This window comes from Aegilops tauschii, chromosome 4, assembly GCF_002575655.3.
Source record: "Aegilops tauschii subsp. strangulata cultivar AL8/78 chromosome 4, Aet v6.0, whole genome shotgun sequence".
NCBI classification, from domain to species: domain Eukaryota; kingdom Viridiplantae; phylum Streptophyta; class Magnoliopsida; order Poales; family Poaceae; genus Aegilops; species Aegilops tauschii.
Genome location: NC_053038.3, coordinates 227,085,049 through 227,157,137, shown reverse-complemented (window position 1 = coordinate 227,157,137; position 72,089 = coordinate 227,085,049). Strand labels below are relative to the sequence as shown.

The following is a 72,089-nucleotide window of genomic DNA, read 5'->3' as shown; positions in this document are numbered from 1 at the left end:
GGGTTGACCTGGAAGGTGCCCGCGAGATACTTACGAGGTGTGGCCCGGCATTCTTAGCCCTTGCCGCAAGTCCTCGAGACGGGGCGACGGGGTCACATCTTTCGTGAGTCTCTGCTTGTTATCGCGCGTTCCTAATCCACTACGATTTGGATATTTGATCCGAGGGGCCTCTGGCCTGATAGCACTAACCATCACGTGGGCATAGTATGGGCGTTCTGCGTCGTATGCATCAGCCAAAGCTTAATAGACGTCATGCGACTGAGCGGCGCGCGCCGGGTTGGACTCCGTAAGCACCTGCCTTTTTGAAGGAGGTAGCTAGGTCTGCTCACCGGCCGCCCACGCAACGTGTAGGAGTTCCCGGGGCGATGGCCCATGACCCCTGGGGGCATAGGTTTAGTCCGGCGTGCTTGACCTCTCTATTAAGCCTAGGTCGGGTTGCGGCGTATTGTTTGGCCAAGGCCGGGCATGACCCAGGAAAGTGTGTCCGGCCGGAGTTAATCGAGCGTGGTGGGTAAGTTGGTGCACCCCTGCAGGGAAGAAAACATCTATCGATAGCCTGTCCTACGGTAACGGACACTTGGAGTTGTATCCCGATCGATACAACTAGAACTGGATACTTGTGATGAGAATTGGATTGTGATGATAACTGGATAGTATGGCTCTGGGATTGCTTTTTCGCAGGAAGTCGAGAAAGGATCTCTGGTCGAGGTTGATAACACTACTACTACTTTACTTTATGCTACGCTTGTCTTTTCTGATGCCGCAAGACCATTGGAGATGCTTGAAGATGCTGAAGATGCTAGTCTTCCATAGGACTAGGCTCTCTCCTCTATTCTGGCATTTCTGCAGCCCAGTCCACATATACAGCCTTCCTTTGATAATGTTGCATATGTAGTGTAGATCCTTGCTTGCGAGTACTTTGGATGAGTACTCACGGTTGCTTTGCTCCCCCTTTTCCCCCTTTCTTCTTCTTTCCGGTTGATGCAACCAGATGTCGGAGCCCAGGAGCCAGATGCCACCGCCGATGCATACCACTACATGGAGACCGCCGACGACCAGGAGTAGTTAGGAGGCTCCCAGGCAGGAGGCCTTGCCTTTTCGATCGATGTTGCTTTTGTGCTAGCCTTCTTAAGGCAAACTTGTTTAACTCATGTTTGTACTCAGGTAATGTTGCTTCCGCTGACTCTTGTGTTTTCGAGCTTATGTATTCGAGCCCTCGAGGCCCCTGGCTTGTAATATAAAGCTTGTATTATTTTAATTTGTGTCTAGAGTTGTGTTGTGATATCTTCCCGTGAGTCCTTGATCTTGATCGTACACATTTGCGTGTATGATTAGTGTACGATTGAATCGAGGGCGTCACACTATTGATGGTATTCTTTTTGAGTGTTTGAAAACTAAGCAAGGAGTTGATGAAATTCCACCCAAGTTTGCATCAACAAAGTTCAAGTAAGTAATGGGAAATGGTCGATATATAGTTATCACGCTAAGCATATAGATGGCCGATATATACTTATCGCCCTAAGCACATACAAATGATCGATGGAGTGTTGACATCGTCCTTAGATCAAGCATTGTGCAAGTTATTTTTTGGCATCCAAGCTTTGCCGAAAAACAGGGGGGCATGTGTTGACATCAGATTTTGGCATCGTACGAAACGCATTAAGATGGCCTCAAATGGGGAAGTGATCTACATGAAAAAGTTATGTATCGTCAAAATGAGAAACTTTGATGTCTGGGTCATCAACGTCCGATCTCATCTAAACGGCCGAAACTGTGCTCAAAGTAATAAGATTTTGGCACTCAGAGTACTTTTCTGCCAATTACGCCTCCAAGAAGGCCTCATATGGAAAACTGATCAACACGGATTGTCTTTGTCTCGTCGAAATGACCGGTTTTAATAAAAACATCATCTCAATCCAAGGTCGTATGCAAAAGTTAGAGCCATCAGAGTGCAGCTCTGTGACGAGCCAAAAAGTGGCGCGTCCCATCAAACACTCGTATGGCTAATGTCTAATGGGCAGCGCCAGTAATTGTCTATTTTACACGATCTTTTAGGCCTTCAAGATGGCCTCGAATCGAAAAATGTTCAACATAAAAGTTGTTCGATTCGTCGAAACTATTAAATTTCATTTTGGGTGCATCTTCATCTGAGGTCATTCGTGACCTGTGAGACCCAAAACCTGAACTGATGTCTCGGACTTACCTAAATCCGAGTTTGTTTAATTTTGGAAAGATTTGGACAGGATTTGGAGCCTTTTCTTGTACGGGAAGTCCAGACGCCTCATAAATAGATAAGAGGTGATGGCCGATTGAACAACACACAATCGAACAAATCATCTACCACTTTTTATCTTTTACCTTCTCTCTTTGTTCTTCTTCTTCTCGTTCTTTGTTTGTAGGGTGGCGAATCTCAAGGCCCTAGGGGCGATCAGGTCGACCTAGGGCAGCCCATAGCCGTCGCGTGCCCTGATGGGGTCCCTCCCGGGCGTGTGGGGTTTCGGGTCTACAAAAGCGCCCGCCGGATTGCTTGGGTACCGCGCTTTTGGATGAGTCTCCTTCAGCGTGAGTTGTTGTGTGTCACCCTCGGCGTCGAGGGTACACGGTGACGTGTTCATGTGCGAACAGGTGCATCGACAAGCCATGACTGTTCACCATTGTTGGAGCTCTAGAAGCGGTATTGGGAGGGAGAGTTTCGTAAGGGCAAGGAAGGAGCAAGCGGGGTGAAAGAAAATTGCTTCCCTTGTCGCCTTTTATCTACATGATGAGACAGGTCGTGATCAGGGCCGGTCATGGGATTTCAGGGGCCCGGGGCAAAACTACAATCCGGGCCCCCCTAAAATAACCATCAAAACAGTATTTAACATATGCGTGTATATAATGTTGCCTATAAATAGTGGCTTCTTTGTATTATTTTTTCCTTTTTTTGAATGTTGGATGCATACTTTAAGCCACGACAGTGTCAAAATTTGAATGAAAAACTAACTGAAAACTAGGGCTCAATTCAATAAAACTTACTGTTATCACGTCAAATTCGCAAACGACATAGTCCACTGATATCCATACTAAACCGTATCCGGATAACCTACTACAACAAATAAAACATGGTAGATCATACAAGTCTATCAATTATGGCGGTAAAATTGCTAACTGGTTGCAACAATTAAACATGTTAGATCAAAAAAGTCTATCAATTATGGCGGTAAAATTGCTCGAGACTACCTTCTCAGAAATCGGCATCTCGTCTCTCAACGCCAGAAACGACGATGGGATATCTCTTGCTGAAATTGTTTTTCAAATGGCTCTGGCTGAAATTGTGGTGTGGGCGCGTTCCTAGCGAGCACCCCCTCGTCCGCTGTTTGTTCGGCTACTCATGGCGAATAGAAACGATGGCGATTCAGCGATGCCGCCGGTCACTACGAGAAAGGGAGGAAAGGCGGCGGCGGCACGGCAACGTGTTAGGGTTGTTCCTCGCTCGTCGCTCGTAGACGGCTAGATCCAAGCACTGGATCCTGATGCACATTTTTTAGGGCAACTATCGTGATTGCTGCATGGGGCTGGCCACGGTGCTAATTGGTATATATGCCCATTATCACTTTTTTAGAGCGGTTGTTGCAGTCACCTGGGGCCCCAGTTGCAGTCACATGTGCTCTTGGGATGGAGATAGATATCTACGTGCACAGGCCACAGCTAATCTCACGCATCATACGTCGACCATAGTACGTACTACCTAGCGGGGGACTTGATTTATGGGCCCCCCCGTCCCCCCTCAGGACCGACCCTGGTCGTGATGGGACGCTTGAGTCCCCGATAGTTAACTCACGTGTTCCCCAGGTATAATGCCATGTTTGGGAACACAGGTCGAAGAAAGAATAGTTAAAACGTCGTGAAAAGTGGATCTTCGGGCCCACCATGTCTCCTTTTAGCGGGTATATCGAGATGTGGGACCACTAAACTACCAAAGGTTGTCAAGAATCCTCGGAGAGTAAAACTTCCCTTATAAGGAATGGACCTCGGTTGGTTATCCTCAGACTCAACAAGAAAATATTACTTTTGCAAAGGGTCCCGCTAAAAGACGCCCTGATGTTCGAAGTATGTCGTTGCTCAGATTCCCTCATTAGTGGCCGAAAACCAATAGCCGAACATCAAGAAGAGGACTATGGATCGGAATATGTCCTCGGATTCAGAAGCCGGCGTGGAAGATCGAACTCGCCTACAAAGCTGATGACCTGGATGATGAAGCTATCATGAGGAAGGAGCCCGTGTCCTCGGTTTGAAGACAAGTTCAAGAGCTACTAACGGTGTCGTGGATTAGGGGGTGCACACCACATCAGCCTCCGTTCATGGGCCAGGTCGACGGCCCACCAACAACTGAAGAATGGGCTATGCATGCCCTGTCCCTCGGCGTAATCAAGATGGAGTTCTCCGAAGACTTGGCGTACACTTTAAAGCATATTTGAATGATCAACATGTTTATCCCTAGATAGTAACCGACCATGTGTAAACCCTAGATGGTTCTGGTGCCAATATAAGCCGAGGGGTTTAGTTTGTAGAGGCATGATTTAAAGATTTAGATGTTAGAACTCACACATACGATCTTGAGGTAGATCATCATGTACTTTATACCACATTCACAATCAATATAATCAAGAGCAAGATCCCAATATAGGTAAATACCATGTCCCTATTCTTCCTATTACCATCGCTCCAAGATCACCAGCTCGGGACCGCCTACCCAAGATCTACCAGTTTTAGCACCGACACCAAGCACTGTACAAGGCCCCGCATGGAGATCCCGAACATCCACTAGTTCCTGCATGAACTCCACTTTTGTTGTACCTGCTTACTTATAGTACTAACGTTGACTCTGTAGCACATAAAGTTGCTCATGAAAAAATCATCAAAATATACCCATATGGGGATCTAGTGTTGAAGAGTTTGTCGCAAGGAACCCAACGATGAAAACAAATCTGAATTTCGGTGATCGAATCAAAAGTTATGACTTTTTTTAAACCCCTAGTAAATGCACATAGGACATCTTTACCCTTTTCTCGGCTCAAATTTGCATGGTAAGACCCTCACGGACGGCGACACCCAGGTGCTTTTGCCAAATCTAGGCAATCATGTGGCAACAATGATATAAAAAATATTGGACTTCTTTTTGTAGGTTTTTTAGACATTTTTTGTAGGTTTTTTGAGACTTTTTTTTGAGGTTTGCTTGGAGCCTCCAGCGAGGGCTTCCTATTCGGTGCGTAGGGCGCCGTCGATCAACGTAGCGGGGGGGTCTTCTTTTTCTTTTTTTCCTTTATCTTTTTTGTTTGCTTTTTCTTTACTTTTTCACCCTTTTGTGAATTTTCTTTTCAAATTCGCAAACTTTTTTTTGTTCATTGGATTTAAAACATGTTCATCAAATTCAAAATCTGTTCACCGAATTAAAAATGTGCATCAAATACAAAATTTGTTCATCGATTTTCAAAAAATGTTCACCAAATTCAAAATTTGTTCATCGAATCAAAACTTGTTCATCCCCTTTTTTTAAAAAAGTTCTAGAATACAAGTTTTGTTCATCAAGTTCGAAAAATGTTCATCGGATTCAAACTGTGTTCATCGGATACCGAAGAATGTGCATGATTATTTAAAAATGCTCATAAAAAATTGCATCAAAAAATGTTCATCAAAATTCAAAAAATGTTCATTCTTTTGAATTTAAGGACATTTTTTAATTCAAGAACTGCTTTTGAATTTGGTGAACATTTTTTGAATCCGTGAATGTTTTCTGAAAATCAGATTTTATTTGAAATCTCAAAAAAAGGTGGCACGTCGCGCCCCACATGGACCGGCCTAGAAGGCCGCGTAGGTGATTGAGGGCTCCCCTCCAACGAGTGTGGCAACTATTTATCGCCTTTGCGAGAACATTTTTAATTCAAGGACAGTTTTTGAATTCGATGAACATTTTTTTGAATCCGTGAATATTTTTTGAAAATCAGAATATATTCAAAATCTCAAAAAAAAAGGGGCACGTCGGGCCCCACATGGGCCGAACCAGAAGGGCGTGCAGGGATCGAGGGCAGCGACTATTTATCGCCTTAAGCGATCGAAAACGCACTTGTAGTCGTAAAAAGAAACTGGGATTTGCAAGGAGTCAATCCTTGGTCTCCAAGAGGATCGCGTGACGAGCTAGCAACCCCGCCCAAGCTCGTTTTGTGGATATTACTAGGGGCGTGCCTTACTTAAAACTAGACGAGTAGTTTTCTTCGGGATTTTTTCCCTTTTTGTTTTGTTTTCTTTCTTCTTCTCTATTTTTCTTTCATTCTTCCTCATTCACTTTTGCATTTTGTTTCTTCATTTTTTTTTTCAAATACTTGTTCAACATTTTTCAAATAGTTTTTATACATATTTAAAGTACTTGTTCAAAAAAATTCCAAATACTTGTTCACCATTTTCATATACATGATCACTATTTAAAAAAAAATACTTGTTCAACATTTTTCAAATACTTGTTCCACATTTTTAGATACATGATCAACATTTTTCAAATACTTGTTCAACATTATTCAAATACTTGTTCAACATTTTTATATACATGATCAATATTTTTTCAAATACTTGTTCAATATTTTTCAAATACTTGTTCAACTTTTTTCAGATCCTTGTTCAACATTTTTTTAAATGCCTCTTCAACATTTTTCAAATACCTATTCAACAGTTTTCAAATGCTTGTTCAACATTTTTCAAATGTTTCAATAGTGTTTTTTATAATATATACATTTAGAACATTTGAAAATAAAACTAAAAGTAAAAAACAAAAAAGAAAGAGAAAACATAAAAAATAAAGAAAAAAGCAGGTGGCCCCCTCGTTGAAGGCGAGAAATAGGGGGGGGGCTTCTATTCTCCGCTCATTGCGGCAAAGAGTCAGTGGTTCGCACAGGGTGACTCAGCTGGGCCGGCCCATTTGCAGTGACACACGTTGGCACAGACGCACAGTGTTAGCGCCATGAAAAAACGAGGGGCTGGCGCTAAGATTCGAACACATGACCTCAAGGTGGGTTATGCAGTATGCAAGCCAGTAGCCACTGAGACACACAAGTTTCCATGTCATATTAGCACCGCGACGTTTAAAGGGGTAAACAACAGCGGCAAAACTTAAAACATCACATAGAACAAATTCCCATAAACACAAGTCTATGGCAGCGATCGAACCGAGAACCTCTTGCTACTGACAAACGCCGCTAGCCACCATCATTACTAACATTTTTTGAAATTCCCTGAACAATTTCCGAATTCACGAACACAGTTTGAAAACACGAATTTTTTTGTGAACAATTTGGAATGTGAAATTCTCGAACATTTTTTTAGTTTGTGAACAAAGATTCAAAGGCGAACATTTTTTGAAATTCCCTGAACAATTTTTGAATTCACAAACACATTTTGAAAACTGGATTTTTTTTGAACAATTTGAAAGTGAAATTACTGTCATTTTTTAAATTTGTGAACAAAATTCACAGGCAAACATTTTTTGAAATTCCTGGAATTTATCTTGAATTTGTGAACAAATTTTGAAAACATGAGCATTTTTTGAATTCGCAGATTTTGGAAGTGGGAACATCTTTTGAAATTCTCGAATATTATCTGAATTTGTGAATAAAAATTCAAATGTGAACATTTTTAGACACTGAAATTCTGAACTTTTTTGAATTTTTGAACATTTTTGGTAAAGTAGCAAACAATTTCCAAAATTCTAATTCTGTTAAAATTTTGAACAAAATTTGGATAAATAAAAATACAAACATTTTTTAAATTTCTGAGCATTTTTTGAAAAAAAAATGAATTCAAAAAAGGAAAGGAAAGAGAATAAGAAACAAAGAAAAGAAGAAATGGAAAAGGGAAGAAAAAGAAAAAAGAAAAAAACGAAAAAAGGAGTGGAAAGAAAAAATGAAATAGGAAAAAATGAAAATTCAAAAAGACATAAACCGGTTCAGGAACCTTTCCTTACCTTCTAGAAGGTTCGTAAAACCAGAAAACCCAACTGGAACCTCCCAGAACGTTTCCAAAACCGTTTAGTACTGTAGCGTGGTCTTTACTAATAATTGGGCCGGCCCATGTCGCTCGGTGCCTATGACAATCTGCCGCATTGTGCGGCAGATAGGATTTACCAGTGAGGGCACCCCTATTTGGGGAAAATCCTATTGGACGCATATTGGGTCAAACTGCCAGCGCTTCGCACCGAGAGCGACCGAGCAGCGACGCGATGGGCCGGCCCAGTACACCTACAACGCCAGTCGGTTTTGCGAACCTTCTAGAAGGTTCCGTGAACCAGCTTTTTCCTTTACCGGTTTTTCTTTTTTTTTTCATTTCTTTTTCTACTTTCTTCTTTCTTTTCTTTTTTCGTTTTCTAGTTCTTTTTTTCAAGGTTATTTTATCTTTTTGAACTAAGTACATATTCAGATTTTGTTCTTAATTTTCGAAAAATATTTTTGATATTAAAAAACGTTCAAAATTTCACAAAATTGTGATTTTCGACAATTGTTCATAAATTCAATAAATGTTTGAGATTTTCCAAAAATTTCTTGTTTTTCAAAAAATATTGCGAAGGCTTTTGTTCAAAAGTTTCATAACTTTTCCAAAAATGTTCAGGCGTTAAAAAATATTCTTGCTTTCAAAAATTGTTCGTAAAATTGCAAAAAATGTGCATGTTTTCATTTTCTCCGGAGTTTCAAAAAATATCCCAGTTTCATAAATTGTTCACAAGTTTTATAAAATGTTCGTGTCTTCAAATTTTGTTCAGGAATTTTGAAATATGTTCTCTTCTCCAAATTTGTTATGGAATTTGGAAATATGTTCCCATTTCAAGAAATTTTCATGATTCCAAACATTGATCCTGTTTTTGAAAATGTTATAGTTTTTTGAAAATTTGTTCAGAAATTTTGCAAAATGATCCTGTTTTCAAAAAAATTTCCAAAAATGCAAAAATATTCATGTTTTAAAAAATTGTTCGTAAAATAAACGGGAAATCTGATAAAATTGCTCGTTTTTAATAATTGTTCGTAATTTCGAAAATGTTCTCATTTTCAAAATATGTTCTCTGTTTCTTTTTCGTTTTTATTTTTCTTTCACTTTTTGTTGTTATTTTTCTTGTTTCTTTTGTTTGAAATTTTCAAATATTTGTTCTCAATTTTTAAAAATGTTCTCATGTTCAAAATTTGAAAAAACAAGTCGTGTTTCAATTCTGGAATTTTAGAATGTTCATGTTTACAATTTCAAAAAATTGCTAGTAATTTTAAAAAATGTTATAGTTTTCAAAAAATTATTTCATGGATTTCCAATCAATATTTCATGTTCGTCTTTTTTTAAAATGCATTAGCTACAGTACCTACAACATGTACATAGTTCTTAAAAGGCCGCGTTGCTTATATATCACTGAAACATTTATTGACTAGAAGAACGCCCGTGCGTTGCAACGGAACCACATTAACTTTAAAAGTTCAATATTAATATTCTCATACATATCAAGTGACGCTGGCGACTTTTTTTACCATCAAATCCTCACATACACACTCTCTCCATCTCTCGTCCTCATTATCTCTTCCCCTCTCCCTCTCTCTCTCTAACACACACACATCCATCTTATTGGGTACGGGACCATAATCCATCTATTTCACACACACACGCTAGTGCATAACAATATGGATTATGTGTATTATATTTGCCACCACAACTGAAGAAATTAATTTCATGTAAATCGGCCAGCCACAGCTCCAAGAATACGCGGAGGAGGTGGCCCGGGTCGGCGTTGGCGCCGTCCGGCGCGGGCCACGGGCCCGCTTCCAAGTGCGTCTGTGCGCCGGCCACCCACGCCGGATGCTTCAAGTGCCGCTTCCAGCGCACCAACTCCCAGGGCCACGCCCACGACCAGGGCCAGGGAAGCCGCGCTTCTTCGCCCCCTTCACCGGCCGCGGCACCCGGCCTCGCTGTCCTCGTCCTCCGGCACCGTCGCGACCCCGTGACGCAGCCCAAGCATCAGCCTCGAGAATCAAGAACGCTCGACAACAGAGAGGGAAGGGAAGATCATATACATGTCATAAGAAAGGGAGTTTATTTACTGCTCCCTCGATGTATTGTTTCCTTTGTTTGGAGATTGATTACCATCCGTGAGTTAAGGTAAGGTTAATGTGATTGATCAATTTTTCTGAAAATCAATTATTTATTTTCTAATTAATGTGATTGCATGATTTAAGGTAAGGTTAATTAATTTAGATTTGATCTTTAGAGATTGTTTGTGATTGATTCTACATTACTAAATAACTTACGCCAGTACGGAAAGTTCTGATCTGTTTAGATTTGTTTAGTTGTGTGAGAGGGTGACGCAAAAATAAACTGATGAAGTGGCGGGAGGAGACGAAAAAATCTAGAAAAAACCCAGCAAAGATGGGAGGAGGTAAAAAAAATCAACAGCTCCATTAGAAAGGGAGTTTATTTACTGCTTCCTCGATGTATTGTTTCCTTTGTTTGGAGATTGATTACCATCCGTGAGTTAAGGTAAGGTTAATGTGATTGATCAATTTTTCTGAAAATCAATTATTTATTTTCTAATTAATGTGATTGCATGATTTAAGGTAAGGTTAATTAATTTAGATTTGATCTTTAGAGATTGTTTGTGATTGATTCTACATTACTAAATAACTTACGCCAGTACGGAAAGTTCTGATCTGTTTAGATTTGTTTAGTTGTGTGAGAGGGTGACGCAAAAATAAACTGATGAAGTGGCGGGAGGAGACGAAAAAATCTAGAAAAAACCCAGCAAAGATGGGAGGAGGTAAAAAAAATCAACAGCTCCATTAGAAAGGGAGTTTATTTACTGCTTCCTCGATGTATTGTTTCCTTTGTTTGGAGATTGATTACCATCCGTGAGTTAAGGTAAGGTTAATGTGATTGATCGATTTTTCTGAAAATCAATTATTTATTTTCTAATTAATGTGATTGCATGATTTAAGGTAAGGTTAATTAATTTAGATTTGATCTTTAGAGATTGTTTGTGATTGATTCTACATTACTAAATAACTTACGCCAGTATGGAAAGTTCTGATCTGTTTAGATTTGTTTAGTTGTGTGAGAGGGTGATATAAAAATAAACCGATGAAGTGGGGGAGGAGACGAAAAAAATCTAGAAAAAAACCAGCAAAAATAGGAGGAGGTAAAAAAAAATCAACAGCTCCATTAAAAGTACAGATCGTAGGCACAACAGCGGGAGTTCAGTGCCGCATATTGCAGAATAGCCAGCGTGACGCACACAGGAGGCGTCTGACTGGGCCGGCCCACTATAAGGACCCCGAGGTGTGTCTACATCGGTTAAAAATCGTAAAACTGGAAATGACACCGGGAAGAATCGAACCTACGACGTCCCTATACTCAACAAGCGCTGCTAACAACCGGACTGAATCGGACTGAATGGTTGCATCTGAATGATGACGCATCGCGATTTTATTTAAGAACTCTATTGCGGGATATTTCCCTTCGTACGTGCACTGCAGCATATAGATTTGAATATGTGATTTTTTTTGGAAAAGCTGGAACATGATTTGAAATACCTGAATATTTTCTGAAGTTGTGAACAAAATTTGAAAACGCAAAATATTTATCAAAATTATGAACAGTTTTTGGAATTACGAACAATTTGTTCAAAACGCAATTTTTTGAAAAGTTCAAAAAACATGAACATTTTTGGAAAATGTGAACAAAATTGGACAAGCTGGAACATTTTTTGAAATTAGAGAACATTTTTCGAATTTATGACAAATTTAAGAAATGAGAACATTTGTCATAAATAGGAGCGTCAAAACTTGTAAATATGAACATTTTCTGAAATTTGCGAACAAATTTTGGAGCAGGAACATTTTTTCAAACTCCCAAACAAATTTATGGAATTTACGGACATTTTTTCAATTTGTGAACAAAATTTGAAAACATGAACCTTTTATAAATTTGTGAACAAATTTGGAAAGCTGGAACACTTTTCGAAATTCCTAAACATTTTTTGAATGCAAACAAAATTTGGAAACATGGACAATTTTGAATTTGTGAACAAAAAAATGAATTTGCAAATAATTTGTCAAAAACTTGAACAAATTTTGAATTTGTGAACAAAATTTCAAAATAGGAACAATTTTTAAATGAAGAACATATTTTAAAGGTTGAGAACAAAATTTGGAAACACGAACAATTTTTAAGTTTTCGAACAAATCCGTCCCATAGGGACCTCCCGCCCTCACTCGCTAAGAGCAACTCTAGCAGACCCCGCATCCCACCCCGACCCGTAAAATAACCGCCAAAATACGGGTCGAGGCGGAAAAACCAGCACGATCAGACCCCGCATCCCGCCCCGGCCCGTAAAAATTTTTGGGGGACGCGGCAAAATCCCGACCCCAACCCAGGAAAACGCGGGTTTTCCCCTCGCGGCTGCGGTGCCCTGCATATAAGCGGAAGCGGTTGGTGGGGGGACATTTCATCCCGCACTTTTCCCCACCAACCACCTCTCCTCTCCCCCCTCGCGCTGCCTCCGGCCGCCGCCCAAGATTCCGGCGAAAGCAGCCGGCAGGAGCACGCCGAAAGGCCGCCACGCGCACGAGGCCTCCCCTCCCTTCCCCCCTGCGTCGGCGGGCCGCCGGATTTGCGGATCTGCGGCGCTTCATCGCGGGCCGCCAGATTTGCCTTTTTCCGGCTGCCGGTTGCTGCCCCAAACGATGGAGTGGTCGGGGAGCCTCTCCCGCAGCCCAGGCAAGGGCGCATCGCCGCATGCAGGTACGGGTTCGTCCTCCCGCCGCCGCCGAAGGTTTGCGGGCATGGATTCGTCCGGCCGTCCACCGGGCTCGGCGCTCGCGCAACGTCTTTGTGGCTTGCCGATGCCACTCATATAGTGCGACGACTGCACGCGAAAAGTGTTGCGGCTCACTTCGGGCACGCCGAAGCATCCCGGATGGGTGTTCTTCAAATGCGAAAACGACGGGGTACGTGCACTTGTGGTAGCTCATTTGATAGCTCATTCTTTAGTTCAATTGCGGTAGCTCACTTCGAGCTTGCTCATTCTTTTGTGTAGGACGATGGATGCTCATTTTGGTTTTGGGAAGGCCAATACATTGATTTATTGATAGAAAGAAACTTAATAGATGTTGGTGACTCCTTAGTACAATCGAAGGCAATGATGCGGATGCATGTGCAACTAGAGGGGAAGCAACGTCTACTTCTTTCGAACCAAAGATGAAAAAAGAAGAATGCAAAATCAAGAATTCGTAGATCAATAATGAATGCATGGAGAAGATATTAGTCCAGCTTGTGGGAGCAGTTATGGAAGTTGGAAATCTTTTGAAATGCATACTTGTGGTTTTTGTTTTCCATGGTTTTGCTATTCTAGCAAAGATTTGGTGATGTCTTTTGTATCTAATGTTGTTGCAAAAGCAAAGAAATGCATTATGCTAGATCAATTTAAGTTGGAAAATTAAGTTTTGCGGGCCGGGAGGAGCTGCGCCAGATCAGACGCCACAAAGCCGACCCGTAAAAAAGCATATTCTGGAAATATCTTTTTTTACGGATCCATCATCATACGGGGTCAGTAACTGTGGCCGTCCGCGCCGGCCCGTAAAGGCATTTTTGCACAAACTGCAAACACGTTTTGCGGGTCGCTAGAGTTGCTCTAACCACGTCGTAAGAAGAAGAAAGCCCAACGACCCAGAGTAGGATACACCGGGAACAAACCTAGAGCCCAAGTGGCCTAAAACCCTGCCGCTCTCCTCTTCCCCCACTCCACCCCAGCCCAGAAAACTGTCGCCCCGCCGCCGCAACGCATCACGCTTCCTCCGATCCCCTCTGCCCCCCTCCCGGAGCTAAGCACCCATCCCACCCAAATGGCGGCGGCGGCGAGGAACCTGGTGCTACGGCACCTCCGCTTGGCCGCGTCCCCCGCGTCGTCGGTGGCCCTCAGGCCGGCAGCGGCGCTGCAGGGGGCCCTGTCGGGGCGGCGGTGGATGTCGTCAGAGGACGCCAAGGGGTCGTTCCTGGACAAGGACGAGGTCACCGAGCGCACCATCAAGGTCGTCAAGAACTTCCAGAAGATCGACGACCCATCCAAGGTCCTCCTCCAAGCCCTCTCTTTCTTGCTACCAGTTCCATAGTAGGATCAAATCAACAGCTTGGATGCCCAGTGTTACCTTTTCTTTAGCATTCCTTAGATTTTCTTTCGTTGGGAGGAAGCAACATTGATCGGCGTTGTTTCAAATGTTGTACGCTGTTGGTTAGATAGATCTCCTCGTATTAAGCAGTCTAGCTTAGCCGCTTATAGGTATTACTAGCAGGCGGATGCGCGGCACGCCGCCCGTGCAGAAACTCGTGCCTACATCTATATTATTTATTATTCCGAGGAGAGAATAGGTGGTACTGGATTTGAGAGCGAGCTGGGCGTGCGTGTGTTTTTATTTGTTTGTTGGGAGAGAAGAGATTTCCACCGTTTGATGATGCCTGCTCAGAATCTTGTTGAATTTTCCAAGCTTCTGATTGCAATTTCACTCCTGCTCTTCCATTCTGCATCTACCACAGAAGAAAGCAATATGGTTCTATTTTTTTCCAACTTGAACTTCTTAGAGCACACAAGATCCGTTGCATGAAAGCAGCAAATTTCACTTGTTTATGTTGTAGAAACCCAATCAGTGACTGACAGATCCATCCATCCGTAGTTTTTGCTTTATTTTTGGAGAAAAAAGTAGGTGGTTTTCCTATTGCAAGCATAGCAAGGAAAAAACAGTGAGTGATCATCTCCATAAAAAAAAGATTACTGATCGCTTGCCTAAGAGTTTGAAATATTATCCAAAAAAGCAGTCCCTCAAAAACAATAAAAAAAGCATGTCCCAGATTAATGCCAAGGCATAATTAGGACGACTTTGCAAACTACCAATTGAAACAGAGGTGATCCCTTGTTCCAATTGTCTGAAGACCACACATGACACGTGAGTAAGAGTGCTCTTGGATTTGTCTTAGTTGTGGCCAGAAAAAAAAATTGATGCTTGCTTTGACAGCAAGATTTTCTTTTTCCATTTAAAAGTAGGAGGGGTTTCAAGACTGCCAGAGTGCAAAATTTGATACACCTGCGAGGTAGAAGAGTATCCAGGTGAATGTAATTCAGTTGATACGTCCAGAGATCTTGCTCTATATCAGTACAGAATTGGCCAAGGTGAAGAGGACTACTCACTGCTCAGACAGAGGCAATGGGAAATAAAATCTCTGAGATCTTTACTCTCGAGCACTATCTTTGTAGATAAATGAGTATCCAGTAGCACAAAAGAGAATAGCTCAGGCCGCTGGTGGCTCAAACAACCAGTAATCAGCAAGCCCTCTTGACAATGTTAGTAGACACAATGCTCACAATGATTGCAGCATACACCTTAAACGACATCCACAGCCAAAACCCTCGGCAAGTTAGTTATGTAGACCAAGAAGCTAATTTGTTATGTACCATAGAACCAAAATCTAGACATAATAGCCATGTCAAGAAATAACTACCATGTACACCAATGTTTCTTAGAATATAGATATGCCCCCCACAGTAAGGAAGAACAAATCTGAAATTAGTAATCAAGCAGGACAATTACGACTTACGACAAATATATTGTCTAATTAATCGAATGGTATGAGGCTTAGAATATTGGCTCAGATAGGTCTATATGAAATGTCAAAGGAATATTGGTAGGAGCTGGGTTCCTACTGGGTCTAGCTCGTAGGTTGTAGGGGTGGAAGGGGGCTTGGCGTGGAGGAAGGCGAGGTCGCCGACGCTGGGGCGCCGTCGCGAGAGGGAGATGGCGCAGGAGGCGGCGGCTAGGGTTAGGTCTCCTGGCTCCCTTAGGAAGCCGAGCAAATATGATTGCTTCTGCTTAACTTCAAACGAGTGCTTACATGAGTTTATATAATCTCCAAATACGATAACTGGGCTAAGCCCCTAATAACGATAAGATTACTGGGCTAGGCCCCTAACTGCCTAGGCTGTAGTATATGCCGGTCATAACATCTCTCCCCGCCTGCACAAACAGCTCGTCCTCGAGCTGGAAGGCGGGGAAGCGCTTGCGAAACTCCTCGAGGTGATCAACGGGCGCCAAACACCTCCTCCGCGTCAACTGGGGTGGGCAGGTCGCCGAGCTCGGCGGCGGCGGTGTCCTCCTCGATGTAGTCCGCAGCCTCCAGGTAGAAGAGTCGCGGGCAGACGTGGCCGGGCACGTAGGGCTCGTCGCAGTTGAAGCACAGCCCTTGGCGGCGACGCTCGAGTTGCTCGGCCAGGGTGAGCCGGCGGAATGGGCGCGCCGCGGTCGCGGCGAGGGGCACCGCGAAAGCCTGAGCAGGCCGACCTTGCGCGGGAACTTCCGGCCAGGGTGGCGGCCCAGCGGCCCGGGGCGGTGATGCCTGTTGGATGGCCACCGCGCAGCGCTCGAACGCGCGGGCGTAGTACATGGCCATCTGGAGGTCGTGTGGCCCGCGCATCTCCACGTCCACGTGGATGTGGTCCGGTAGGCCGCCGACGAAGAGCTCAGCCCGCTGACGAGCCACAGTGCCTGGAAGCGGTCGGCGAAGTTTTGCACTGTGGTGAGGAACAAAAGGCGCCCAAGCTCCGCCAAACGGCTCCCGCGTATAGGCGGACCGAAGCGCAAGAGGCACAGATCACGGAAACGTTCACATGGTGGCATGCCGCCCTCGTCCTGCTCGAGGGCGTAATACCACGTCTGGGCGGCGCCTCGTAGATGATATGAGGCGATCCAGGTGCGGTCGGACGCAAGCGTGCGCTGCCCCCTGAAAAATTGGTCGCATTGGTTGAGCCAATTCAGGGGGTCGACGGTGCCGTCGTAGGTCGTGAACTCCAGCTTGGAGAATCTCGGCGGTGGCTGGGCGTGGACGACGGGCGGGTATGTGTCATTCCGCGCGGAACAGCGAGGGCGATGCGCCGAGTGCCGGCTGCAGAGTACTGCCATGGAAAAGGGGCCCGTCCACACTATCGTAGGGACCCGCAGCACCCGAGGACCCGCCGAACTGCACGGTCGGGGGCGGCGCCGTCGGTAACAGCACATGCGGCTGTCCTGAGGTTATCGTGTAGAGTGGCTCGATGGACCCGGCGAGCCAGGCCGGTAGCGGAGATGGCGACGGGGGAAAACGGACCTGTTGGATGGGCACCCCGGGCGCCGTCGACGGAAGGCCCGGCCCCGAGATCACCGGTGGCGGCGGCGGCAGCGGCATGATGGATGCGACGGAGGTCGCCGGTGGTGGCGGCTTCCACGGGAGCTGCTGCAGCCCCGTGATGGTGGTGACGAGGGTGGGCGGCTGCAGCCCATAGTGCCTCGCGAGGAAGGTGCGGATGCCCTGGACCGCCTGAGTCAGGTCGCGGAGCGCCGCCGTCATCTCCTTCGGGGTGAGCACGGCGGGGCGGGCGCGGGTGGCGTCCAGGCGGCGCAGGAGACCGGCCCGGTCAGGGACGGCGTGCTGGCCGCGGTGGTCATCGGCGACGAAGAGGCGATCGGCAGCAGGACGGAGGGGGTGGGCGGTGGCGCGGACATGATCGAACCTGAGACACCTGATACCAGATTGGTAGGAGCTGGGTTCCTACTGGGTCTAGCTCGTAGGTTGTAGGGGTGGAAGGGGGCTTGGCGTGGAGGAAGGCGAGGTCGCCGGCACCCCAGCGCCGTCGCGAGAGAGAGAGGGCGCAGGAGGCGGCGGCTAGGGTTAGGTCTCCTGGCTCCCTTCAGGAAGCCGAGCAAATATGATTGCTTCTGCTTAACTTCAAACGAGTCCTTACATGAGTTTATATAATCTCCAAATACGATAACTGGGCTAAGCCCCTAATAACGATAAGATAACTGGGCCAGGCCCCTAACTGCCTGGGCTGTAGTATATGCCGGTCATAACAAATATATAGTTAGTAAAAGTGTAAAACTATTAGCATTCGAACAACACCCTTAGATATGAAGTGCAAAAGCAGCTATCTAATTTTCATAAAACAACATGCTTTATTCACCATATTGATATAACCAAAATATGAAAATATTGACTAATTATACAAAGTACAGATGCAACTATTGATAATACAGATACCTACGCTTGCTAGCACCAATATATGAAACAGCATGTTTAGATATTTTCATATTGCTGCTATATGAAGGTATTGATCTGAAACATTGGGCAGTGGGGAAGACCGTGGGATCGGTCTCCTACCTCATGTCTGTTGTCGGAACTACCTTTGGGCTCCCAACTACCATAAGGAATTAATTGTACCTTACTCACTGCACAATATGAAGGGCAATACATGTCGAATCACTCACAAATCAAACCCATATCTCATGTGTATGCTAGCTTGCTGGCTTGTTGTTGCTTCATATGCCTTGTTGCCCTCTCTGCGTCACTCCGTGCTCAGTCGATCCTGAAATTCACCGATTCCTTGTGAAATCTCCAATTGACATAGATCTGGACACACATGAAGGGAATCAATACACTGAATATTAAAGGGGTAGTAACAAACAGAATATTTTTGGATATAGGGAACAATTTCTCAAACATTTGATCTAACAGCGTAAATCAACCATGATTATTACCATTAATTTGTATTGGTCAGCTTGCAAAAAGGGGTCTATCTTCGTGAACAAACAAAAGATGATGGCAACAATGAAATGATTAGGACAGATTATGCTAGTGATCTATACAGAGACATGCATGATAGCATGAGTCTAAAACAATTGATGTATTTACCTAATCACGACACGTCTATTTTCATATAACTGATATATATACAAACACTATGGCAGACTACACGTACCACTTTAACCAGGTTCTTGGGAACAACAAGTTATCTTTTTAGAGAATTCAATAGCCTGGATGGTGTGTGTAGGTGCATTCACCATGCCATAGGGTGCATCAGCCTTGTTAGAATCAATTTCAAGTTCTTGTGGCTAACTCCAATCTCTTGATGCAGACCTTTGTCAAGTACTCCTCGACCCTGCAAGAAACACATGAAAAATTAGCATAAGAAAACATGCCATTCTAGTTATAGAGAATTGCAAAGTCAGAACAATCCATTTTGGAACAAACTGTCAGCAATGGATTACTTTTTCTTAAAGATTATGCCAAACCAATCAATTTATATGTATGAGGTAGATTTGCAACCAAACAATCAACTATATATTATGTGTATAGTGTTTCTAACTTTCCATTTCTATTAACCACACTAATTTGTGAATGTTTCTAATGAAAACTAGTTTAGGTTCCGAACTAAATGGATCAACTAATCAGTAACAGAAAAACAAAATCAAATTGCTATACATGTAACGACCATCTTCAAAAGATCATACATGCCAAAAAACCCAAGTACATGACAACTTCACAGATATGAAATTGTGCAGCAAGTAAGCCAAGATTGATCAAAATTCACCACAACATAGCATGAGAAAAAATACAGAGTCATCGCCTCCGAGTGCACGGATGCAACCATGTGGAGGGAACGTGGCAGCAGCCTACTCCAGAGCAGGAGGAGGCACCCCTGGGTAGAACATGGGCCAGAGCACGCACAACGTGTGCGGACATGGGCGCGTCGATGTGCGGCTTGGTACACCGGGAGGAAGGGGCAAACTGGAGGCGGACGTCGCTCGCCAAGGAAGATCGCGGATGATGCGGACACAGCGCTGCCGCTGGCTTCAAGAGAACAGAGGCCATGGGCGTGGAGAGCCGCCGCTAACCAGCCGGCGGCAGATGGTGGCAGGGAACAGTGGTGGCAGGCGCGCGAGGGATGGATGCGACAATGGAGGAGGATTTTTCACATGCGGTGGTAGAGATTGAGAGGAAACATATGTAGGAGGAGGGGAGAGCCTAGAAGGAAAGACTGGATATTTTCAACGAAGAGTCGGGGTCCTTCCGGAGAACACCGAACACGTGGAAAACGAAGACCTTCAGCAGTAAATTCCAAAAGCAGTAACAAATAATCAAAAACAGAAAAATCAAACTTGTACACGTGTCAACACAGGGAGAGCCAACGCCCAATACTGGATGCTCAGGAGGAGCTCTAGCTTAGTCACTTTAATTATTGTATATATATTTGCGGCATGTGTATGCATCCGAGTTTGTATGGATTTGATACGGGGAGGAACCACTGGCGGAGCTTTGCGAAGCCAGAATGCCCGAGGAATCATTCATGAGTGGTTTTAGATTGTCAGTTCGATGACATAACGTGTGTGCCTTTTTATTAGTGTGTTCTTGTCAACACTATGCTTATGTTGATTCGCATGGGCAATCTTTCTGCTTTAGCTCACTAGTATTTGGTAACTGATCAGCTGATTTCCAGATCCAGAACATCTTTTAGAAATCTGGTGATTACTGTTTAGAGTTAATTGCTCACTGCGCCTCCTATTTTCACTTGAGTTGTACAAAACACTAGTTAGTCACGCATAGGGCGTGCTTGCTGAAGAAATTTGCCATCCTCGCGACAACATGAATTGCCATGAAAAAAAATTGTTTTGCCATGACCTCCCAGGAACGTCAGCACAATAGCATTTTCGTTTTTTTTATGCACGGTAGCTTATCTTTTGTGCAAAGATTGGTAATACATGGTAGCTGGTGTTCTCTGTGACCTAAGTCGAAGTAGGTCATGTGAAGTGATTGGATTTCAAACGAATAATATGTTTCGCTACACATAGTAAATTAGCAAAAAATGGTGCGAACAGAAAACCATTCATAGCATCCCAATTTTCCGTGCTGTGAACCATCTAATTTTCAGAGAAAGCCTGCACTAGCTAGCTTGCATTTGCTTGCATTCTGAGTCTTTGGCCTGCACAATTGTGCTACTGCAGTTTACAGCAGAGCAGAGGTAAAATGCTGCAGATTCAGCGTTTGGGCATGGTGATTTGTTTCTGTTTTGCTTTCGTTGGGTGGACTGAATTGCGGAGTGGTTTTTAGCTCCTTGTGATGAGTTTTTGTAGCGTTTGAAATCATTAATTGGTTTCTTTGCATTGTCCTATAGGTGAAAGCAGATGCCCACTTCAAGGATGATCTTGGCCTGGACAGTTTGGATGCAGTAGAGGTTGTTATGTCCTTGGAAGAGGAATTTGGCTTTGAGATACCTGACAATGAGCTGACAAAATTGACTCCATTAAAGCTGCAGTGGACTTCATCGCCTCGCACCCCAAAGCCAAATGAGCAAAGGGCTTGGTCCTCCACTTGTTCAAGTCTTTACCGCCATGAAGCTCGTGTTCAGATGAGAAACAATTCCTCTGCATGCTGTATGTTTCTGGGGTTGTGCGCCATGTTCAATTTCGAGCACCGCCTTTTCGAATAATATTTTTGATATGAGAAGGATAACGTATTCCTGTATGGAGTTTTCTTAAAGATCTCTGTCCTGAGTCTCCGGTTTGTTTTGAAGACTGAGTTGCGATTTTGATTGTGTATGACCAACTGAAGTATCAATTTACTCATATATGCGCTGAATGTTTGTAATACAAGTCGTATCATCGTTTGCTTGTTTGAAGAGTTGCATAATTCTTGACAATGTTGTGTGCTGTTGGCCGCCTGCCGTTTTTTAACCCTCCCTCATAGCCAGTGTGCATAAGTGCATCTCCAGCCCGTTCGCCCCCCCCCCCCCCCCCCCCCCCCCCCCCCCCCCCCCCCCCCCCCCCCCCCCCCCCCCCCCCCCCCGCGGGCGTTTTTAGACAGAAAATAGCGCGGCATGGGGCCCTCCGGTCCCAGCCGCCCCCCAAGTTCGCTCCACAACTGCTGAGTTCCAACTTTGATTCAGCACACTTCGGCACAAATTCAACAAAAAATATTTTTTATCAGATAGTTCATCACAGAAATCAATACAAATTAAATAGTTCAACGAAGCAAGCAAGAGCGACAAGGAGCATGATCGTCGGTGTCGGCCTCGGCTTCCTCCACGAACACCTCGTCGTCGTTGGAGTCCATCGCCGAACACCTCGTAGGCATGTTGGGCAGGTATCCTCCGATATCCTCGCTTGCGTTGTCAGAGTCCTGAAAAGGCTGTCGCGACGAAACCCCTCTCTTTTCGGCGGGGGAATGGCCTTTTCTAGCAATTGTGGGCAGAGGGGTGGGGCCGATATAGTGGTGGTCCACGCGCCACTTTTTCCTTCCGCCGTAGTCCCAAGTGTCCCCCAATGCGTTGGGTTCGGCCTGGAATCACCAGACCAAAACATGGCCCGAATCGACGGAATTCAGTGTCAGAGGGCACGACGGCGGAAAAGAAAAGACACCTTGGGGTCTTGTTGGGGGTGCGGCTGGAGATGCTCTAAGCTATCAACGCTGGACTTTGAACACTGCAGGGCTTAATTCCTTTAGCAAGCTTGTAAAAATGTTAGGTGAATCTTTTTCCTCCCCCAGCGTGCTCCTCCCTTTGATCCATATTACTAACACTTGGTACATAGACAAATCTAAAACAGGTAATATGAATCAGAGAGAGTAGTATGATCTATCTAACACTAAATACATCCATACCTAGACAAATCAAGACAAAGTAATATGAATTGGAGGGAGTAATATTTTTCGCTCGTATAAGTTAATTAGTACACAATCAAACAAGTGATTTGGCAAACCCCCTGGCATCTCACTGTTAATTTTCGAAACGGAGGGAGTAATAGACACACATAACATCTATTGGACCGACTGAATAAAGTGATATATGTTTCCAACTCAGAAGCACAGCAGATATTTCCTGCCATGTTCACTTTAGCCTAACAAAACTCTACATCACTACTCTCTTTACACAGCAAAATTATTCCTATAATGTGACGGAACATTGCTAATGCTTATTTACAAAATGGCTAGAGCATCGCCAACAGCAGGGATAAGGGCTGGCAATAACAGCCATCATTGGGCTCAGCTCACTGCAACTGCACCCAAGTTGCAGTCCCAGGTTTCTGAAAAGAAGCTGCACAGCACAGTTAAAGTACTTATTGAACTGCGTAACACCTTAAGCAGATCCAGAGCTCCTCCTCTGGGTGCCATCTTTGATGCTCCTACTCGACACCAAAAATTAGAGTCTTGCCATTCGCATCTTATGTTCTCATCAGGTCAACCCAGTAGGTCCACTAGGCTGAAGGATATTGCAACTCTTCTGCATCATTGTTGTCATTGTTTTCAGCTGCATCTGCAGGTTTCTCAACATCACAAGCAGCAACGGATTCCTTATCCTCACCCGTGCTCCTCACTAGTCTCTTTGATCTTTTAGGCCTCAGAGAAGCAATATGCTCCTCGTCTTCGACAGGACCACTCTTGGGAACATCGCCATCCGCACCATTATTATCCTGTGACTTTGGAGGTTTCTTGTGCAAGCCCTTTTTCTGGAAATAAATTAGTAGTTAATTAAACAAATGAAGCCCACACATAGCAAGGTTGAGAAAGTTAGGTGAATCTAACAAAGCCTCAAGGAAACAACATGGGGACTAATATATAATAATTGGTTAGTGCACATTATCATTATCTATTATTTCACAGCTACCTATTACAATTGTTGCAATATGATGTAATATAAGTTTCTCCAATACAGCACATTGCAAGGCAACTTATTCAAAATAGCATCAAGCAGGATAAGGACTGGTGCAGGCAAAGATACTGCATCACTTGTTCTTTTATATCCGCTTCAATTGGAATTTTAAGCTTGCATACTAAGTAACACCTCAATGATTTTTTGTTTGTATACACACAGGGTGATATGAATTCCTAAGAAAATACAGAAAAAGAACTTCAAAGCCCCAACCGAGGGTGTGATCTATCCTATCAAAAAGAAAGAAGTGAGTCGATGAAGCAGCACAAGGTTGTGGAGGAGCAACTCCACCTTGCTGCTACAATGTGTACAGCACGTGTTGAAGGAACAACTTCAACGTGATGCGGTAGATATCGCTCTAGAGGCGAATGTAAGCCAATATGGCAGCAGGAGTTCAATCCAGAACTCCTAGATCTTAGATAAGAACACCAAGTTCTATAATAGGTAGTGGGGTACATAGTCTGGGTACAAAGTAGAGGCGAGGACCTCTATTTATAGGGCTTTGGGAAGCCTTCACATACTTCTACTTATAGCTGGAATACTCTATCAAACATTATTTAAGTTTCACCATTCTACTCATAGCTACTCACAAGTAGAAGACTCTAGAAAACAGTAGGTAGGGTAGAACAGAAATACTACACTAGAGTAGAAGCATCTAGAAGTAACCAAACAAATCTGACATACGATTTTTTTTCCTCATCTAGTGTTCCTCATCACTCAATAACTCAGAAACGTTTCTCTGTGTACCTTTTTGCTGGTTGTATTATCTTGTTCTACAGGTTCTTCAGTTGGATCATCCAAGTCTTCAAGCTTCAAATCTCCTTCTTTGTCAACCTTGATGGCCTTTGCTCGCCTCTTCTTTAGTCGATCCTTTGCCTAAAAGGGTGACTGTGCAGATGAGGAATATTCTTGCCAGACCTTTACCACTAACTCAAAATCATCTGTAAACACTCAAAATGAACTCAACAATTCTTAGAAAATGTTTTGGTTTGAGCAAAGTGGTTGCTGACAAAGGTCCGAATTACGAAAGCCTAAGGTTTTTCAACCCCCGTCTGTACCAATTACCCGATGCTTGCTAGAAACAAGGCACTGTATAGTTTCTCCATAAAATTAATTCATAATCAGCAGAATCGCTAACACAAGACATATCAGTAAACTCACAGCCAAACAACCTGGCAGAGATCATGTTCATGGTGAGATGGCCTTTCCCTATGAGTTAAGAGAAAATGAGAACCAACAAAATTTTCCAATTTAAAACTGATTTTGGAATTAAAATTTGGTAGAGATATTAGACCAAGTAGCATTTCAAGATAAAAGTTGGCCGTGTAGATTCCATTGCAGTCTGTAAAAAGATGGAAATGATATACCCCCTTAGTTCATATTTACATAACATAATAGCTTTCTTTGGGCACTCGGATTAAGGAGCTGATACGCTAGCCCTATTAATTCCTTCAGAAGTATGTGTTCGAGTAAAAAGCCCATCTTTAATGCAAGTCTGTTCACAATGTAACATATGCACTTAAACATCAAATGATGCATGCACAACAAACACACCTCACGGTATCGAAAAGCAGGAGTAAGAGTCAGTAACATTTAAAATAATGCCCACACGGGAATCAGCTGAAATTGTAAAATGTCGTCTATCCTCAAAGAAAATAACAAGTCTAAATCATCATCTACTTATGAGTGAATAATTTACCTGCATTGATATTTCTTTCAATTTGTGTGCAATCTGTGTATCATCAAGAAGTAATGAAACAACATCCTCTTGTCTCATCAGATGATCATCCTGAACTTGTTTCCCTTTCATAACCAACTCTTGCACTGCATTCTTCTGCTTTGCCCTTTGCAAGATTTTCTCCTCAATAGTGTCTTTGCATATAAGTCTATACACGGTTACCTACAATTCCAGGTTTGAAATAATATATAACTGAGCCACTCAACTATTAATTATAAATATTGGTGGAATTTGTAAATTCGGATAACAGAATAGTGTTATTTGAGCTGGTGAAACCAAACAGTTAACAGATATGAGCTGAACTTCAGTGCTTTTCTTACAAACACTGAAATTAGTGATCAAACAAGGTTTTAAAAGTCCAAAAGACTAAATACAAGTTAACAGTTGGCCAGAAACCATGAAAGATGAAAGATTGGCTAGTCTCAAGCTTGTCCAGCCTGGTATAAGAAAAAGGGTTACAGACCATGTTTGTAACTTTAGCTGCGTTGTCACTCAACCCAAAAAAACATGACATTAATGACAGCAGCAATAGCAGCATAACCTATATAACAAGAAACAGAGCCACCCCTGTCAATATTGTCAATTATGCAGTAATGATTCTCATAATACGAGTCCATTCAAATAATGAATACATCCCATACAGGATGTAGAACCTCATGATGGCGGCCTATGGATGAATCAGTAACAACACAATAATAACAAATCATCTTCTCTCGTAAACATTCAGACCCATTTACAAACGAATCTTTACTTGCCATAACGTTGAATAGTTACCGGCCAGATAAAGACAGTCAATCTAGACTAGAGACAATGAATCTAGATTTAGGCATTAGATTACAACATTCCTACCCAAGGAATACCAGGGACAGAGTCAACAGGATCGGCAATTTTAGTACGAAAATCTTGGACAAGATTGGCAGATTTAGTCCGAGAATCTTTGTATAACAAAGAATGCACATGTTTTACAAACAGTAGTTCTAGTATGAAAATCTTCAACAAGACTGTCATAAATGCACATATTTACAAACAATATGGTGCTAAAGTTGCAACAGGTTGCAAAGTATGTATACATTGAGGTTTAACTTACCTCCTTCGTCTGACCAAGTCTGTGTGTTCTATCCATTGCCTGCTGGTCTTGTGTCGGATTCCAGTCAATTTCGTAAAATATAACCGTGTCAGCAGCAGTCAAATTAATTCCTAGTCCCCCAGCTCTTGTACTTAGCAAGAAGACAAATATATCATTCCTGCAGACGACAAAACTCAGCTGAGGTAATGTTTGAGGAGCGTTATCATCTCAGTGCAGTAGTTACGCCCTATACAGTATCCACTAATGCCTTACCTGTTCTGGAAATTCCGGACCATGTCACGACGATCAGAAATTGCAGAAGACCCGTCCAGTCTGAAATACTTGAATTTCCTGAAATTCATGTAGTCCTGAAAATAGCAGGGCATGACACGCAAAGTTAGAGAAGGGTTCAAATTTACGATCATAAACTCAACAAGATCTTTTGAATGAGTAGTTCATAGATACAGCTCCATATGATAGTAAGGCACACACTTCCTTGTTCATTTCAGTTCCTTCACAAAGTTCACAAGGCCAGTCAAAGAATAATGGAAACCTAGGATGCTCCTAAAGTTTCTGAAACACGGTACTCAACATTTTGTATCCTGTTAGTCAACTATGTAAGCTCAAATCCACAGTGATATTTTTAGATGTGCATGCATAACAAAGTTTCTTTAAGAATATTATTATTATTTTAGCAAATCTCAGATCTATAACTCCAAAATAAGAAATTGCAAAACTATCACCCTATCCTTGCTAGCGGCAAAGAAAAGAGCTGGTCGTGGTTGTTCATAACGAAAAGTGGCTGCTCGTTTGGAGGGGCAACAAAAAGATCGCAACATCAACGCACTGAACATCGTGACACCCCGGAGCTCCCTTGGCCGAATCTTCACGCCATCAGGACAGTATTGACGAGGAGAATCCATCCAGATGAAGGGCTCGAATCATGCATTGTGGAGGACGAATTTCACCGTTCAATCTACACCGACTGCCGCAATCCTGCATCGCACTCAATGAGAAATTTCCAATCACTTGCACTCATCTACACATCTGGATGTAGCCAGCCACCTAAACATTATCCCTTGTCCTATTTTTGCACTTGGCCGCGTGCACCATGATCCGTGGCAACATCAGGTTCATGTCCACGGATAGCATGAACGTAAGTTGAGCTCCAGCACATGGGGGTTGGGCAGGCTGAACCCGTGATTTCGGCAATGGATGTCAGGGTTGGTCAGGCTCAAGCTAAATCGAAGATTTCGGTTGTGGATGTCGGGGTTCTCGGGCTGAACCGATGATTTCCACCGTGGATGTCAGGCTTGGGCACGCTCGGGCTGAACCAGCGGTCTTGGCCGTGGATCATGTTAGGAAGTATTAGAATTGGTCTAGGAGTCTTTATACTATGTTTCCTTTTCTTGCATCTCAAGTCTTGTGTAATATATATATGCCCCTTGGACCTTCAATAGAGATAAGTTGCTTTCATAACATGGTATTAGAGCCTAGGTTTAGGTCTCCGGACGCAGCTACTCGTCCTCACGATTGATTTTATTTTTTTGTCAGTCTCGTAAGATCAATTATTTTCAGTGTTCTAACGATGGTTCTCTTCTCGATAGATCTCTTCGCCCATTGTCAATGCCTCGGCCAGATCGGGCCGCCGGCAGCCTTCTGCCAAGACGCGCAGAACAAGCCTGCTGCCTTCTGCCAACAAGGGGCATGACACGCGGCTGCCAGCTTGCCCTGTGCGTGACTCTTCCTCTGCTAGTTTTCCTGGCTACTGCTGCTACTTACGTGTTGCTCCCCCTGCTGCTTGCATGCTATGACTCCCTACATCTACTTTTATCTTGTATCTTCTACTGATGCGGTGTCTTCCTGTGATGTGCCATCTCTTCGTTATCCCCGGCTTGACTCGACAGGTCTTGAAGACTCTTCATGCTATGGCGACACTCTCAAGACGCGGAGATTTGGATTACCATTTTTTTCTAGTATTACACTCCTTCAAATGCAATGCCATTGCATACGCTCTGCGTTTGACCGGGGGGGGGGGGGGGGGGGGGGTTAGGAAGTATTAGTATTGGTCTAGGAGTCCTTATTATACTATGTTTCCTTTCCTTGCATCTCAAGTTTTGTGTAATATATATACATATATATGCCCCTTGGGCCTTCAATAGAGATAAGTTGCTTTCATAATAGATCACACGCACGAGTACGTACTAAAGCTTGTTCACCGATGCTCGTACAAGCAACAAACATACTACCTTCACCGATGTGCACATACAAGCAAGCATGGATTCAGAGCAACACATGCACATATACTTACTAAAGCATTCAAGCTTGTGCACCGATTCTCAGCAAGCAGCTGGATCGATGCGGTCAATACGTGAGTCTGGCACGTGCAGCTGTTGTTGCAAGCAGCAACTAACAGCAGCTCTTCGTTGCCGCCGGCAGCGACCAGCTCTCTTCGTTGCGGCTGGCAACGATAGATCTCTTTTCAGTGCCGCTAGCAACAGTACGGTGGTAGTTTTGTGATTTCTGATTTGAAGTTATAGATCTGAGATTTGTTAAAATAATAATAATAATAATATTGTTTTAACAAATCCCATGCATAACTGGGAAATATAGTGGTTTTAGTGGAACCAAAGTATCCAACATAATATAAACACTTCACTAAAGATATCTCACTATAGAAAATCAGCACAAATCTACGAAATGAAGATAACTGTGATGGCACAAACTTTCAGCTAAACAAATTTCAATAACATTTTCCCATGTGTCTGATCTATCTATCTAGTACTACCACTGTTCTAAAATATAAGACGTTTTGGCAGTTTAAATTGAACTGCTAAAACATCTTACATTTAGAAACAGAGGGTGTATATTCTAAAGAACGGAAAATTAAAATTGTGAATTTACTACCTCCGGGGCCAGTATACAGGGCCGGATGGCCCCCTAGTTTTCTGAGTCAAACTTGACCACCATTTTATAACAAGGAAAATATGAGGTATGTTCCAAAAAAAAGTACACCGTTGGAAACATCTTTCAGAAGCAAATCCAATGGTACAATTTTAGGGGTATATAACCCATATTTTCTTAGTTAAATCGGTGGTCAAAGTTTTTACTCAAAATACTAGAGCAGCCTGCATACCTGTCCGGAGGGAGTAACTATTATTGCAAGAAAGATCTGAACATTTTTCTATAGTACCTCAAGGATGTCCAACATTTTAGTCATCTGAGCAAATAGGAGCACACGGTGATTTTCAGCTCGGAGTTGCCGCAGTAGTTTATCTAACGTGTGGAGCTTCCCAGAATCCTGTCATCAAGCATTTCATGACAGTTAATAAGGGGTCATAAATATGTGCAATAAAAACAACATTACACCAACTTTTCATAATGATCTATGCGAAATTTTCGGAAAAATTGTACAAGTAGTTAAGCAGTTCATGAAGCTAAGTAGCTAAAAACTGATTTAAAATCGTAACTGTAAAAAGAGAATGAAATTGTGCAGCCAAAGCTACAAACCTAAACAGACAATTTCTAGCATTATATGCACAAGCAAAAGTTACAAACTTACCGTGAGCATTTTAGCTGGATCAAAATTACTCATAGGCGGAGATGACCCGAATATCCTGTACGGTAACTGTAGCATCGGTTCAGGGATGGGCAAATCAGTACATACTTCCTGTATCAAAGTATTATGACCATTCGGTATTCTAGGACCATTAAACTCGGAAATGCGAGCAAATCCCAGAAACAGCTTCTTGATCCAGGGATCATGCATCTCATCTGTTAACTTGTATGCAAAATTCCGATCTGAACAACAGACATTTATCTGGAAGAAGAGGAAAGGGGAAAGGAGAGGGTTAACCAACACGACCATGGTTATAAGTGGCTAACATGCATAACCAAAAAACATCTCCACTATATAGAAGTTCCAGAATTTTAACACTAAAGCTAAGATTACTGAACAGATGCCCTGACGCGGAAAGAAGTGCAAAAACCAGCGTCAGCACAGATGAAAGAGATAGGCTTACCGGCGGTGCTCTAGCTGGTGGGATAAAACCATATGTTGAACGAAGAAGCCGTATGTTCGAGACAAGCCTATCATGGTGAGAAAGCACTAGTGCTTCACACGGGTTATCGCTCAGGCCTATTTCAAATTTTGTTCTGAGCAAACTGGAGTCTGCCCTTTTAGGTGAAAGCAATAATCTAGTAACAGCCCGGACTTTTGTGGCATCATACTGACTGAGCTGGAGATCAGAACCTTCTGAATCAAGGAATAGATCCACGATTTCATCAACATACTCCATCTTGCAACGTGTCGCTGAAAACACTAGTCTCTCAAATAATGAAGACGTGGCCAGGAAGGAAGCTTCAACTGGGGACAGATTCGTTAATCGTGTAAAGCCAAATGCACCAGATGGCAGAACAGATGTGGTTCGTGAAGTTGATTCTGGAACTGCCGAATTATGGATATTGCTTGGCAAAAAAATATTGAACAGCCTGTTGATATATCCATTCCGGAATCCACAACCATCGACGGGTATTTCTGTGTTACAGATGATTCTTTCATAAACTAACTTCGGAATCTGTGGAAATTGAGAAAGAAATAATAATTAGTAGTGTTTGACTGTCTGTGCTCAAGAAGAAATGTATTGTAAACCATATGATCAACAATAGAAACTGTTATTGAACGATCGTACCTCAAACACTATAGGATTCCTCTTGCCTGCATAATGTATATCTTGCAGCTCCCCAAATGGGGGAGGAAGAAGAGAATTTGGGATCTCCGCAAAATAAAAGTAATAGCTTCCCTCATTGCGCTCAAACAGCTCTGGATGATTGCAGACCTAAGAATTACGTGGAGAACAATATCAAGAAAACCCTATTGAGTTGAAAAACCTACACTATCATAATTTTCAGTAGGGGCCTAAAAAATAAACTAAATAAATTTTAATTGTCGGAACTGTACCTTACGTAGCTGCATGACAATATTCATCAGGCTAAGCAGCTTCTTATCATTTAGATTGCCACGACTTCCATCAAGCAACTCATTAAGAGAGATCTTATTCTTTATGGCTTGATAGAAGATTTGCTGGCGAGAACTCAATCTGCAGGGCACAATTTCTTCTTTCTTTTCCGTCATTTCTGCTATGACATCAATCTTAACACGGCGGAGCATAAACGGCTTCAATATAGCATGCTGTGGAAATAGAGAACATGTCATAATCTTAAGAAATAGCAAGGCTGTACCAAACTTTACCCATTTGAAAACTTAAAAAGTCTTCTAAACAAGCACGAGACATAGGCAATCACTTAAAATAATCATGAAACCATGGCATTCACTATATATGACTATCTTACCAGTCGACTAAGTTGATGTTCATTCAAGGTCCCTCCATGTTCAGCATGGCCCTCGATCCTGGAAGGCCAAAGAAACGTAAGCAATAAAGTTAAGACAAAAAAACATAACTTCTGTAGGAAAACCGTACCCTTTTGAGAACCACTCATTAAACTGTTCGTGGCTGTCAAACAAAGTGGGCATGATGAAATGAAGAAGTGCCCATAGCTCAGCCATGTTGTTCTGAATTGGTGTCCCAGTAAGAAGCAAGCGATTTCTACAGTTAAAGCTCAGCAAAGTCTTCCAGCGCTGGCTGCAGTATAGAGCAAAAAGATGGTGATTATTTGTCAAGTAAGTGCCATGCAATAAGGAAAAAAAACAGAATAAACAAACGAAGATAGGCATGAGTTACAAGACGCATGAAATATCACCTGCTTGAACTTTTTATAGCCTGGGCCTCATCCAATACCATGTACTGCCACTTAACACGTCTCAAAAGCTTCTCTTCATTCACAAGTATCTGATAATTTGTGATGAGAATGTGGAAGCTAGCATCTCTATAAATGAGAGAAACAATGTCACATGATTGGTTTATGACCCTGTAATAAGAGAGACAATGAAGATAACGATGCTTCGATAAGAATCTACCTCCGATAAAGACGCTTGGGATTGATGTTCTTGCGAAGAACCACCCTTTCTGGGCCCCAATATGGGAGTATCTTAAGATCAGGGCAGAACCTGATCACCTCTTCAGCCCAATTATTCACAACAGATGCAGGAGCAACCACCAGGAAGGGACCCCATATGTTTTTATCCTGCATGAGACACCCATGTCATATCAAATGCTTGCCATGCAATATTAAACTACAACATAATATGACATCTCCAGAAGGAATAAACAAAAGAGCAAGAGATAAATTAAGTTCAGATACAACTGAGATTGGGTTCAGAAGTAACACAGAATGAGATCCAAAAGCAGTTGGGCAACAAATAACTAAACGAAAATTTAAGAAAATATATTCATAAACCTCAGCCAAGTGGGATAAGAATGCCATAGCCTGCACAGTTTTGCCAAGACCCATCTCGTCGGCAAGAATGCCATTTAACCCCTGCAAGAAATCCAAAGTGTGACGTTATAACCTAATAATGGCAGTCACCACAAGTGACCGAAATACAATAGCTCTGTAAGAGTTTACCTGTTCATAGCAATTGACCAGCCACTGCAAGCCCTTTAACTGATATTCTTTTAATACACCTTTAAACAACTCAGGGGTCTGCACAGATGACTGCTCAGGCATTGTTGAGCTGAAAACAAGATACTCCCAGCCAATCAGCTTTAGAGAATACAATTTCTTTTGTTCTACAATGCTAGTTTGCAATGAAAAAAGACAAAATTCCAGATATAGCTTACGGGTGTAAGAGATCAATCTTGCTAGGCTCCATAGTAGCTGAATCGTCCGTTGGAATACCAGACTCCGAAGATTGACAAAGCCTCACAATTTCACTATCAAATGCATTTGTCATCCTTTTCTGTTGGGACACGGCATGCTGAGCAGCTCTAAAAGCCTCTCTTTTTAATTCAGCTTCCTCGGGATCTTCCTCGTCATCAACCTCAGGAGCAGATCCCTCATCAGGCAGTGCTGATTCGCCAGCCTTATTCTGCATAAAGTGACTATAGAGCTCAGTTTGGGATAGCAGAAAGTTGAGCCTCTGCTGCTGTCTTTTTGCTTCGCGTAGTTCCTCTTCTCGCTTCAAAGCTTCAGCTGCATCTCTTTCCTCTTTTTTCCTCAACTCATACTGCGAAACAGGCACAAAGAATGAGTGATGTAATATTTTGTCTTGTTCTACAGCGCACAAGGGCAGTAAACACCATGTGCTAAACTGAACTGAAGGCAATACAAGACAATACACAAAACATTAACAGATTTGGGATAACGACACTCATATAGTGAAATGGCTCAGGGGATGTAAGAAATGGATATAGTATAATCAACTCATATAGTTCAATACTGTGAAAGAGATAAGCATTCCTAATAAAAGGCAGATTGTATACTGCCAAAATTGCAACAAAGTTAAACAATTGTAAGCTTATGAGACAAATACCTGTTCCTTGTCTACCCGTTTCCAAAATATCAACATATCCCTAGCAAGCTTCCTTGTGCGTACTGGAGCACTTCTCATCAGTTTCAGTGACCTGCTGACCTTGAGCTTCACCTGGAAGTTAAACAAGAAATGAGTAAAGGCTTCGGATGACAAATGGTTCAGCAAGAATGTAAACTAGAACACATTGAAATGGTGTCATGCTTTAAGGTGACACAATAGACAAATGCAATACCTCCCGTTGACAATTCTCAGAAAAGCGTTTAGCATCCATTTGCCGTTTCTTCAGCAAAGCAGTGAAATTTCTGTGATGCTTTGGAATGTTTCTAGCAATAATATGCCAGCGTTTCAAAAAACTTGCCAAATCTTCTTTCATAATTTCAGAATGTTCCTTTTTCACTATTTGCTTCTTTGGCAAGCTCCGCTCGATAATCTGCATATATGACATCACATTGTTGCTAAGTACACTAATACAACAGCATGAAATCAAGTATTTTAACATATGAAACCAACCTCATATGTATCTCCTTTTTCCAAGACTTTAACATAATGAACCTGCAAACTGCCAGATTCTGAAATAATAGATCTTCGTATCCTCCCAGCTGATCCCTCTGGAATTGCAAAGGGGTCCTCAGTTACTTGAAGTGCAAATTTCTGGATCTTTACCCTTTCCTGGAGTGATTCATGTTGAGGCTGAGGTTCGGCTAATCCACCATGACTAGTAGCCTCAAACTTAAGGTCAGTGCCAAGCATTGCTGACAGGGTGCGCAGATCTAGCGTGCCATTCAAGAAATGCTCCTCGACACGTATATCAGAAAAAACAGGCAGATTAAGGGAAGGTGCCAACTTATCATAACCCTCTGGAATTAAGTAGCTCACATTATCCCCCATATCCAAATAGGAAGAATCAAGTGAAGCTACAATCTTATTGAAACCACCATATGCACTAATAGATCCCATCCCATTATACTCAGGTGAGGTTTCTAACACACCTAATGCTGCAACATCCTTGAAATCACTTCTGTATTTCATAACTCTTGTATTGCCATTTTTGTGTTTTATCATTTGGGGGGTGTCTGCCCGAGGAGGATCAGAACCAAAAACACCCTCCTTAACCTTTGACCTTCTGTACTTTTGAACATGTTCACTCAGCATTGTACGGTAGTGCTCCTCGGTTATTTGGTTACTGTGGGCATCTGCTTCCTCATCATCGCTTGCAACACCAAGATGCCTTTTTCGCTTTTGATGCAGCCCATGAGAAGCATCACTCACACCATTGTACTGATCCGACAAGGACCCTTGACCTTAAAGGAAAAGTTGGGTGAGCAGCAAGATCCACGCAGAAGCATATATACAACAAGATGGATTTTAGACAATTGCCATTTGCCACAGAGAGAGAGAGAGAGAGAGCGCAAAGAAATGTACCAATAAAGATAAGAGAGTGAATGAAGGAAGGAAGAGTTGAGCTTACCTTGGCTACTCACGCTCCCATTTGGGCTACTATTCCCATATCGATCAAGATCTTCCGGTAAAGGGACTTTAAAGTTTAGCAATGGCTACAATGGCCAGTAAAAAAACAATAAGAATGATAGATCAACAGAACTCAACAAAACAAGAGCAGAAACAAGTTGTCTGCTTCATCAAGTCAAAAACAAAAGGCAGATTCCCCGTAAAAAAAAAAGAGAGATGATGTCCACTATTTGTATTTTCCACACTAGATCGCTACCTAAGGCAATACATATTTCAGTTAACCTACATCCACACAGAAAAAAGCAGACAGCAACAGTACCACTATGGAATCACCAAAATGATAAATTTGTAAGCTCTAAGGGTAGTATAGCAAGAAACTAAAGCCAAGAGTCATGTGGAGATCCCAGCAACTAAAAAACTTTAATTGTATGAAATATTAGACAATCTAGGCAAAGGCATTAGCAGCAGAGATGATACAAGATGACAAGTGGTAAACCGGACAAGGATAGCAGCAGTAACCAGGAAACGGTAGCACAAGGCATCAGCCAGTAAGCATGATTGCAACACCATCACCAAATAACCTGCATTAGGTTCCAACTAGCGAGCCTCTAAACCCTGAGCCGAAACCGGCAGCTCCCACCCAAACCACTACCGAATTGCACCTGCAAACTGGACAAACAAGAAACAAGCCCACCACACCCCGAGAGAAATCCCCGAGTCCAGTGACAAAGAGCTCCACAGCCCATCCCCAGCCCCGATCAGTGATCACGCCGCGCCCCTAGCACAACGCAGCGCTTGCCACGCAGAGAGGCCTCCAGTCAAGCGAAGAAAGAGAACAAGAGACGAGCAACTACCTCGAGGTTGAAGAGGTTGGAGAAGGAGAACCCGCTGCCGTTGGCGCCGCCGCGCGGGGAAGGGCGGCGCGGGTCCATAGCGAAACCCTAGATAGTGCCCCCGCGCGCGCGCGCGTGGAGGGACGCTCCGGGGATGGAGCGGGAACCGAGGCGAACGCGGGGAGCGGGGAGCGGCGAGGACGGCGGTGGGGGCGGGCCGCGACGGCGGAGGAGTCGGCGAGATTAGGGTTAGGGTTTGTGGACGGGAGGAGGGGGAAGCCAGAGGGGACGCGGAGGTGGAGGGGGGAGGCGGATGTGGTGGGGGAAGTAGTAGTAGGAGGCATGGCTTGGCCGAAGGGGAAGAGAGAGAAACAAAGGGTGGGCGAGGAGAAGGGAGGGGTAGCAGGGAAAGCGAAACGGGACGGCAATAGTGCAAGGGGGTTTTTCGGGCTTCAAGTAGTATAGAAGAACAAACGAACATAGTGCAAGACTACCGGCGCTTGGATTTGGCAACGGTTTTTCGTTTCTTCGTTTCCCTTTTCCCGGCCGAAAATCTCGCAAAGTAGAGCATCTTAAATACGTACTAGATGATGATGTAATGTAAAAATAATTAAGTTATACATCTTCAGGTCCAAAATCCACCTCGAGCAGATGATGTAAATGTTAAATAAAGAATTACATCTCCATATCCAAAAGATGTAAAATACACATCTGAAGATGCATCTCCATTTCTAGATGTAAAACGGTCGGTAGCGCGTTAACCATTCAACCGCTTCATTTTCGTTCCGCCCGTCGACCGCTGCCCAGGCCATGGCCAACTCCAACGACTCCGCCGCCTCCTCCGCTGTAGCCGCCACTAGAGATGCATCTAGAGTATTAAGTTCATAATAAACAGAGTAACGGTGTAATGTTTCGAGCGAGCGACAGCCAAAGCCAGAAATATGGAGATGCTCTTTAATTTGGGGGAGCGAGCGAGCGACAGCCAAGCCAAAGCCAAAGCCAGAAATATGGCATTTTTAATACAGCCAAAACGGAGTAACGGTGTAATGTTTCTTCGTTTCCCTTTTCACATGCGCCACTCCGGCACCGGCGTCCACCCCTTCCCGTCGCTTGCCACTCCGGCAGCGGCGTCCACCTCCCTGCTCCCTCTCCGTGCGTCCGGTGGCATGGCGCGTAGCCCGCTGTCGGTCTCTTCCTCCTCCCGCCCACTAGATGAGCAGCCGGTGGTCTCGTGGCTCGGCCTCTCCTCTGTCTCGGAGGCGTCGAACGGCCGGGCCGCGATGGAGGTGGCTTCCGGGTCACGCCCGTTGGGAGAGTCGTGCCGGCGTCTGATGCCGTGGGAGCAAACGGTGCCGTCGAAGAGGACGCTTTGGAAGCGCCGCCATGGACTGGATGGGGAGTCCCCCCAGGTCTGACATCCATCTCCGGACCATCGCCCCTCGCCGCCCAGGGAGATCTCGCCGGACATGAAGGACAATTGCTTCCGGTGCCTGCTGAAGGGCCACTTCCGCAAAGACTGCACCAACGACATCATTTGCATCCGCTGCGGGCTGCCAGGCCATGGCTCGAGGAGTTGCACACGCCCGCACGGCCCGTCATCTATGGAAGATCTTCGGCGTGAGGCGGCGGCCAGGCGGGAGTTGGAGGCTGCCTCACGGCGTCGTCCTTCTTCCTCCGATGGGGCTCTTCGGTCCCCACGCACCGGCGTTGGGGCGCCTGCGTTGCCCCCGCCACCGCTGCCTCCGCCCCCGCGTGGCCATGCACCTGCGGTGGTCTGGCCTGTTAAGCATGTAAATACGGTGTATCTATAAACCATACTAGTCCAAGTCTTGTACATGTGCGTGTGGTGTTGTAAGTTCCGGTTAGGCTGTTGAGATATGATCCTAGATCCTAGCTAGCTACTAGTAGAATGTTCGTGCGTTGCTACGGGCGAAATGTAGAAATATGAATCAAACTGATGACTAAGTAACATGGGTGAACGAATATATATCGTCTTTTATCAATTTTCTTTAGCAGATACTATGAGAGCAACTAAGCCATCAATTGCATGTTTTTTCGGTGCTAAAATTATGTGATAGTCGTCGTCTTCCTCCTCTTCGTTTTCCTCCTTCTATGCCCACGGCCCATCCTCCGACACTGGTCATGGTTGGTGTCGATGTTGTGCGCCACCATACCCAAGACGATGTCTTGTTCATCGGTTCACTGTTGCCCCGACAGTAATAGCAGTTGGTGTCGATGACGCCCTGCCTGAGCTACCTTCTCCGTTGGTCCATCGTTACCCCCGATCCACCCTCCGATACTGGTTGCAACCGGTGCCGATGTCATGTGCCGCCCTGCCTGAGCTGCCTTCTCCGTCGGTCCTTCTTGACTTCCATTTTTTACTTAAATCACTCTCATTCCTTCACCATCTATGTCCGCCTCTTCAACTGCTCTGTCCAAGCTCGCACTTTTTTAAAAAGACCTAGCGTACAGCTGGCTTATCATTGACGTCGCGGGGAGAAGGCAGGAAAACATGGTAAATTAAGCAATCATATGGATGGTTTAAAAGGAGAGAGAAAAAGAAGGAAAGCAGAAAAAACACATGTGTCTGGGCTACATTTTCATGTGTTGTCGCCCAAAGGGACTCACCACATTTGTCAATGCTGCATCTAGCTTACAATTCCCCCTTCCACCCCACCACCATACTTCGAATTTTAAACATGTAACAACACACATGTGTTATATTTCCAAACTGTTGCATGTGTTAGCAAGGCACGTTCCTACTGTTTTCATTGAATCATGGTAAACTTTTCTCCCTCTCTCTCATAATCAACATGCAATCTCTCACCTCCCTCTCCAATATCAGGAGCCATTATTTTCAATGTTGAATTTGATGAAATTATGAGGGGGGAGATCATACTTCCTAGACATGCGTACAACATGGGAATGTGTAGCAAATTAATTGAATAATGGAAATATCATGTTTCTGTTGCAACTTGGTGCATATCACCGGCATGAAATATAATATATCGAGATCAGTTATTAGCTCCAGGTCACACGAGCATAACAAGAAGACATTATTTACACACCTTAACAATGCTTGACGTGACCAGGTACAATTAAAATGATGATCTGAATCAAAATTAGCTTGGGTGCATACCTTAGCTTCACGACTACGTCAATGGGATTTTACGACATTTACATCACCGGTGCATTTAGATGATGACCCGAAATACATGGATATAGCCTCAAACAACATTGTTGTTCTTCATAGTTGCGCCTGTCACAGCAAGCAAACAACAACAAATGAGTAAGCACTCCCTCTCTCTCTCCCTCCCTCCCTCCCTCTGTGTGTGTGCACGCACAACAACAGCGACCAGCCGTAGCAGCAGAGGGTACCATAAACAATCTCATCACATCTTTCTCACTCCTTGATCAAATATCATCTCTCAGCATGAGCATAAGCAGTAGCAATATGAACAACAACAACCTCACTGTTGAGCCGCTACGGATCGGAGGGATGTTATCGTGGAACTAGCAATGCGGCGTCCATCTCTCGCTGTTCCATGATGGCTTCCTGGAACGAACCAGACGGGGAGTCGGATGGGGAGCCTCGCTGCGCCGGGCCCAACAAGCATTGGCTGCATGGGCAACAGTTCCCCTGGATGGGCTAGGCACGCCACCAACCAGACGTTGTCTCATAGGCAGCGAGTACGACGGCACCGATACGGTGCTGACCCGGGCATGGGGAACCTAAGACCATTATTGGCTTAGCACAAGCAGCAGCGACGACGGATTGGTCGATCAGGGCGCTCATTATTAACGATGGTTTGGATGGGCATCAATGGATTCTTTCGCTGAACCATTGCCATCGCACTTACATCGCTGCCCTCTCTGCTAAGTTGTTCTCCTCCCATCTCTGAAGACCCAGATGATCCATGCGACTCTCCAAGGAACAAATGAAGGACTTTGACTGTGATAGTCTGATGATGTGTGCGTCTCTCCAAGGAGCAGGCTGGTGTGGTGCACTGCGTGCCTGCGTGTGATGAGTAAACAAATGCACCACTTGTTGGGGAACGTAGTAATTCAAAAATTTCCTACGATCACGCAAGATCTATCTAGGAGATGCATAGCAACGAGACGGGAGAGTTTGTCCACGTACCCTCGTAGACCGAAAGCGGAAGCATTTAGTAACGCAGTTGATGTAGTCGAACGTCTTCATGATCCAACCGATCCAAGTACCGAACGTACGGCACCTCCGTGTTCAGCACATGTTCAGCACGATGACGTCCCTCGAACTCTTGATCCAGCAGAGGGTTGAGGGAGAGTTCCGTCAGCACAACGGTGTGGCGACGGTGATGATGAAGTTACCGGCGCAGGGCTTCACCTAAGCACTACGACGATATCACCGAGGTGTTAAACTGTGGAGGGGGCACCGCACACGGCTAAGAGATTGTCTGTTGTGCTTTGGGGTGCCCCTGCCCCCGTATATAAAGGAGGGGAGGAGGAGGCCGCCGGCCTAGGGGCGCGCCATGGTGGGGAGTCCTACTAGGATAGGACTCCCAAGTCCTAGTAGGATTTCCCTTTCCTTTCTGGAGTAGGAAAGAGGGAAAGGGAGAGGGAGTAGGAAAGGGCAAGGGGGGCGTCGCCCCCTCCCCTAGTCCACTTCGGACTCCATGGGGGGGGGGGGCGCCACCTCCCCTTGGTCTGCCTCCTCTTCTCCCCTATGGCCCAATAAGGCCCATTACTTCCCCGGGGGTTCCGGTAACCTCCCGGTACTCCGAAAAATACCCGAATCACTCCGGAACCATTCCGGTGTCCGAATATAACCTTCCAATATATCAATCTTACCTCTCGACCACTTCGAGACTCCTCGTCATGTCTGTGATCTCATCCGGGACTCCGAACAAACTTCGGTCATCAAATCACATAACTCATAATACAAATCGTCATCGAACGTTAAGGCGCGGACCCTACGGGTTCGAGAACTATGTAGACATGACCGAGACATATCTCCGGTCAATAACCAATAGTGGAACCTGGATGCTCATATTGGCTCCTACATATTCTACGAAGATCTTTATCGGTCAAACCGCATAACAACATACGTTATTCCCTTTGTCATCGGTATGTCACTTGCCCAAGATTCGATCATCGGTATCATCATACCTAGTTCAATCTCATTACCGGCAAGTCTCTTTACTCGTTCCGTAATGCATCATCTCGTAACTAACTCATTAGTCACATTGCTTGCAAGGCTTATAGTGATGTGCATTATCAAGAGGGCCCAGAGATACCTCTCCGATACACGGAGTGACAAATCCTAATCTTGATCTATGCCAACTCAACAAACACCTTCGGAGACACCTGTAGATCATCTTTATAATCACCCAGTTACGTTGTGACGTTTGATAGCACACAAAGTGTTCCTCTGGTATTCGGGAGTTGCATAATCTCATAGTCAGAGGAATATGTACAAGTCATGAAGAAAGCAATAACAATAAAACTAAACGATCATTATGCTAAGCTAATAGGTGGGTCCTGTCCATCACATCATTCTCTAATGATGTGATCCCGTTCATCAAATGACAACACATGTCTATGGTTAGGAAACTTAACCATCTTTCATTAACGAGCTAGTCAAGTAGAGGCATAATAGGGACACTCTGTTTGTTTATGTATTCACACATGTACTAAGTTTTCGGTTAATGCAATTCTAGCATGAATAATAAAAATTTATCATGATATAAGGAAATATAAATAACAACTTTATTATTGCCTCTAGGGCATATTTCCTTCAGTCTCCCACTTGCACTAGAGTCAATAATCTAGATTACATAGTAATGATTCTAACACCCATGGAGTCTTGGTGTTGATCATGTTTTGATCGTGGAAGAGGCTTAGTCAACGGGTCTGCAACATTCAGATCTGTATGTATTTTGCAAATCTCTATGTCTTCCTTCTTGACTTGATCATGGATGGAATTGAAGCGTCTCTTGATGTATTTGGTTCTCTTGTGAAATCGGGATTCCTTCGCTAAGGCTATTGCTCCAGTATTGTCACAAAAGATTTTCATTGGACCCGATGCACTAGGTATTACACCTAGATCGGATATGAACTCCTTCATCCAGACTCCTTCATTTGCTGCTTCCGAAGCGGCTATGTACTCTGCTTCACACGTAGATCCCTCCACAACGCTCTGTTTGGAAGTGCACCAACTGACAGCTCCACCATTCAATATAAATACGTATCCGGTTTGTGACTTAGAGTCATTCGGATCAGTGTCAAAGCTTGCATCGACGTAACCATTTACGACGACCTCTTTGTCACCTCCATAAACGAGAAACATATCCTTAGTCCTTTTCAGGTATTTCAGGATGTTCTTGACCGCTGTCCAGTGATCCACTCCTAGATTACTTTGGTACCTCCCTGCTAAACTTATAGCAAGGCACACATCAGGTCTGGTACACAGCATTGCATACATGATAGAACCTATGGCTAAGGCATAGGGAATGACTTTCATTTTCTCTCTATCTTCTGCAGTGGTCGGGTATTGAGTCTGACTCAACTTCACACCTTGTAATACAGGCAAGAACCCTTTCTTTGACTGATCCATTTTGAACTTCTTCAAAACTTTATCAAGGTATGTGCTTTGTGAAAGTCCAATTAAGCGCCTTGATCTATCTCTATGGATCTTGATGCCCAATATATAAGCAGCTTCATTGAGGTCTTTCATTGAAAAATTCTTATTCAAGTATCCTTTTATGATATCCAGAAATTATGTATTATTCTCAATCAACAATATGTCATCCACATATAATATTAGAAATGGTACAAAGCTCCCACTCACTTTCTTGTAAATACATGCTTCTCCAAAAGTCTGTATAAAACCATATGCTTTGATCACACTATCAAAGCGTATATTCCAACTCCGAGAGGCTTGCACCAGTCCATAAATGGATCACTGGAGCTTGCACACTTTGTTAGCACCTTTAGGATTGACAAAAACCTTCTGGTTGCATCATATACAACTATTCTTTAAGATATCCATTAAGAATGCAGTTTTGACATCCATTTGCCAAAATTCATAAAAATTGGGCAATTGCTAACATGATTCGGACAGACTTAAGCATCGCTCGGGTGAGAAGGTCTCATCGTAGTCAACTCCTTGAACTTCTCGAAAACCTTTCACAACAAGTCGAGCGCTGTAGACAATAACATTACCGTCAGCGTCAGTCTTCTTCTTGAAGATCCATTTATTCTCTATGGCTTGCCGATCATCGGGCAAGTCAACCAAATTTCACACTTTGTTCTCATACATGGATCCCATCTCAGATTTCATGGCCTCAAGCCATTTCGTGGAATCTGGGCTCATCATCGCTTCCTCATAGTTCGTAGGTTCATCATGGTCAAGTAACAAGACCTCCAGAACAGGATTACCGTACCACTCTGGTGCGGATCGTACTCTGGTTGACCTACGAGGTTCGGCAGTAACTTGATCTGAAGTTTCATGATCATCATCATTAGCTTCCTCACTGATTGGTGTAGGAATCACTGGAACTGATTTCTGTGATGAACTACTTTCCAATTCGGGAGAAGGTACAATTACCTCATCAAGTTCTACTTTCCTCCCACTCACTTCTTTCGAGAGAAACTCCTTCTCTAGAAAGGATCCATTCTTAGCAACGAATATCTTGCCTTCAAATATGTGATAGAAGGTGTACCCAACAGTTTCTTTTGGGTATCCTATGAAGACACATTTCTCCGATTTGAGTTCGACCTTATCAGGTGAAGCTTTTTCACATAAGCATCACAGCCCCAAACTTTAAGAAACGACAACTTAGGTTTCTTGCCAAACCATAATTCATATGGTGTCGTCTCAACGAATTTAGATGGTGCCCTATTTAACGTGAATGCAGCCGTCTCTAAAGCATAACCCCAAAACGATAGTGGTAAATCAGTAAGAGACATCATAGATCGTACCATATCTAATAAAGTACGGTTACGACGTTCGGACACACCATTACGCTGTGGTGTTCCAAGTGGTGCGAGTTGCGAAACTATTCCACATTGTTTCAAATGAAGACCAAACTCATAACTCAAATATTCACCTCCATGATCAGATCATAGAAACTTCATTTTCTTGTTACGATGATTTTCCACTTCACTCTGAAATTCTTTGAACTTTTCAAATGTTTCAGACTTAAGTTTCATTAAGTAGATATACCCATATATGCTCAAATCATCTATGAAGGTCAGAAAATAACGATACCCACCACGAGCCTCAACACTCATCGGACCGCATACATCAGTATGTATTATTTCCAATAAGTCAGTTGCTCGCTCCATCGTTCCGGAGAACGGAGTTTTAGTCATCTTGCCCATGAAGCATGGTTCGCAAGCATCAAGTGATTCATAATCAAGTGATTCCAAAAGCCCATCAGCATGGAGTTTCTTCATGCGCTTTACACCAATATGACCTAAACGGCAGTGCCACAGATAAGTTGCACTATCATTATTAACCTTGCATCTTTTGGCTTCAATATTATGAATATGTGTATCACTACAATCGAGATTCAACAAAAATAGACCACTCATCAAGGGTGTATGACCATAAAAGATATTAATCATATAAATAGAACAACCATTATTCTCCGATTTAAATGAATAACCGTCTCGCATCAAACAAGATCCAAATATAATGTTCGTGCTTAACGCTGGCACCAAATAACAATTATTCAGGTCTAAAACTAATCCCGAAGGTAGATGTAGAGGTAGCGTGCCGACGGCGATCACATCGACTATGGAACCATTTCCCACGTGCATTGTCACCTCGTCCTTAGCTAATCTTCATTTAATCCATAGCCCCTGTTTCGAGTTGCAAATATGAGCAGCATAACCAGTATCACATACCCAGGCGCTACTACGAGCATTAATAAGGTACACATCAATAACATGTATATCAAATATACCTTTCACTTTGCCATCCTTCTTATCCGCCAAATACTTGGGGCAGTTCCGCTTCCAGTGACCAGTCCCTTTGCAGTAGAAGCACTCAATCTCAGGCTTAGGTCCAGACTTGGGCTTCTTCACTTGAGCAACAACTTGCTTGCCATTCTTCTTGAAGTTCCCCCTCTTCCCTTTGCCCTTTTTCTTGAAACTAGTGGTCTTGTTAACCATCAACACTTGATGCCCCTTCTTGATTTCTACCTCCGCAGACTTTAGCATCGCAAAGAGCTCGGGAATTGTCTTATCCATCCCTTGCATATTATAGCTCATCACAAAGCTTTTATAGCTTGGTGGCAGTGATTGAAGAACTCTGTCAATGACACTATCATCAGGAAGATTAACTCCCAGTTGAGTCAAGTGGTTGTGGTACCCAGACATTCTGAGTATATGTTCACTGACAGAACTATTCTCCTCCATTTTGCAGCTATAGAACTTATTGGACTTCATATCTCTCAATTCGGGCATTTGCTTGAAATATTAACTTCAACTCCTGGAACATCTCATATGCTCCATGACGTTCAAAACGTCTTTGAAGTCCTGATTCTAAGCCGTAAAGCATGGCACACTGAACTATCGAGTAGTCATCAACTTTGCTCTGCCAGGCGTTCATAACGTCCGGAGTTGCTCCTGCAGCGGGTCTTGCACCTAGTGGTGCTTCCAGGACGTAATTCTTCTATGCAGCCATGAGGATAATCCTCAAGTTACGGACTCAGTCAGTGTAGTTGCTACCATCATCTTTCAACTTAGCTTTCTCTTGGAACGCATTAAAATTCAAAGGAACGGTAGCACGGTCCATTGATCTACAACAACATAGACATGCAAAAACTATCAGGCACTAAGTTCATGATAAATTAAAGTTCAATTAATCATATTACTTAAGAACTCCCACTTAGATAGACATCCCTCGAGTCATCTAAATGATCACGTGATCCATATCAACTAAACCATGTCCGATCATCACGTGAGATGGAGTAGTTTTCAATGGTGAACATCACTATGTTGATCATATCTACTATATGATTCACGTTCGACATTTTGGTCTCAGTGTTAGGCTCATCAAGTTTAACCCGAGTATTCTGCACGTGCAAAACTGGCTTGCACCCGTTGTATGTGAACATAGAGCTTATCACACCCGATCATCACGTGGTGTCTCGGCACGATGAACTGTAGCAACGGTGCATACTCAGGGAGAACACTTATACCTTGAAATTTAGTGAGGGATCATCTTATAATGCTACCACCGTACTAAGCAAAATAAGATGCATAAAGGATAAACATCACATGCAATCAAAATATGTGACATGATATGGCCATCATCATCTTATGCCTTTGATCTCCATCTCCAAAGCACCGCCATGATCTCCATCGTCATCGGCTTGACACCTTGATCTCCATTGTAGCATCGTTGTCGTCTTGCCAACTATTGCTTCTACGACTATCGCTACCGCTTAGTGATAAAATAAAGCAATTACATGGCGATTGCATTTCATACAATAAAGCGACAACCATAAGGCTCCTGCCAGTTGCCGACCACTTCTACAAAACATGATCATCTCATAAAACAATTTATATCTCACCACGTCTTGACCATATCACATCACAACACCCTGCAAAAACAAGTTAGACGTCCTCTACTTTGTTGTTGCAAATTTTACGTGGCTGCTACGGGCTTCTAGCAAGAACCATTTTACCTACGCATCAAAACCACAACAATTTTTCGTCAAGTGTGTTGTTTTAACCTTCAACAAGGACCAGCCGTAGTCAAACTTGATTCAACTAAAGTTGGAGAAACAGACACCCGCCAGCCACCTGTGTGCGAAGCAGTCGGTAGAACCAGTCTCATGAACGCGGTCATGTAATGTCGGTCTGGGCCGCTTCATCCAATAATATCACCGAATCAAAGTAAGACGTTGGTGGTAAGCAGTATGACTATTATCGCCCACAACTCTTAGTGTTCTACTCGTGCATATATCATCTACGCATAGACTTGGCTCTGATACCACTGTTGGGGAACGCAGTAATTCAAAAAAATTCCTACGATCATGCAAGATCTATCTAGGAGATGCATAGCAACGAGACGGGAGAGTGTGTCCACGTACCCTTGTAGATCGAAAGTGGAAGCGTTTAGTAACGCGGTTGATGTAGTCGAACATCTTCACGATCCAACCGATCCAAGTACCGAACGTACAACACCTCTATGTTCAGCACGTTCAGCACAATGACGTCCCTCGAACTCTTGATCCAGCAGAGGGTTGAGGGAGAGTTCCGTCAGCACAACGGTGTGGCGACGGTGATGATGAAGTTACTGGCGTAGGGCTTCGCCTAAGCACTACGACGATATGACCGAGGTGTTAAACTATGGAGGGGGGCACCGCACACGGTTAAGAGATTGTCTGTTGCGCTTTGGGGTGCCCCCTGCCCCCGTATATAAAGGCGCCATGGTGGGGAGTCCTACTAGGACTCCCAAGTCCTAGTAGGATTCCCCTTTCCTTTTCGGAGTAGGAAAGAGGGAAAAGGGAGAGGGGGTAGGAAAGGGCAAGGGGGCGCCGCCCCCTCCCCTAGTCCAATTCGGACTCCATGGGGGGGGGGCGCCACCTCCCCATCGCCTACCTCCTCTTCTCCCCTATGGCCCAATAAGGCCCATTACTTCCCCGGGGGGTTCCGGTAACCTCCCGGTACTCCGAAAAATACCCGAATCACTCCGGAACCATTCCGGTGTCTGAATATAACCTTCCAATATATCAATCTTACCTCTCGACCATTTCAAGACTCCTCATCATGTCCGTGATCTCATCCGGGACTCCTAACAAACTACGGTCATCAAATCACATAACTCATAATACAAATCGTCATCGAACATTAAGCGTGCGGACCCTACGGGTTCGAGAACTATGTAGACATGACCGAGACACATCTCCAGTCAATAACCAATAGCGGAACCTGGATGCTCATATTGGCTCCTACATATTCTATGAAGATCTTTATCGGTCAAACCGCATAACAACATACGTTGTTCCCTTTGTCATCGATATGTTACTTGCCCGAGATTCGATCGTCGGTATCATCATACCTAGTTCAATCTCGTTACTGGCAAGTGTCTTTACTCGTTCCGTAATGCATCATCCCGTAACTAACTCATTAGTCACATTGCTTGTAAGGCTTATAGTGATGTGCATTACCGAGAGGGCCCAGAGATACCTCTCCGATACACAGAGTGACAAATCCTAATCTTGATCTATGCCAACTCAACAAACACCTTTGGAGACACCTGTAGAGCATCTTTATAATCATCCAGTTATGTTGTGGCATTTGATAGCACACAAAGTGTTCCTCCGGCATTCGGGAGTTGCATAATCTCATAGTCAGAGGAAAATGTATAAGTCATGAAGAAAAGTAATAGAAATAAAACTAAACGATCATTATGCTAAGCTAACGGATGGGTCTTGTCCATCACATCATTCTCTAATGATGTGATCCCGTTCATCAAATGACAACACATGTCTATGGTTAGGAAACTTAACCATCTTTGATTAACGAGCTAGTCAAGTAGAGGCATACTAGGGACACTATGTTTGTCTATGTATTCACACATGTACTAAGTTTCCGGTTAATACAATTCTAGCATGAATAATAAACATTTATCTGATATAAGGAAATATAAATAACAACTTTATTATTGCCTCTAGGGCATATTTCCTTCACCACTTGACCAAAAAAAATGTACAACAGCAGGGTAGCGGCAAAAAATGCATCTCATCTGACATCTCTAACGAATGTCTTCCCTGCTCATCTCTAGCACCTCGTCGCCCCGTCGGTGCACCATCTAACCTTCTCCTTCTCGGATCGAGCAACGCAACCCTATTCCCTAACCTCACTGATGCCTCCATTCGAGCAAGGGCCTACGTGCATCGACGCCACAACGTGCAACAACGCGTTGTCATGCACCTTGGCTGCATCCCTGCACGAGGATCAGGCCGACCTCTACCTCGACCAGCGAACCGCCTCCCACATCCTCTCCTTCCTCCAATGGTGACCTCTCTTCTCCTCCTGATGCCCCCCTTTTCCACCACAACTCACTTGATACCCCCCTGCCGGGATGAAGAGCAAGGTGTTCACGGTGGAGCGCGAGGTCCCCCCTGTGGTGGCGTCGTGTGCTTGGGGCACCAACCTCGGGAGTTGGGCAGGGCTGGCGGTGCGAGAACCCACACAGGTAGATGGATGGCGAGGGAGTGATTGGCACGGTCGCACGTATGTGGGTGTTGTTCTCTACCGATGAAAGAGAGTGATGAAGATGGAGATCCAGGCGATGGAGGAGTGGGGCGTCAGAGGAGGCCTTACCCGTTCTTTGTCGCCTCCGCAAGCATCTCATGTTTAGTTGTCTTGCTCGGAGGCTTCACGGTCGGCGTCCTCTTCCCACACATCCTAGCTCTTTTCCTCCTCTCCGTTGTGCTCTTCATTGTCCCTCCCATCGTCTTCCTCGAGCGGGACGTGAGATGGAAGTGCATGAGCGCGGCGGCGAGGGGCTGCCTCGACAACCCGCTCTCGTCCTCCTATTCATCGGACCCTTGTCGTCCTCGTCGGCATGAGGAGCGAGACACGATGAGGCGGCGGTGCGGGGAGCGAGCGAGGGGCTAGATGGGTCAGTTATGTTAGGGCTTGGGTCATGTGAGAGGTTGGGGCGGACGAGGTGTTATGGTTTCTTTGGGAGTCTTTTGATGCTATTTTTTGGGGAGGACGCTGGTTTTTCTAGCGTGGAGGGGATCACGTGAAGAAAATTGGTGGATTTAGGAATCACACGAGGGGAGGGAGTAACGAACAAACCAACAACGTATGAACTCCTCCATTTGGAGTAGAGATATTGGAGATCAATCCATAGCCTAACCTCCCTGTAATCCTATGCCTTCTGGCCTTTATTAACATGCACGTGTCCCTGCTAACTGCGTACATTTAAGCCTCTCATTTTACATGGTATACAGAGCTAGTCTCTTCCATCGCATATAGGGTTATGTCTTCCTCCACCTCCATCGCCATGGCCAACCCCTCTCTCGCATCTCTCGGCCACACCGTCACCGAGAAATTGACTCGGGAGAACTTTCTTGTTTGGAAGGCGCAGGTGTTGCCACACATCAAGGTAGCAGGCATGGTGGGCTACATCGACGAATCTGTCCAGGAGCCTCCCACAGTGATCATCTCCGAGAAGGAGGTCTCGGGCAAGAAAGAAACCACCTCTGCGCCCAACCCTGAACACGCTGTGCGGGTCACCCAAGATCAGCAGGTGCTCACGTTTCTGCTTGAATCTCTCTCCCGTGAAGTTTTGTTGCAGGTTAGCACCTTCACGACTGCAGCAAGCATGTGGAAGGATCTCCTTGAGACTTTTTCGTCGCAATCTCGGGCGCGCGTCATCCAGCTTCGGTCACAGCTCGAAAACACTCGCAAGGGAGATCTCTTGACAGCCTCCTACTTCATCAAGATGAAGGGGATTGCTGACGAGTTGGCAGCAACCGGCAAGGCACTCAACCAGGACGACATCGTCTTGCACATACTCCAGGGCCTGCTGCATGAGCCGGACTACAACGGCTTCGTCTCTACAATCTCGACGTGCACCATCACCGATCAGCTGATCGGGCTCGGCGAGCTGTTCTTGCTGCTTCTTGCAGCCGAGGCACGGATGGTCGCGCAAAACGCTGCATACTCCGATAACCTTGTTGCTAAGGGTGGGAACCGTGGCACCTACGGTCGCTTTGGTGGCGGCAACAATGGCGGCACCGGCGGAAACAACGACGCTCGTGGCTACAACGACAACAACAACGACTCCTCACGCTACTCCAACAACGGCAACACATCAGCTGCTGGAGGTTTCCAGTGGTGCGCCGCTCCAGGGAGGTGGTGACCACGGTGATCGCGAACAGTGTCAGATCTACAAACTTGAGGGCCATGGTGCTTGGTGTTGCAAGAAGCGCTAGGATCATGGCTACAACAACAGCATCCGCAACCCTGCTGGTGGCAACAACGGTGGGGGCAACAGTGGTGGCGGTGGAAACCGTTCGGCCAACACCGCCCACACATATGGAGCAGATACCAACTGGTATCTTGACACCGGCGTGACTGACCACGTGACCGGAGAATTGGAGAAGCTTGTTGTTCGTGATCGTTACACCAACAACGAACAAATCCACACTGCGAGTGGTCAAGGTATGGACATTGCACACATTGGTCACTTGGTTCTATCTACTCCTTATGGCTCCTTGAATTTAAATAACATCCTTCATGCTCCTAGTGCTGACAAAAGTCTTCTTTCCGCTTATCAACTTATGAAAGACAATCATGTTTATCTTGAACTTCACCCTGAACTTTTTTCTGTCAAGGATCTGGCCACCCGGCTAACAATTCTTCAAAACAGGAGTAGACGGGGCTTGTTCCCCGTGACCGGTCAGCAGAGTGCTCCTCAATGTCAAGTTCTTGCTGCCATCAAACCGTCCACTTCTCGATGGCACAAACGCTTAGGGCATCCATCGCTCCCGGTAGTTCAGAAAATTCTTTGAGATTTTAATATTCCAGTGTCAAATAAACAAGATCATCTTTTAGTTTGTGATGCATGTCAGATGGCCAAGAGTCATCAACTTCCATATTCTCGTTCTGCTAGTGAGTCAAAAGCTCATTTAGAGCTCATTTTTTCGGATGTTTGGGGTCCCATACCCGTGTGTGTAGGAAGGCAAAAATATTATGTGAGTTTTATTGATGATTTTAGCAAGTTCAGTTGGATCTATTTGCTCAAAAAAATATTTGATGTGTTTCAAAAATTTCATCTCTTTCAACAACATGTTGAACGCCTTTTTGATCGCAAGATTATTGCTATGCAAACGAACTGGGGGTGAATATAAAAAACTCAACTCCTTTTTTCAGCGTATTGGCATCACCCATCATGTTTCATGTCCCCATGCTCAACAACAGAATGGATCCTCTGAACGAAAACATAGGCACATTGTTGAGGTTGGGCTTTCCCTTCTTGCTCATGCCTATATGCCTTTGAAATTTTGGGATGAGGCACTCCTCACTGTTGTTTACCTTATTAATCGTGTCCCTAGTCGAGTGATAAAAAATCAAACCCCACTAGAACGCCTATCTGGTACTAAACCCAACTACACTTTTCTCCTCATTTTTGGGTGTGCCATTTGGCCAAATTTGCGTCCTTTCAACAAACACAAACGCGAGTTTTGCTCGAAACAATATGTGTTCTTGGGCTATAGTAGCCTTCATAGAGGATATAAATGCTTGGATGTCCTCGGGCCGTGTTTATATCTCTCGTGATGTAGTCTTTGATGAACATGTTTTTCCATTTGCCTCACTTCATCCCAATGCGGTGCCCAACTCCGCAAAGAACTCATTCTTTTGCCATCTCATCTCCTAACTTCACTGAGTTTTGTTCAAGGGGGAGTAGTAGATCCTACTGGCCACATGTCAATGACTAATGATATCTTTGATAAAAACTCCATTGAAAGTGTGCAGGAAACAGGACAAGAAAATGGTGAAGCAATGGGTGAAAACACGTATGATTTTATGCAGCGGCAAACAAATGAAATAGTCACGGGGAATCAGGGCGCCGCTTCAGGTGTTGATAGCGACGGGAGTGTCTCCACGGGATCCTTCCTTGCAGCAGCTGCAGATGGGCGCCAGCTGGTTCGCGGTCTCCTGGCCAGGCGGCACCCGCGCCAGGCTCGGGTGGGCCATCCTCACGCGTTCTCGGTCGGGTTGCATCCGCGCCTGACGAATGCCCACATGTCAGGGCGGGACGGGGCGCACGGGTGCTAGTGCGCCGCTGTCTCCTCGGTCGCTCTCGTCCAGGGAGGAACCGCCAAGTGGCAGTTCCAGAGCAGAGGCAGCGCTCGCTCGCTCCGATTCGCTGGTGGCGGATCACAGATCACTATAGGAGTCGCCACAGGAGTCTAGCTCCGGTTCTTTTGAGGCTGATTCCGGATCTGCTGCATCATCTTCGTCAAATAGACTTCAACTTCAGATTGCACGACCAGCTCCACCACCACATGTGCGTGCCCACACCAGGTCACAAAGTGGTATAATCAAATCAAAAATATATAAGGATGGTCGTATTCATTGGGGTTCTTTTTGTGCAACAGGTGAGCCAAAAAATTTGGGAGAAGCTTTAGGTGAACCCAAATGGAAGGAGGCAATGATTAAGAATATGCTGGCCTAATGGAGAATAAAACATGGCGTCTGGTCCCAGTAGTCAGAGGCAGAAATGTGATTGACTGCAAATGGGTCTATAAGGTAAAAGGAAAATCTGATGGCACTATTGACAGGTACAAGGCACATCTAGTTGCCAAAGGTTTCAAACAGAGGTATGGGATTGACTATGAGGACACGTTTAGTCCCATAGTAAAAGTTGCTACTATTAGATTAATTCTTTCAATTGTGATGACCCACAAGTATAGGGGATCTATCGTAGTCCTTTCGATAAGTAAGAGTCGAACCCAACGAGGAGCAGAAGGAAATGACAAGCGGTTTTCAGCAAGGTATTCTCTGCAAGCACTGAAATTATCGGTAACAAATAGTTGTGTGATAAGATAATTCATAACGGGTAACAATTAACAAATGTAACTAAGGTGCAGCAAGGTGGCCTAATCCTTTTTGTAGCAAAGGACAAGCCTGGACAAACTCTTACATAAAGCAAAGCGCTCCCGAGGACACATGGGAATTGTTGTCAAGTTAGTTTTCATCATGCTCATATGATTCGCGTTCGTTACTTTGATAATTTGATATGTCGGTGGACCGCTGCTTGGGTGCTGTCCTCACTTGGACAAGCCTCCCACTTATGATTAACCCCTCTCGCAAGCATCCGCAACTACGAAAGAAGAATTAAGATAAATCTAACCATAGCATGAAACATGTGGATCCAAGTCAACCCCTTACGAAGCAATGCATAAACTAGGGTTTAAGCTTCGGTCACTCTAGCAACCCATCATCTACTTATTACTTCCCAATTCCTTCCCCTAGGCCCAAATCATGGTGAAGTGTCATGTAGTCGATGTTGACGAGGAAAGACAACATACATCTCATCAAAATATCGAACGAATACCAAATTCACATGATTACTTATAACAAGACTTCTCCCATGTCCTCAGGAACAAACGTAACTACTCACAAAGCATATTCATGTTCATAGTCAGAGGCTTATTGAATATCTTTAAGGATCTGAACATATGATCTTCCATCGAATAAACCAACTAGCATCAACTACAAGGAGTAATCAACACTACTAGCAACCCACAGGTACCAATATGAGGTTTTGAGACAAAGATCGGATACAAGAGATGAACTAGGGTTTGAGAGGAGATGGTGATGGTGAAGATGTTGATGGAGATTGACCCCCTCTCGATTAGAGGATCGTTGGTGATGATGATGCCTTCGATTTCCCCATCCAGAAGGGAAGTTTCCCCAGCAGAACAGCTTCGCCGGAACCCTAGATTGCTTCTACCCAGGTTCCGCCTCGAGACAGCGGCGCTTCGTCCCGAAAGCTTCCGTATGATTTTTTCCAGGTCAAAACCCTCCAGATAGCAGAAGATGGGCACCGGAGACCTGCCAGGAGGCCCACAAGCCCTAGGGGCGCGCCCCCAGGCTTGTGGCCACCTGGTGGGTCCCCTCTGGTATTTTCTTTGCCCAATATTTTTTATATATTCCAAAATAATTCTCTATAAATTTTCAGGACTTTTGGAGTTGTGCAGAATAGGTGTGACGCCCCCGATTCAATCGTACACTAATCATGCACGCAAACGTGTACGATCAAAATCAGGGACTCACGGGAAGATATCACAACACAACTCTAAAACATAAATAAGTCATACAAGCATCATAATACAAGCCAGGGGCCTCGAGGGCTCGAATACAAGTGCTTGATCATAGACGAGTCAGCGGAAGCAACAATATCTGAGTACAGACATAAGTTAAACAAGTTTGCCTTAAGAAGGCTAGCACAAACGGGGATACAGATCGAAAGAGGCGCAGGCCTCCTGCCTGGGATCCTCCTAGCTACTCCTGGTCGTCGTCAACGGGCTACACGTAGTAGTAGGCACCTCCGGTGTAGTAGGAGTCTTCGTCGACGGTGGCGTCTGGCTCCTGGGCTCCAGCATCTGGTTGCAACAACCAGGTAGAAAGGAAAGGGGGAAAAGAGGGAGAAAAGCAACCGTGAGTACTCATCCAAAGTACTCACAAGCAAGGAGCTACACTACATATGCATGGGTATATGTGTAAAGGGCCATATCGGTGGACTGAACTGCAGAATGCCAGAATAAGAGGGGGATAGCTAATCCTGTCGAAGACTACGCTTCTGGCACCTCCATCTTGCAGCATGTAGGAGAGAGTAGATGGTAAGTTCACCAAGTCGCATCGTATAGCATAAACCTACCCGGCGATCCCCTCCTCGTCGCCCTGTTAGAGAGCGATCACCGGGTTATATCTGGCACTTGGAAGGGTGTGTTTTATTAAGTATCCGGTTCTAGTTGTCATAAGGTCAAGGTACAACTCCGGGTCGTCCTTTTACCGAGGGACACGGCTATTCGAATAGATAAACTTCCCTGCAGGGGTGCACCACATAACCCAACACGCTCGATCCCATTTGGCCGGACACAATTTTCTGGGTCATGCCCGGCCGCGGAAGATCAACACGTTGCAGCCCTACCTAGGCACAACAGAGAGGTCAGCACGCCGGTCCAATCCTAAGCGCGCAGGGGTCTGGGCCCATCGCCCATTGCACACCTGCACGTTGCGTGGGCGGCCGGAAGCAGACCTAGCAACCTCCATTAAAAAGGAAGTCATGTTACGCGATCCAATCTGGCGCGCGCCGCTCAGTCGCTGACGTCACGAAGGCTTCGGTAGATACCACGACGTCGAGTGCCCATATCTTTCCCACGTAGTTGGTTAGTGCGTATAGACCAAATGGCCAGACTCAGATCAAATACCAAGAACTCGTTAAGCGTGTTATTTTGAAGTAACCGCGGACGCCGACCAGGGCCAGGCCCACCTCTCACCTAGGTAGTCTCAACCTGCCCTGTCGCTCCGCCACAAAGATCCACCCAGAGGGCCGTCGGGACAAAGGTCCTTTCAGCCCCCAATCCGTGAATCACTCGCGGGTACTCCTCGAGCCGACCCGACTTTAGTCACCACATGTATCATGTATAAAGTATATAAGTATATACCCGTGATCACCTCCCAAGTGATCACGACCCGATAGTATAGCACAACAGACGGACAAGAATGTAGGGCCACTGATGGAAAACTAGCATCCTATACTAAGCATGTAGGATTGCAGGTAAAGGTAACAACAGTAGTGGCAAAGACAGGCTATGCAGCAGAATAGGATTAACGGAAAGCAGTAACATGCTACACTACTCTAATGCAAGAGTATAGAGAAGAATAGGCGATATCTGGTGATCAAGGGGGGGGGGGTTTGTCTGGTTGCTCTGGCAAGTAGGGGTCGTCAACAACGTAGTCGATCGGGGCACCAGCAGCGGCGTCAGTCTCGTAGTCTAACGGAGAGAAGAGGGGGGAAGAAACAGTAAATACGCAGCAAACAAAGCATCACAAAACATAACGAGGCAATACGCGAGGCTAGGTATGCCCTAACGCGGTAGGAGGTGATACCGACGAAGGGGGAAACATCCGGGAAAGTATCCCCGGTGTTTCGCTTTTTCGGACAGATGAACCGGAGGGGGAAAGTTGCGGGTTTGCTATGCTAGGGATGTGTGGCGGACGAACGGGCTGCATATTGGGATTCGTCTCGTCATTCTGAGCAACTTTCATGTACAAAGTTTTTCCATCCGAGCTACGGTTTATTTTATATTGATTTTAAAAGATTTAAATCACTTTTTAGCATTTATTTAATTATTTTAATCCAACATTATCCAGAACAGTGCACGCTGATGTCAGCATGACGTCAGCAGTCAACAGAGGCGCTGACTGGTCAACTGACGTGTGGGTCCCGTTCGACATTGACTGTTTAGTCTAATTAGGGTTTAACTAATCTAATTACTATTTAATTAAACTAACTAGTTAATTAGATTAATTAAATAGGATTAATTAAATTATTTATTTATTTATTTATTTATTTTATTTATTTTTATATTCATTTTTTTAAACGTTCTGGGCTGCGGGCCCCGGCTGTTAGTGGCCAATGGACCACTGGAACGGGCGCGCTGGTTCGGGCGAAACCGGGTGACGGGCGCTAGCCCATCGGGGCTCTTGCCCAGGCCAGCAGTAGGGCGCCGGCGGCCAAGGGCGGCGCTAGGCGAGGCCGCGGCCGGTGCGAGGAGTAGGGCAGGCGCGGCGGTTGCCGAGGTCGGGCGTGGTTGGAGGTGGCCGCAGACGGCTGTGGCGGGGCGGCGAGCACGCATCGGGGCGGCGGGGCTCGCGCAGGCGCAGGTGGGCGCACACGGGGTGCAGCGGGACGGTGGTGGTCGCGAGCGAGCGGCGTAGAGGCTGGGGCGCGAGGCACCCGTGGGCGCGGCCTGCGGTGCGGGTGGCCGCGGAGGGGTCTGCGCGGGCGAGGACTTGGCGCGGGCGGGGCACGGGTGAGCGCGCACCACCGCGGCGCGGTGTACGATGAAGCATGACCGGAGCGAGGTGACCGGACGGGGCGGCAGGGGCGCGTGTGCAAGGGAGGCACAGAGGAGGAAAGGGGGAGGTTCGCTCACCCCCGTTGCAGGGGTACTCCGGCGAGGATCGATGCAGCCGACGAGGTAGCGGTGGGGAGGCGAGGCGACGGCAGCGGGCGGCGTCGGGGATGTGCGCCGGCGTCGGGGGGGGGGGGCAGGGTGTCGGGACCCCGATTCCAAGTCACATCGATCTAGCCGGTAACACCTCATATCACTTTGCGGCCTCACGCACGGTATTCCCACAGGTGTCGCCTTACCATGGCCCGGGACCGTTTGCGCCTTTTGGCTCACGTATATGATAGTGTCGCTAGCATCCATATGACAGAGAACCCGGGCCGACATGACTAGTCGTGAACCCAAAGTGGCACTAACTTACGGGGACAAGCATACATGAATCAATATCGAGCATGTCGGTCAGCAGCGTGTGAATCCGGGCTGTAGCACTGGGCTAACAGGACTCCGGGAACCCGGGCTGTAGCAGGCTAGGCAGGACTTCGGATGTCACCGCGTGACATTTCCCCGAAGGGACAGACACAGGAACGAAGTGAATCACATGCCGGCCAGTCAAGTGTTCCGGAGCAGTAGTGCTGGGCTAGCAGGACTCCGGTGAACCGGGCTGTAGCGGACTACTATGGCTCATGGAAGCACAAGACTACATTTCCCCATAAGAGAGGCTACCAAGGATAAACAACTAGGTTGTCGAATCCCACACATACCAAGCATTTCAATCATACACACAATATGCTCGATATGTGCAAATACAACATGGCATCACAACAAGACTCTACGACTCAGAGTATTTATTCATTAGGCTCCGAAGAGCGAGATATTACAGACATGGGTCTCATGACCCAACATGCAGAGCATACAAGTCAAAGCACATGCGGAAGCTTAACATGTCTGAGTACAGACATCTACAAATGAAAAAGGCTGAGAAGCCTGACTATCTACCAGATCCTGCCGAGGGCGCAAGATCGTAGCTGAGGTATCAAGCTAAACGTCGAAGTCCACACGGAACTACTAGCGAGACTGACGTCTCTCTGCAAAACATAAAATAGGCAAACGTGAGTACAAATGTACCCAGCAAGACTTACATCAGAACTATCTACATATGCATCGGTATCAACAAAGGGGGAGGTGGAGTTTAACTGCAGCAAGCCAGCTTTGACTCGGTGGCTATCCTGAACTACGACTGCAAGTAACTCTTTCGAGGTGGCGCACACGAGTCCACATATTCACCATATCAATACACCACTATGGATCCGCTCCCGTCTCCCTACGAGAACGCCATCCATAGCACTCACGCTTATCTTGCGCATTTTAGAGTATCCACTTTCACTTGTCTATGAACTGTACAGGCGACCCAGAAGTCCTTTACCGTGGACACGGCTATTCGAATAGATGATGTTAACCCTGCAGGGGTGTACTTCGTCACACACGCTCTCTCCACTTACCACCATGTACACGTCGTGTACCTCGGCAACCTTCAAGCGGAAGCCTGGCGAGGGAGTCGACCACGACCTGACTAACCACACAAGTCTCTAGTCCAGGTTTATCGCCTATTCGGGTTCCATCCGCAAGGAGATCCGGCCGGGGTGTCGCTCACGGCCCCAAACGATGTGAACAGGGTTCCCAAGCCCACCTCGACGGATGGATCTATGCTTGGTACACCGTGCCACGGTGCCTAGTCTGTCCCAAGCCCACCTGTACCGGGTACCACTTGGTAGACTACTAACACAACCTACAAACACCAGAAACTAGTTGCAACTCCTGGACAGAGATCGAGGCGGTTAATAAGCCGAGAGGGGTCGAGTTACCGGAACCCAATGTGTGGTAGTAACTGTTCATGGATCACAAACACAGAACTCAGTTCCTGAGGACGGTTTCAATGAGACAACCCACCATGTACTCCTACATGGCCTCTCACCGCTACCTTTACCAAATCGTGTTCACACCCTTAGCTCTCACACAGTAGGACATGTTCACCACTTTCCAATTCATTCCCGATGAATCAGACCTGACACAACTCTAAGCAATAGCAGGCATGACAAAAAAGCATGAATGAGTAGGCACATCAGGGCTCAAACAACTCCTACTCATGCTAGTGGGTTTCATCTATTTACTATGGCAATGACAGGTCATGCAGAGGATAAAGGGGTTCAGCTACCGCAACAAGTAACAGATGAATCGTTGTTGTCCTAATGCAGTAAAAGAGAGCAGGAGCGAGAGAGTGGGATTGTATCGGAATGAGCAAGGGGTTTTTGCTTGCCTGACACTTCTGAAGATAGCATTGAGTCTTCATTAGTGTCAACGATCACAACGCCGGAACATCGTCTACCGAGAGGGGACAAATACCGGCAACAGAGAGGAAACACAATCAATGCAATGCAACAATATGATGCATGAATGTGACATGGCAATATGCTGTGAATTGAGCTAATGCAGCTAGCAACATGTTAAATGGAGTTGGTTTGAACCCTAGGTTCAAATTCAAACTCCATATGTGAGGGTTTAAATGCCATTTATATGATTTGGCCTAAATAGCAGCCATAAGTTGTTCTAACATGCATGGAAATGGTACAGATGGATAGATTGGATTTTTCTGATCATTTTTCATATATAAATTATTTCATTCTGAGCTATGGATTATTTTCTATGATTTTTAGAAGTTTTATGCATTTTCTGGAATTTCCTGTATAAGAATAATTCCAGTAATTAAATTACTGCGTCAGCGTTGCGTCATGCTGACCTCAGCAGGTCAACAGGCGCCGTCCAGGTCAAACCTGACGTGTGGGGTCCACATGTCAGTGACTAACTAACTAACCTAAGCTAATTAGTGTTAAACTAATACTAACTAAAAGTGTCAGTGGGGGTTGGCTCACGCGTCAGTGACAGAGGGGAGGTCAAACCCCCTGGTCAACCGGGGTTAAAACGCCGGCGTTTAGCCGCCGGCGGCAGCAGACGCGGCGGGGCACTCGGGCGCGGGCTGTGGTGCCCCGTTCGCAGCGTGGCTGGGCTCGTTCGAGAGCCCAGACCAGCGCGCGTCGGGCGGTGGCGCCAGTCGGGCCTGGGGTGGCCGGAGGCGATGGCGAGGAGCTCGACCGCGACGGCCGGAGCTCGGGCGCACTCGGGAACGGGGCTGCGGTGGCCGTGGAGTGGCGTGCTTAGCTCCTACGGCACCTACGCGGCGCGGTGAGCACGTGGGTGTGCTTGGTTGGGAGCTACGACGACTGTGGCCACGGCGGCGAGAAGCTCGGGCGGCGGCGCGGTTCGGTCTCCGGCAGAGCGACGGCTACAGCGTGCAAATGGAGCGCAAAGGAGGGGGATTCGGGTCAGTGGCTCACGGCGAGTCGGGCGAGCAAGTCGGCGAGCTCGGGGACGCGAAGACGGCGGCGAATCGACGGGCGCGGCCTTCGGCGACCGAGGAGGAAGAAGATGAAGCAGCCGGCGATGCAGGCCGTCCCAACGCTCGGGGCCAGGGTGGGGCGAAGCAGCGGACGATGGCAGAGCTTGCAGACGAGGTGGGGAGTTGAGGGGAGCACGGTGGTCATGGCTACGGCGAGCGGCGCTCTCAGGTGCGTTCGGTGACGAGAGGAAGGGAGAGCAGAGGAGGAGGAGGGGTCCAGAGAGAGTGAGAGGGTCCGGGGTGTGCGTGGCGTCGCGGGAGGCGCCCAGGGCAACGAGGGGGCAGCCAGGCAGGGTGGAGGTGGCGCACGCGTGCGGCGAGCACACGCCCTCCTGCCTACTGGCAGGAGGTTGAAGACGATGTGGCGGCTGGGCTGGGCCAGCTACAGTGCTGGGCCAGGTGGGCTGTCAAGGAGGTAAGCCCAGGTGGGGTTTCTCTCTCTCTCCTTTTCTAATTCTGTTTTCTGTTTTCTATTTTCTGCAATTGTTTTGGCTTTATTAAAAATGCCAGAGCATTTCCAAAAATTCTGAAAATATTTGTGGGCACTGTTGAAATTATTCCCAGCAGCCCTCAACTAGTTTCAGAATTATTAGAGCATTTAAAATATTTATAGGATTTAAATGCCCCAATTCAAATACAATATGAGTTAATTCAAAAAATCCAGAAATGATCTAAGGATGTATCATCATTTTTGGCAGAGGTTTCCACCTTAACCAGAAATCATGAACTTTTCTTAGGGACATTTTGGGTTTATTGAAAAGATTTTAATCCATCCTAGTTGAGTTGATTTAATGCTAGGGTTTGAACATCCCCATTTCAAGTTTCTGCAAAAATTCAAACATGATGCACACATGAAGCTAGCCTAGTGCAATACGAGAAGCTAGGGATGTGACACAGGGCGTCGATTGCCCCCGACCGGATCCACGCAGGAGGGAGGGTTGAGGAGGCGGGCGATGCGGGGCAGCACCGAGCGATGTCGGCGAAGTGGCAGCGGGGTCAGCGCGACGGCAGTCGAGGCGGTTGCCGGGGGCGCCCGCCCCCGATCCAGATCGTGGAGGAGAGGGGGACCGTGGGTGGGGAAGTGGGGATTTAGGGTTACGGGGGAGGGAGAAATGGCCTTGTAGGCCAGAGGGGGGGGTGCGGTTGGGCCGGTTGGCTAGCTGGGCCGCACGGCCAACTGGGCCAAGGCCCAGTCGGGAGGGGGGGGGTTGTTTTCCTTTTATTCTTTTGTTTTCTTTTTATTTTAGTAATTTTACTTTATTGTTTTATCTTTATGCTCATTTAATTTTGTTTTACAAAATATATACAGAAGCACCTAAATTAGTGTGACTAGTTTTACCACTGCCACAAAAAGTCCACACCTAATTAAAATAGTTTAATACTCTATAAATTATGAAAGGCATTTATTTAAATGTTTAAGCTACTGTTTTATTTATTTTAGAGCCTTTAAACACTTTATCAAAGTTTGGTTTCTCCGCCACAATTACCTAAGCAATATTTGGATTACTCCGAACATTTTAGTTTTAATATTTGAAAACTTTTATTGTTTGCCTCTATTTTGAATTTGAATTTGAATCGATTTCGAACTAACGTGAGATTAGTGACAGTAACAGATGTGACATGGCGTTATTAGCAGAGGTTACTGTAGCTTGATTATCCGGGCGTCACAATAGGTCTATCAGATTTGCTCCTTTCCGGTCCAGAATTCCAGCTGCCGGCATTCTCCCTTTTCATGTAAACCTTGTAAAATAAGAGAGAAAAGAGATAAGTAGTGTACCATAATGTGTAATAACAGCCCATAATGCAATAAATATCAATATAAAAGCATGATGCAAAATGGACGTATCAACTCCCCCAAGCTTAGACCTTGCTTATCCTCAAGCGAAAGCCGAAATCGATAAATATGTCCACATGTTTTGTAACACCCCGGATGTAACTTTCCATATTTGTAACTCCAACTCTTGCCATTTTCGGCTATGTGTTATGATATTCCCTTCGTGGTCGGGTTTTGTCTTTCGTTTTGCATTTTGTTCATGTCATGCATCTCATATCATGTCATCTTGTGCATTGCATTTGCATACGTGTTCGTCTTAGGCGTCCGAGCTTTTCCCCCGTTGTCCGTTTTGCAATCCGGCACTCCCACATGCACCGGCGCGTCCCTCTTGTTTCTTTTCGTGAGCGGGTGTTAAACGTTCTCGGAATGGACCGAGGCTTGCCAAGTGGCCTTGGTATACCACCGGTAGACCACCTGTCAAGTTTCGTTCCATTTGGAGGTCGTTTGGTGCTCCAACGGTTAACCGGGTAACCGCAAAGGTCTTTTGTGTGTTGCAGCAAAACCCCCTCCAAACAGTCCAATAACCCATCTAAGTCCCCTCCATGCTCTCGGTCGTTCGATCACGATCGTGTGGGCGAAAACCGCACTCCATTTGGAGTCTCCTAGCTCCCTCTACCTATAAATATGTCCTCCCCGTCCAAAATCCGGGTCCAACCCTAGCCATCGTCCTCTGTGCACCGCCGGACACGTCCGGTCCGGACGGACGCTTCGCCGCCGCCGCCCCGGGCCAACCGGGAGTCGCCACCTGTCGCCACCGCCTTCCCCCACCGCGCGGCCCACGAGGGCCGAGAGCCGGCCCCGAGCCAGGACGCTCCCGCGCCGCCGCCCGTCTCCTCCCGCGGGAGCCGCGCCCGACCGCGCCTCCGTCCGCCGGCCGCCCGCGCCTCCGTCCGTCGCTGCCGCGTCGCCGGATCCCGCCGCCCGTTCGGTCGCCGGCCAGATCCGCCCATCTCCGACCCCGACTCCGGCGCTCCTCCTCCGCCTCTTCTCCTCCGTCTCCGGCGAGCCCCGGTCGCCTCAAGCCCGTCCTCGATCCGCGCGTCAGATCTGGATCCCTAGGTTGACTTCTCCCCCCCTCGTTTTTTTCTCTAAGTCCTGAGATTATCATATTCTGGAGCTCTGTTCATCGCATCATAAATCCTAGCACATAGCTCCATTTCGTGCGTGTAATATGTCGAAATGTTCGCCTCTAGATGTTCTTCATTTTGTTCTATTGTGCCATGCTCATTTTAGTTCATCTTGATGCCCAAATCTCTGGTGCAAGAGTGCTATATGATGTTTACTGCTGTCTGTTAACAGAACTTGGTGTTTTGTTATTTTTGTCGCATTTAATGTGTGCATCTTATGAGTATGAGCTCTACAGGTGTTTTAATCTATGCCATGCCATCTTTACAGAGGTGTATTCCAGTATTTTTGTGATCTCTTTGGTGACTAGCACAAGCATGAAAACTAGGCTTCGTGATGTTTCTGTTTTCAGGGACTTGGGAATTTTGCCAAGTCTGTTACTGCTGTTATTTTGTTGCTAGGTATCCATGTGTTTACAGTGAGATCCATGCTTCTTTTGGGTATGTTCAGTAAGGGTGTTTTGTATATATAGTTGTGTTATATCCATCCATGCCCCTGTTTGCAATTATGGAGTGCCATAGCATGTCTTAATCTTGCTCTACTTTTGCTATAAAATATTTCTGGCAGAATGTTAACATGATATTCAATTTTGCCAAGGTTGTTGTAGTTGATCCATGCATGCTATGTATTTGCTCTTGCCATGGATAGCTTCATAAACATGCCATCTTGCTGTAGGTATGCTTGTTTTGTCATGAATTGCTTTGTAATGAGTGCATCAAGCTCACCAAGATGCCTTCATAATTCTGTTTACTGCCATGCTCTGTTTTCTGCTAAGTCTGAAACCTGTTAACGAAACTTGCTATGTTTACATGGGTGCCATCATATCTTCTGATCCTTTTTGGCTTATGTTCAGTAAGGGACTTTTGTTTTATACATTTATTAGATTCGTGCTATGCCTTGTTTTGGTATTTTAAGTTCCTGTAGCATGTGTTTTTCTTGCTCTGAACATTGCTACCTGATGCTGTTTCAGCCATGTCCAGTATTTTCTCTAAGTCTGTTAAGCTGATATCTTTTGCACTTTTGCGATGCTTGTTTGAACCTGTTATTGTGTGATCTAGCCGTAGCTCAGTGTTCATCTTTTGTCAAGCATCTCCTGTAGATTATGAGTGATCTATCATAGTTTCTTGATGTATTCTAAGTGCTATCATGCTGTTAATCGCAGAATCGTGTCATTCTTGTTTTGCTTGCCATTTGCAAACCGTGCATCCGTTTCCGGTGATCTTTATATCGATTTTGACCGAAATCATCTCATCTTTCCAGTGGCATACTTGGTTTGCCAAGTTACTGCCTTGTTCATCCTTTTTTTCTTCCGGAGCACGCATACGCATTGCATATCATGTCTCGCATATCATGCATGCAGTGCATCATGTTGCTTGTGCATTTCCCGTGATTGATTGTGGTTTCATTGCTTGTATTTTTGCTGTGAGTAGAGCCGGGAGACGAGGTCGTGAATGAGGAACCTGTTGAGTACGCTTACGAGGATCAAGCTTTCGACAACTCTGAGAACCTTGCAGGCAAGATGACCATACCCTTGAAATCACTTCTATCTTTGCTTTGCTAGTTGTTCGTTCTATTGCCATGCTGCGCTACCTACCACTTGCTATATCATTTCTCCCATATTGCCATGTCAAGCCTCTAACCATCCTTTCCTAGCAAACCGTTGTTTGGCTAAGTTACCGCTTTTGCTCAGCCCTTCTTATAGCGTTGCTAGTTGCAGGTGAAGTTGAAGTTGGTTCCATGTTGGAACATGGATATTTTTGGGATATCACAATATCTCTTATTTAATTAATGCATCTATATAGTTGGTAAAGGGTGGAAGGCTCGGCCTTATGCCTGGTGTTTTGTTCCACTCTTGCCGCCCTAGTTTCCGTCATACCGGTTTTATGTTCCTTGAGTTTGCGTTCCTTACGCGGTTGGGTGATTTATGGGACCCCCTTGACAGTTCGCCTTGAATAAAACTCCTCCAGCAAGGCCCAACCTTGGTTTTACCATTTGCCACCTAAGCCTTTTTCCCTTGGGTTTTCGCGAGCCCGAGGGTCATCTTTATTTAAACCCCCCGGACCACTGCTCCTTCGAGTGCTGGCCCAAACTGGGCGATGTCCGACGCCCCCTGGGCAACCAGGGTCTATGCCAACCCAACGTCTTGCCCATCCGGTGTGCCCTGAGAACGAGATATGTGCAGCTCCTATCGGGATTTGTCGGCACATTCGGGTGGCTTTGCTGGTCTTGTTTTACCATTGTCGAAATGTCTTGTAAACCGGGATTCCGAGACTGATCGGGTCTTCCTGGGAGAAGGTTTATCCTTCGTTGACCGTGAGAGCTTATAATGGGCTAAGTTGGGACACCCCTGCACGGTATTATCTTTCGAAAGCCGTGCCCGCGGTTATGAGGCAGATGGGAATTTGTTAATGTCCGGTTGCAGAGAACTTGATACTTGACTTAATTAAAATACATCAACCGTGTGTGTAGCCGTGATGGTCTCTTTTCGGCGGAGTCCGGGAAGTGAACACGGTTTGCGTTATGCATGAACGTTAGTAGTTTCAGGATCACTTCTTGATCATTTCTAGCTTCGCGACCGTTGCGTTGCTTCTCTTCTCGCTCTCATTTGCGTATCTTAGCCACCATATATGCTTAGTGCCTGCTGTAGCTCCACCTCATTACACCATCCTTTCCTATAAGCTTAAATAGTCTTGATCTCGCGGGTGTGAGATTGCTGAGTCCTCGTGACTCACAGATTCTACCAAAACAGTTGCAGGTGCCGACGATGCCAGTGCAGATGACGCAACCGAGCTGAAGTGGGAGTTCGATGAGGAACGTGGTCGTTACTATGTTTCTTTTCCTGATGATCAGTAGTGGAGCCCAGTTGGGACGATCGGGGATCTAGCATTTGGGGTTATCTTATTTTCATTTGGATTTGACCGTAGTCGGTCTATGTGTGGATTTTGGATGATGTATGAATTATATTTATGTATTGTGTGAAGTGGCGATTGTAAGCCAACTCTCGTTATCCCATTCTTATTCATTACATGGGATTGTGTGAAGATAACCCTTCTTGCGACAATACCACAATGCGGTTATGCCTCTAAGTCGTGCCTCGACACGTGGGAGATATAGCCGCATCGTGGGTGTTACATGTTTAGATATAGAGGTGTCGATAAAATAACACTACTGCAGGATGCTGCTAATGCGACACTACGATCAGAGACCCTTCGACGAAACTGTGTGTGATGCCATAATCGCAAACAGTGGTGTAAAATAACCGTCAAAAAGGTGCATAACGTTTGTGATGGAGGATGCATCAAACACGGTTCAGATTTTAGTTGCGTGTGCGATGCAGGGCACACGGTTCAGCTCAATGAATTGTTTGCGATGAGGAGGAACAAAAGAAACGGGCAGCCAGATGAAGGTGTGTGCGATGTACAGCATACGGTTCACTTGGATGAACTGTTTGTGATTAGGCAACACAAAAGAAACGGCCAGCCAGATCAAAGGTGTGTGGGATATACGGCATACGGTTCACTCGGATGAACTGTTTGCGTTGAGACATGAGAACAGAAACAGTTCAAATGAACAAGATGTGTGTGATACGAGGGAAACAGGTCTGTAATCAGAAACATGTGCTAAGACTGATAACAACACAGACAATTACTGCTAACAAGCCGTGTGTGTTGTGAGCAAACGATTGCTGGTATACAATTGTGAGTGATTGATGAAAACATCCCCGACGGGTTCCATTGTTTAGCCCGTGTGCGATGTGATTTTCTTTGTCCGCACAACATCTACGCTCTGTCTACAGAGCATCAACATATACTTAAAAAGACAACATTGCATAACCAAATTAAGCATACAATTACACAAGTGACTACACACATAACATTTGCACACACCAAAGTAAGCAATTACATGCATACTAAAGTAGGAGAAACGAGGATCTAATCATCTACTTATTGTTGCGACGACGCTTGCCATTGCTCTGCTTCCGGCTGGATCCCTGGCCATTTTGGGGAAGGAGGCACTTCCTCATGTCAACGATCCGCCTGTACATGTCGTAGCTCGTGTACGCCTCCTTGGCCGCGTACACGACGTGAGCTTTGTCGAGTTTCTCCATCCAGGCCGAGTGCCAGGCACGCTTGTCCTTGTTGCACGAATCCTTCATGTCTCTGTAGTAGGGGTCGATGATGGCCTCAGCGAGGTGAACCAGTGAGTCCTTCTCATGCTCCTTGCTGCCCCTGATCTTGTATTGGCCCTGGATGTCGACAAGATTCTAGTAGGCGATGCCCGAATTCTCGAGCGCCTTTACATCGTTGGTGATGTCCACCGTAGCGAACATGTAGTGGGGGCTGTTGACAAACTTGGCGAAACGCTCGCAAGGCCTTGTGGCCAGGCAGTAGTGGTAGATGAGGATGTGGTGTCGCACACACATCTGGGCGACGACAACCTTGGGACGAGACCCGACACGAGCGCGGGTGTACTCGAGGTCGAACCCGACCACCTTGTACTTTTCCGCGGCAAGCAACAGCTCCATGATGTGGATGGAGTGCTCCACCCAGACTGGGTCGTTGGTGTACACCACCGAGAGGTCCATGAACCTTCTGTGGGTGTCCACCACGGCACGCATGGTGAACTGCTGCTCGTCGTCGGCAGCCGCTCGGAGCGCCATTGGAGCCGCGCAGGATACCCTCTAAGAATTTCTCATGGTGGGTGTGCTTCTTGCAATGGTGGGGCGTGATCGAAAGGTTGAAGAGACACAAGGGTAGGTTAAATGGCCGCTGTAATAAATGGGGGCCGGCCGGCCTACAATCATCACGTCTTGTCACGGCGTTCATACCGGAGGATTCCAGTGCACGCCAACACCGCACCGCACGCGTGGGCTTGAAGAGGCGCCAAATGTATCGTCGGTGAGCCTGTTCCCGCGCTACCGCGCTGTTTACCATGCAAGCTTCCCGCCCGACTAGTTTGGCCACGCGTCGGCTAGAAGAGGGACAAATCGTGGGCGTTTATTGGCAAAAAGCTTTATAAAAACGAAGTGTGTGGAATGACTTCGGTCATAAGTTTACCCTTGGGTGATGAGGTCAAAGTTACACAGAAGGGTGATGATGGACACTCGAGTGAGATATTAATTCTGCGCTCTACAGTGCACACGGTGGAAGAAACCAACTGTGTGCAATAATGTCGAAGATCGCAGTCGAGTTAGCTATACAGATTGTGTGCTGTGAGATCAACAAGGCAGACTGATTCGAGAATGGTTAATAAAATCTAAGACCATTGCATATTAAGGTCAAAATAGTGCTAGCAATATACGAGTCTCATACGATGCCATTTCAACGATTGTACCACAAAAGCTCGAAATGTTACAAGGTTCAAATTGCAGAGTTATATGGCTCAAATTTGAAGATTACAAGGTTCAAACTGATATTAGAAATGAAATTCAGCTCATCAGCTGCAAATGCTCGCACTGATCCGCTGAACATGGATATCAGAGAGGTTCAAACTAATATCACCGCTTCTAAGTCTGGCTTCGAAACCTCACAATTTTTGCAAAGGGGTCAGCCACTGAGAAGTCATGTATGGGGTTGACACGATGACTTCCGATTACTCTGTCATCTGAAGTTCCAAAATGAAATTCAGCATTTTTGGAGCCTAGTCCATTCTGCCGTAGGCGTGGCGCTGATCAACAAACCATTCATTTTTGCGAAATAAATGTAGGGCAAACCTCATTTCCTTCAGCACCCTTGCTCTGAGAACAAAGAACCTGGCGAATATAATCTCCGGTAAGGTCCCTCGGTAGGAGTTCAAAGTAATTTCTGAGAGATGAAGATCTAGGCATTCGACGTGATTGTTATATTGCATCACATTATCCACCACTGGGCCTAATCTTATCTGCAAAAGAAGAAAACGTGTTAGTGCCTACATGCAGTTTTGAACATTACTACAGGCCTGGCTATTTGGTTTGCAGGATTTGTAAAATGCACTAACATGCCGTCTTCGATCTGACATGATTAACATGGGCATTTGATTACATTCTAGAAAAATGTAGCCTTCTTCACAAGAGGTTGGAGTGGATGAAAAGTTCCCTAAGAAAACTAGTACAGATGAATCCAAAGGAGAAATGCTTATTGATTGTAACCATATGGATCAAGCAACCAATATGGGGGGGACATGTATGTACTGAAATCCTCCAAAAGAACCTTCAGAAATCGTAGTACATTGTCATTGTAAACTTGGAAAAAGGTGTCACAAATTGAACTCCCTTATGGTTAACATTTAACAGGAAAGGAACATCACCTCGATATATAGCTTCTCCAGGCACGGAAAGCATCTCAGGAAACTGACAACTTGCTCCAGGTCGGGCCCGATAGATTCTAGTGCCAAGACCTTCACTGTGCGCAGTTTCGGGGTCAAGCTTGTCGGAATCATTTTCTGAATGACAGACGAACAAACATCTTCAAAATTAGAAATAATGTTAATTTGTAGAAGGAGAGGTAGAAGGCGGCTGTTGTACCTGAACGGGTGTGGATCCAATAACAAGTTCGGAGCATTTGTCAGACGAGTAGCCTACCACTGTCAATTTCGGCGCAGAAATGGCATTGATTCTTGTTGGACCTTCTTGATCAACTACAAGTAATCTCTCAAGTGCAGGTGTGTCCTGGATGACCATACCGTGGTACACATCTTGTGATGTCTTCCTGCCGCGCCAGCAACACAAATAAATAGTCCGGAGAGTCATTGAGGTGATGTGGAAGGTACTCAACCCATTGTTCGCCTGAAGACGAAGGTACTCGAGTGCAGTACAGTCCATGGAGCAGGCGCTCCATGTCACCCTTTGAGAGGCAGACGGCGACGAGCTCGAGGTGCTTCAGTCGTGGTAGAATAAGAGTGGGCGCGTCATTAAGGGGCAGGAAATGGCAGTTCCTGAACTTGGCGACGCGTAGCGTGGGCGCGAGGCGGAGTGCGGGCGTTGGCAGCGACTGCATATGCCCATCATCAAAAGTGAGCTCCTCGAGCTGATCTAGGGCGGGGGATCGGAACCAGTCGTCAAGCTTGGCTCGGTCCTTGCCGTTGGAATGGAACTTGCCCATTCTAAGGCCTTTGGTTGGTGACTGCCGAGGATCTTGGAGAATGCATCCAAGCTTTTGCGATAGCCATGGCAGATCTCGTGGGTGTCGATGAGGTCAAGAGGGCTGGAGTTCCATAGGGGGCGCCACCGCCGGGAAAGGAGGGTTGTCCGCGCCCCATACTTGATTGGGAGGAGGGAGACGATGACTCTCAACATATCATCGGGGAGGCTGCTGATTAAGTCTAAGCCTACTGGAGTCGCTTGCGGTTCTAGCTTGCCCCGCCTCCGCTTGTTGGCAGCCCTGTTCTCCACCTCCGGAGTCTCCTTGTCAGCGGCGCTTTCTGATAGAAATGGGAGTACAGGGAATATTTAGTTAAAACAGGGCAATAGAAAAGTGTATTGGTAACTAGAAGTTATTAGGTAGGAATATAGTAAGAAAAGGAAATAACAATTGGTTGCTTAAATACTACACTTCATTTGACATTGCTGGGTAAGTCAACATATGCAGATAGTTGAAAAGAAAACTTACTTCGAACAAAGTCTGGACGGATGATTTTGTCGGGGAAGTTAGCATATATCTCATCACCAGGCCCTTTTATGTGCAGTGCAATTTTAGTGCCAGCTTTCAGTACATAAAACTTTGCAATTTCATTCCAAAAGCCAGTGCCAAAATAGGAGTCACCATGTTCATCAAGTCTTACAGTAGCAACAATTGTAAATCCATGGTTTGTGTGCAGTATGACATCCGTGGAGCCTTGATCTATGTAAAGGGAAAAACTGTGCACTACATAATCTGTTGCATAGCGAGGGATGTTCTTCAGAAAATGGTAGGAAGAAAATATGGTAACATGAAAATATGGGCCCAAATTCAAAAAACTGTACAGCAGTTGAAATCGAAGGACAAAAATCTATAATTAAACAGATAGGGTA

General features: G+C 45.5%; 2 protein-coding genes across 3 annotated transcripts; one reads left to right on the top strand and one right to left on the bottom strand.

Moving 5' to 3' along the window:
• The first annotated feature begins 13,744 nt into the window (after window positions 1-13,744).
• Window positions 13,745-21,523, top strand: LOC109770381 (acyl carrier protein 2, mitochondrial). Its single transcript, XM_020329083.4, is given in 3 exon segments — window positions 13,745-14,117; window positions 21,020-21,128; window positions 21,131-21,523. Coding segments are annotated over 3 exon segments (399 nt in total). The 5' UTR covers window positions 13,745-13,892; the 3' UTR covers window positions 21,196-21,523.
• A 1,068-nt stretch (window positions 21,524-22,591) lies between these two features.
• Window positions 22,592-36,516, bottom strand: LOC109770382 (chromatin-remodeling ATPase INO80). Of its 2 annotated transcripts, XM_020329084.4 has the most exons (22): window positions 36,109-36,516; window positions 35,256-35,340; window positions 34,298-35,088; window positions 34,020-34,217; window positions 33,788-33,898; window positions 33,096-33,481; window positions 32,881-32,989; window positions 32,713-32,793; window positions 32,333-32,499; window positions 32,116-32,241; window positions 31,836-31,997; window positions 31,708-31,765; window positions 31,316-31,546; window positions 31,047-31,193; window positions 30,378-30,932; window positions 29,918-30,175; window positions 29,549-29,656; window positions 26,629-26,723; window positions 26,377-26,533; window positions 25,251-25,451; window positions 24,299-24,427; window positions 22,592-23,348 (listed from the first exon to the last, which is right to left on the bottom strand). In XM_020329084.4, exons 1-22 carry the CDS (start codon window positions 36,184-36,186, stop codon window positions 23,097-23,099), a joined length of 4,485 nt encoding a protein of 1,494 aa, XP_020184673.1. In that variant the 5' UTR covers window positions 36,187-36,516; the 3' UTR covers window positions 22,592-23,096. The 2 variants fall into 2 exon arrangements, with proteins under 2 accessions (XP_020184673.1, XP_045083732.1); XM_045227797.2 differs by lacking the exon at window positions 22,592-23,348 and having other exon boundaries at window positions 24,299-24,492.
• Between the last annotated feature and the right edge of the window lie 35,573 nt (window positions 36,517-72,089).

What these genes read in the sequence shown, in the direction of transcription:
- LOC109770382 (XM_020329084.4), bottom strand. Translation starts at nt 36,186, where the DNA reads ATGGACCCGCGCCGCCCTTCCCCGCGCGGCGGCGCCAACGGCAGCGGG. An exon ending in CCCAAGCGTCTTTATCGGAG is followed by an intron (nt 32,242 to 32,332) that starts GTAGATTCTTAT and finishes TCTCATTTATAG; the next exon opens with AGATGCTAGCTTCCACATTC. An exon ending in ATAATACAACCAGCAAAAAG is followed by an intron (nt 23,349 to 24,298) that starts GTACACAGAGAA and finishes ATTTATTTCCAG; the next exon opens with AAAAAGGGCTTGCACAAGAA.